At 48.2% G+C, this 72,089-nt stretch overlaps 2 non-coding genes across 2 annotated transcripts; both read left to right on the top strand.

Annotated features, from left to right (window-relative positions):
• The first annotated feature begins 51,997 nt into the window (after positions 1–51,997).
• On the top strand, positions 51,998–52,070 carry TRNAR-CCU (transfer RNA arginine (anticodon CCU)). The gene has a single exon. It is a non-coding gene; the product is annotated as a tRNA-Arg (tRNA).
• Positions 52,071–54,263: 2,193 nt separating this feature from the next.
• TRNAR-CCU (transfer RNA arginine (anticodon CCU)) lies at positions 54,264–54,336 on the top strand. The gene has a single exon. It is a non-coding gene; the product is annotated as a tRNA-Arg (tRNA).
• Positions 54,337–72,089: the final 17,753 nt, after the last annotated feature.

Raw genomic sequence — 72,089 nt, 5'->3', positions numbered from 1 at the left:
CCTCCTACATTGGTTGTGCAGCGGTGGGATAAGTACTTGCAACTACTTACCACTTTGTCATTGTGTACTTTTCATAAGAAAATAATATACAAAACAAGTTCAGTGTATGAACACCTAACCAAAAAGGTTTGCTTTTCTTCTCTTACACTATCTGCTAAGTGCTGAAAAGTACCTCTAAACTTTCAAAAAGTTTCTAAAAAGTAGAAAAAGTTTTTTTCTTGTTCCTTAAAAAGTCCTGAAACTTTTTCTCTCTTTTATCTGTCTCTAAACCTTTTTCTATCATGTCTGGTGTAGGAACTCCTCTTAATTTGGTCAATACAGCTTATGACCACCTTAACTTTAAGAGCCTAGGGAGTCTCTGCATTGATAGAGGTTTAGTAGTAGGAAAAAATCTTTCTAGAGAATTATTGTCTAACATGCTCATTGAGAATGATAAGGCCTTAGCTGGCATTTCAATTGAGAAGTTAGGAGATAGCTCACACTCTGACTCAGGGGAGCCCCCAGTAGGAGTGTTGCAGGGTTCCTTTCCAAACCTGCCCCTTAGCAGACCTCATAGCAATGCTGGTAGTATAAGAAGCTCCCACCACAGTAGGGAGGGTTTTATTCCTGAAGGCCAGGTTGTTAGAGTGCCAACTGTTAGGGACAGGTCTCCCTCTGTTCATTCAAATCTTTCTTCTGTGTCAAAACATTCCCAACCCACCCACCCTGATGACAAGATGTTAGAAAGGGAACTCAATAAGTTGAGAGTGGAAGAGTCCAGGCTGAAGCTTAAACAGCAACAGCTGGCTCTAGACAGGGAATCCCTACACTTAGAAAAAGAGAGACAGAGGTTGGGGTTAGGACCCCAAGGTGGCAGCAGCAGTATTCCAGATAGCAATCCTGTGAGACAGCATGATTCTAGGAATCTGCATAAGATAGTTCCCCCTTACAAGGAGGGGGATGAAATTAACAAGTGGTTTGCTGCACTTGAGAGGGCCTGTATGGTACAGGGGGTTCCTCAAAGGCAGTGGTCTGCTATCCTATGGCTATCTTTCAGTGGAAAGGGTAGGGATAGGCTCCTTACTGTGAAGGAAAGTGATGCCAATAATTTTACAGTTTTGAAGAATGCACTCTTGGATGGATTTGGCTTAACCACTGAACAATACAGGATTAAGTTCAGAGAAACCAGAAAAGAGTCCTCACAAGACTGGGTAGACTTTGTTGACTATTCAGTGAAGGCCTTGGAGGGGTGGTTACATGGCAGTAAAGTTTCTGACTATGAAAGCCTGTACAATCTAATCTTGAGAGAGCATATTCTGAATAACTGTGTGTCTGATTTGTTACACCAATGTCTAGTGGACTCAGATCTGACCTCTCCCCAAGAATTGGGAAAGAAGGCAGACAAATGGGTCAGAACAAGAGTGATCAGAAAAGGTCATACAGGGGGTGACAAGGATGGCAAGAAGAAGGATGGTAAGTCTTCAGACAAGGGTGGGGACAAATCTAAAAATGAGTCTTCATCAGGCCCACAAAAACACTCTGGTGGGGGTGGTGGGTCCAAATCCTCTTCTAATCAAGTAAAGAAACCATGGTGCTATTTATGTAAAGTAAAAGGCCATTGGACAACTGATGCCAGTTGTCCAAAGAAAAGCACCAAGCCTCCCACTACCACAACCCCTACTGCAACCTCTAGTGCCCCTAGTAATAGCAGTGGTGGTGGGAGCAAACCTACTAATAGCCAATCCAAGGGAGTAGCTGGGCTCACTTTTGGTAATTTACTTGGGGTTGGTCTTGTTAGGGAGACCACAGAGGCTGTGCTAGTCTCTGAAGGTGCCATTGATTTGGCCACCTTGGTTGCTTGTCCCCTTAATATGGATAAGTACAAGCAACTTCCCCTAATAAATGGTGTTGAGGTTCAGGCCTACAGGGACACATGTGCCAGTGTTACCATGGTAATAGAGAAACTGGTACACCCTGAACAACACCTACTTGGTCACCAGTACCAAGTGACAGACGCTCAGAACAACACTCTTAGCCACCCCATGGCTGTTGTGAATCTCAACTGGGGGGGGGGGGTTACTGGTCCAAAGAAAGTTGTGGTTGCCTCAGACTTACCTGTAGACTGTCTACTAGGGAATGATTTAGAGACATCAGCTTGGGCAGAAGTGGAGTTGGAGGCTCATGCAGCAATGCTGGGCATTCCTGGGCATATTTTTGCTTTGACCAGGGCTCAGGCCAAAAAGCAAAAAGGACAGGGTGACTTGGATCCTGGAACAATGGACCAAGTGCTTCCTAAAACTAGGGTTAGTAAGGGTAAATCCCTACCCACTATTCCTCCCTCTAAAGATGATTCAACTTCTGAGGAAGAAGAATTTCCCCCCTGTGCAGAACCTTCACCAGAGGAGCTGGAAGCAGACACTGCTGAGCTTTTGGGTGGAGGGGGGCCTGCCAGGGGGGAGCTGAGTGTGGCACAGCAATCCTGTCCCACATTAGAGGGTCTCAGACAGCAAGCTGTCAAACAGCAAAATGGGGATGTCAGTGACTCACATAGAGTTTACTGGGAGGACAACCTCTTGTACACAGAGGCAAGGGACCCAAAACCTGGAGCAGCCAGGAGATTGGTCATTCCCCTGCAGTACAGAGAGTTCCTCCTAACTCTGGCACACGAAATTCCCTTGGCTGGACATTTGGGTCAGATTAAAACATGGGAAAGGCTTGTCCCCCTGTTTCACTGGCCTAGGATGTCAGAGGACACAAAGGATTTTTGTAAGTCCTGCGTGACCTGCCAAGCCAGTGGCAAGACTGGTGGCACCCCAAAGGCTCCCCTTATTCCACTGCCTGTGGTTGGGGTTCCCTTTGAAAGGGTAGGGGTTGACATAGTTGGCCCCCTTGACCCTCCTACTGCTTCAGGCAATCGGTTTATCTTGGTGGTAGTGGACCATGCCACAAGATATCCTGAAGCTATTCCTTTAAGGACCACTACAGCTCCTGCAGTGGCAAAAGCCCTCCTGGGAATCTTTTCCAGGGTGGGTTTTCCAAAAGAGGTTGTATCAGACAGGGGTAGCAACTTTATGTCTGCATACTTGAAGGCCATGTGGAAGGAATGTGGTGTAACATACAAATTCACCACACCTTATCATCCACAAACAAATGGACTGGTAGAGAGGTTTAATAAAACTCTCAAAGGAATGATAATGGGACTCCCTGAAAAACTCAGGAGGAGATGGGATGTCCTGTTACCTTGCCTCCTTTTTGCTTACAGGGAGGTACCCCAGAAAGGAGTGGGCTTCAGGCCCTTTGAACTCCTATTTGGACACCCTGAAAGAGGTCCCCTAACACTTGTGAAGGAGGGTTGGGAACAACCTCTAAAAGCTCCTAAGCAAGACATAGTGGACTATGTACTCGGCCTAAGATCCAGAATGGCTGAGTACATGAAAAAGGCCAGTAAAAACCTTCAGGCCAGCCAAGAGCTCCAAAAGCAATGGCATGACCAGAAGGCTGTTCTGATTCAGTACCAACCAGGACAGAAGGCGTGGGTATTGGAGCCTGTGGCTTCAAGACAAATGGAGTGGACCCCATCTCATTGTTGAAAAGAAGGGAGAGGTCACCTTCTTGGTTGACCTGGGCACTGCCAGGAGTCCCCTTAGGGTGCTCCATGTCAATCGCCTGAAACCCTACTATGACAGGGCTGATCTCACCCTGCTCATGGCAACAGATGAAGGACAGGAAGAAGAGAGTGACCCTCTCCCTGATCTTTTCTCTTCCACAGAACAAGATGCTCTAGTGGAAGGTGTAGTGTTGGCAGACTGTCTTACTGCTGAGCAGAAAGGCAACTGCATAAATCTCCTGGGTCAGTTTTCTGAACTCTTTTCTACTGTGCCAGGCACCACTTCTTGGTGTGAGCACACTATAGATACTGGAGACAGCATGCCTGTCAAAAGTAAGATCTATAGGCAGCCTGACCATGTCAGGGACTGCATAAAACAAGAAGTTCAGAAAATGCTTGAACTGGGAGTGGTTGAACATTCTGACAGCCCAGGGGCCTCCCCTGTGGTGCTTGTACCAAAGCCTCACTCTAAAGATGGGAAAAGAGAGATGAGGTTTTGTGTAGATTACAGAGGTCTCAACCAGGTAACTAAAACTGATGCTCACCCTATACCCAGAGCAGATGAGCTCATAGATACACTGGCATCTGCCAAGTATCTAAGCACCTATGATTTGACTGCAGGGTATTGGCAGATCAAGTTATCAGAGGATGCTAAAGCAAAAACTGCATTTTCGACTATTGGAGGGCACTACCAATTCATAGTAATGCCCTTTGGTTTGAAAAATGCACCTGCCACTTTCCAGAGGTTGGTGAATACAGTCCTGCAAGGGTTGGAGGCTTTTAGTGCAGCATATCTAGATGATACAGCTGTCTTTAGCTCCACCTGGGATGATCACCTGGTCCACCTATTGGAAGTTTTGGAGGCCCTGCAGAAGGCAGGCCTCACTATCAAGGCTTCAAAGTGCCAGATAGGGCAGGGGAAAGTGTTTTTTTCTGGGACACCTGGTAGGTGGAGAACAGATTGCACCACTACAGGGGAAAATCCAGACAATCATGGATTGGGTTCCCCCTACGACTCAGACCCAGGTGAGAGCCTTCTTAGGCCTCACTGGGTATTACAGGAGGTTCATTAAGAACTATGGCACCACTGCAGCCCCACTTAATGACCTCACTTCCAAGAAGATGCCTAAAAAGGTATTATGGACAGCTAGCTGCCAGAAAGCGTTTGAGGAGCTCAAACAGGCCATGTGCACTGCACCTGTCCTAAAAAGCCCATGTTACTCCAAGAAATTCATTGTTCAAACTGATGCATCTGAATTAGGGGTAGGGGCAGTCTTATCACAACTCAATTCTGAGGGCCAGGATCAACCTGTTGCTTTTATCAGCAGGAGGTTGACCCCTAGAGAAAAGTGTTGGTCTGCCATAGAGAGGGAGGCCTTTGCTGTGGTCTGGGTACTGAAGATGTTGAGGCCATACCTGTTTGGCACTCACTTCATTGTTCAGACAGACCACAAACCTCTACTTTGGCTAAAACAAATGAAAGGTGAAAACCCTAAATTGTTGAGGTGGTCCATATCTCTACAGGGAATGGACTATACAGTGGAACATAGACCTGGGAGTACCCACTCCAATGCAGATGGACTCTCCAGATATTTCCACTTAGACAATGAAGACTCATCAGGTCATGGCTAGTCGGTTGTGTAGGAAAGTACCATCTTGCCTGGCATGTTACCCCCATATTTCACTGTATATATGTTGTTTTAGTGTATGTGTCACTGGGACCCTGCCAGCCAGGGCCCCAGTGCTCATAAGTGTGCCCTGTATGTGTTCCCTGTGTGATGACTAACTGTCTCACTGAGGCTCTGCTAACCAGAACCTCAGTGTTATGCTCTCTCTGCTTTCTAAATTGTCACTAACAGGCTAGTGACCAATTTCACCAATTCACATTGGCATACTGGAACACCCTTATAATTCCCTAGTATATGGTACTGAGGTACCAAGGGTATTGGGGTTCCAGGAGATCCCTATGGGCTGCAGCATTTCTTTTGCCACCCATAGGGAGCTCTGACAATTCTTACACAGGCCTGCCACTGCAGCCTGAGTGAAATAACATCCATGTTATTTCTCAGCCATTAACCACTGCACTTAAGTAACTTATAAGTCACCTATATGTCTAACCTTCACCTGGTGAAGGTTTGGGTGCAAAGTTACTTAGTGTGTGGGCACCCTGACACTAGCCAAGGTGCCCCCACATAGTTCAGAGCAAATTCCCCGGACTTTGTGAGTGCGGGGATACCATTACACGCGTGCACTGTACATAGGTCACTACCTATGTACAGCGTCACAATGGTAACTCCGAACATGGCCATGTAGCATGTCTAAGATCATGGAATTGTCACCCCAATGCCATTCTGGCATTGGGGAGACAATTCCATGATCCCCCGAGTATCTAGCACAGACCCGGGTACTGCCAAACTGCCTTTCCCGGGGTTTCACTGCAGCTGCTGCTGCTGCCAACCCCTCAGACAGGTTTCTGCCCTCCCGGGGTCCAGACAGGCCTGGCCCAGGAAGGCAGAACAAAGGACTTCCTCAGAGAGAGGGTGTTACACCCTCTCCCTTTGGAAAAAGGTGTCAGGGCTTGGGAGGAGTAGCCTCCCCCAGCCTCTGGAAATGCTTTGATGGGCACAGATGGTGCCCATCTCTGCATAAGCCAGTCTACACCGGTTCAGGGATCCCCCAGCCCTGCTCTGGCACGAAACTAGACAAAGGAAAGGGGAGTGACCACTCCCCTGACCTGCACCTCCCAGGGGAGGTGCCCAGAGCTCCTCCATCGTGCCCCAGACCTCTGCCATCTTGGATTCAGAAGTGTGCTGACACACTGGACTGCTCTGAGTGGCCATGGCCAGCAGGTGACGTCAGAGACTCCTTCTGATAGGCTCTTACCTGTGTTACCAGCCTATCCTCCTTCCTAGGTAGCCAAACGTCATTTTCTGGCTATTTAGGGTCTCTGCTTTGGGGAATTCTTCTGATACCGAATGCAAGAGCTCACCAGAGTTCCTCTGCATCTCTCTCTTCACCTTCTGCCAAAGGATTGACCGCTGACTGCTCAGGACGCCTGCAAAACCGCAACAAAGTAGCATAGACGACTACTGCAACCTTGTATCGCTTATCCTGCCGCCTTCTCGACTGTTTCCAGGTGGTGCATGCTCTGGGGGTAGCCTGGCTCCTTTCTGCACCAGGATTTCTGAAGAAATCTCCAGTGGGACGACGGAATCTTCCCCGTGCAACCGCAGGCAACAAAAGACTGCATCACCGGTCCTCTGGGTCCACTCTCAGCACAACGAGCGTGGTCCCTGGAACTCAGCAACTCTGTCCAAGTGACTCCCACAGTCCAGTGACTCTTCAGTCCAAGTTTGGTGGAGGTAAGTCCTTGCCTCCCCACGCTAGACTGCATTGTTGGGTACCGCGTGATTTGCAGCTGCTCCGGCTCCTGTGCACTCTTCCAGGATTTCCTTTGTGCACAGCCAAGCCTGGGTCCCTGACACTCTAACCTGCAGTGCACAACCTTCTGAGTTGTCCTCCTGCGTAGTAGGACTCTCTTTTCTGACTTCGGGTGGACTCCGGTTCACTCCTCTTCCAAGTGCCTGTTCCGGTACTTCTGCGGGTGCTGCCTGCTTCTGTGAGGGCTCCGTGACTTGCTGGGCGACCCCTCTGTCTCCTCATCCAAGTGGCGACATCCTGGTCCCTCCTGAGCCACAGCAGCATCCAAAAACCCTAACCGCAACCCTTGCAGCTAGAAAGGCTTGTTTGTGGTCTTTCTGCGTGGGAACACCTCTGCAGGCTTCTTCACGACGTGGGACATCCATTCTCCAAAGGGGAAGTTCCTAGTCCTCTTTGTTCTTGCAGAAACCAAAGCTTCTTCCATCCAGTGGCAGCTTCTTTGCACCCTCAGCTGGCATTTCCTGGGCATCTGCCCACTCTCGACATTGTCGCGACTCTTGGACTTGGTCCCCCTTGTTTCACAGGTACTCAGGTCCAGAAATCCACTGTTGTTGCTTTGCTGGTGTTGGTCTTCCTTGCAGAAACCCCCTATCACGACTTCTGTGCTCTCTGGGGGTTATAGGTGCACTTTACACCTACTTTTCAGGGTCTTGGGGTGGGCTATTTTTCTAACCCTCAATGTTTTCTTACAGTCCCAGCGACCCTCTACAAGCTCACATAGGTTTGGGGTCCATTCGTGCTTTGCATTCCACTTTTGGAGTATATGGTTTGTGTTGCCCCTATACCTATGTGCTCCTATTACAATCTACTGTAACTTTACATTGCTTGCTTTACTTCCTTTTGCTATTACTGCATATTTTTGGTATTGTGTACATGTATCTTGTGTATATTTGACATCCTCATACTGAGGGTACTTACTGAGATACTTTTGGCATATTGTCATAAAAATAAAGTACCTTTATTTTTAGTATATCTGTGTATTGGGTTTTCTTATGATATTGTGCATATGACACCAGTGGTATAGTAGGAGCTTTGCATGTCTCCTAGTTCAGCCTAAGCTGCTCTGCTATAGCTACCTTCTATCAGCCTAACCTGCTAGAAACACCTCTTCTACACTAAGAAGGGATAACTGGACATGGTACAGAGTGTAAGTACCCCTTGGTACCCACTACAAGCCAGGCCAGCCTCCTACAGGAGGAATATGCAGGGGCGGCTCCTCTGTTAGGAGGAGCATCACCCCCGCCCCCCAACCATCAGCACCTGCAAACCTTTACAGGAAACAATAATAAACAGTGTTTGTTATTGTTTCCTTATAAAGGGTGGGGCCATGGGGTGACAAGCAGTGAGGGGGAGTGCAAAGCACTCCCCCTCACTGCGCATGTATGTTTGGCCGGCTGTCTCGGGTCGGGCAAACACACATGTGCAGTGTGATCTCTCCAGCCGGGCACTGTATTGCCGGGCTGAAGAGAGCAGGCACAGGCTCCCAATCTGCCTGGGAGCGCCCTGGCTGGATGCTCCCAGCCAATCCTGACGCTGCTCTGAGCCTCGTCAGGATTGGCTGCAGGGCAGGCTGGGAGCCTGTGCCTGTGCCTGCAGCAGAGAAGAAGCAGATGGAGCGGTGCAGCGAGCAAGGTAAGTGTTTGTTTATTTATATTTATAATTTTTTTTTTTTTGCCACTGAGTCCCCCCCGCGCACCGCCCCACCCCTTCCGCGTGGGGCGAGCCACAAGCCGCGACTGGGAATATGCTATAGCAAGTGAGAGTAAACCTACAGGTAATCATGGTATGTCTCTGCTGGAGGCAGCCTTCATATAAGATTTGGCTGAGTCTAAGTGCGGTAATGTAGCTGAGAGGGGGAATAAAGAGATATGTCTTCCACTTCACAAATATTTTCTGTGAAAAGAATTGGAATTTGAAGGCACACTGCATACGGCCACACGGTGGCGCTGTTTGTAGCTGAGAGATATCTCTTCCACTTCATAAATATTTTCTATGAAAAGAAATTCAATTTGAGGGTAAACGGCATACGGCCACACGGTGGCGCTGTTACTTATTTTTATTTGCTTTTTATGCTATCTGTAGAGGGAAGGTGATTATAACATTTGACTGTAAATTGAGTATTGGCTGCTCCATAAAGATAACATCAGCCGATCTCGGGTGTTGTTAAAGCTGTGTTTTCACAGCCCATAAGCTAATCTTGATTTTGCGGTCTGAGTACGATGTCCTGTTTCTTAATAATGATAAAAAACCAAGGCTACTTCAGCTGTACTCACGCATCTCTAAAAGCCGAATTCACAAAGCCTTTTCTTACCCAACTAGAACTTAGGTTCGGAAATGTGTATGACGGGAGATTTACTGTTGTCAAAGACCGAGGGAACGCTGTCAAAACTGAAGAGAACCTTATTTGTTCTAAGAAGAATAAAATACGGTTTTAAAGTGTGCAGTACCCATGCGTGAGTACACTCGATGTATGTACATTTACTTAATACAAAAAACACGTAAAATGGAACCTGGAAATCACAAAAGAATCCCAAAGCTACTCCTGGTAAACGGCAAATATACAACCATATTTATACTTTTTTAGCGCCGTATTTGCAGCATTTTTTGACGCAAAAGCGGGGCAAACTTGCAAAATACAATTGTATTTTGTAAGTTTGCGCCGTTTTTGCGTCAAAAAGCAGCGCAAATGCGGCGCAAAAAAGGTATAAATATGGGCCATAGTGCCTCTCAGGCGTAGTCTGGGGCAGATTTCTGGAAAGTGGTGCTGCACAGAGTGCAACGCACCTTACCGCCCCCCTACCGCCACCATGTGTGCACCGTATTTAAAATACAGCGCACCATGGTGGACGGTAGGAGGCAATATCGTCATTTCTCATGACGCTGTTGATGTACTCTGCAGGAGTTTTGCCAACATATATTGGGGGAACGAACCCTTGCATACATTATGCCTGGCGCAGGCATAATGTGGCACAAAGGGTTACAGAGTGGCGCAATGCCTGCATTGTGTGACCCTGTAAATATGGCGCAGAGATTTCGGCCTCTTTGGGCCACATTAATGTAAACAATAATGGCGTTAATGTGGCACAAGGTGGTGCTAGGGCAAAAAAAATATGCCCCTCAGTGTGTTCCTAATATTTCAGATATTCACTCCAAACATAAAGTAATATTTTTATTGTAAAATTCAATTTTTTAAATTAAACCTTTGCTGTGTTGCGCTAGTGACATAACTAGCGCGCAGCATGTGGCCAAGTGTGTTCACTAGCAGGGGTGGGACACACTGTCCCCTGCTCCCTGGGTACCAGTGGTGTGGGCCTGCAGCCACGTGGTAGAAGTTAATAAAGGTTCCATCCAGACGGGCAGGAGGACAATGAAACCCGCCATCGGACAGAGTAACAATAGCACCATGGGGCGGCTCCTCCGTTAGGGCAGAGAAGCGTTGCTTCCCCCCTGCCAGCAGCGGCAGCTGCAAAACCTTTCGAGAAAACAATAACAAAGTTTATTATTGTTTTCTTGTAAAGGGCTGCAGCCATGGGGGTGATGAGCAGTGAGGGGGAGTGTACAGCACTCCCCCTCCTTGCACATGTATGTTTGGCAGGCCATCTCGGGCTGGCCAAACACACATGCGCAGTAGGCTCTCTCAAGCCCAGCAACACAGTTGCCGGGCTGGAGAGAGCATGTACAGGCTCCCAGTCTGCTTGGGAGCTCCCCTGGCTGGGTGCTCCTGGCCAGTCCTGACGCTGCTCTGAGCAGCGTAGGATTGGGCGCAGGGCAGGCTGGGAACCTGTGCATGCAGCTGAGGAGCGGATGGAGCGGTGCGGCGGCGATAAAAGTAAGTGTTTTTTTTTTACATTTCTTTTTAATTTTTATCCCCCCGCGTTCTGCCACTTTGGTGCGCCGTGATCCACGACTGTATAGCACCAGTGTGCGTGTGAGTTTTATTGGGGGGAGGGCATCCTCATGTACAAGCATCACCTACGAGGCAGCAGCTGCCACACTGCATGGACCCCATCAATATGTTGGGGCGCCGCCACCACTACAGTCCTTAACAACAAACCATTCTACAGTGTGATGCCTAATATGCAGCAATGTAAGCACGGCCAGTGCATGTACTGATATATCCACCACTGGAATCAGTGTGGGCTTAGCAATACGAGATGTTTAATACCAAACATCCCTATCTTCAGTGAAGCCATCATGTAGCTGGGGAAATCGTATTGACCAGTGTCCAGCACATGAGTTTGAAATGGCTTCTCTGTCCACTTACTATGTCTAAGAATTGCCATAGACATAGCAGGGGCATATCTGCTCTTGCAGGTATGCCCTCACATGAAATATAATGCACCCTGCCTTTGGGGCTGGAAGGCCTGCTAGAGGGGTGACTTACACATATTGCATGCAGTATTAGGAGAAATAGCACACAGGGATGTGTGACATGTTGTATTTTCACTTTTGTCGGTCTGAAATGGCAACCTCGCAAGTGCTTGGTGAGGGGTCCCTTAGGGTGGCACAATTTGTGTTGCAGCCCTAAAGGACCCTCTTTAGTACCTCAGGCTCTAGGTACCAGGGGTACCATTTACGAGGGACTTACAGAGGGTGCTAAAAGGTTTGCCAATTGGACAGTTTTGGGGGAAAGAATACTGGCACTCGGGATGTGGTGGCAAGAATTCAAAAATGTCACTGTGTCCACGTTTTAAAGTGAAAAGAAGTGGGTGAGGCTTGACGCAAGGCCAAGATGCCGGCGGCTCCATGAGGCTCTGCAGGGCGGTGCTGGAAGCAACGGTGTCACAGTGACTTCCTGGCTCCTGAAGCCATGCTGAGGATCAAAAAGAAGGGGTAATGTGTAGCGATGGCTGCACATATACTTTGTAATGCTCAGGAGGTGGTGGTTGCTAAAATATTGGCAGTGTGCCACATTGCTTCAGAAGCAGCAACAATTTTGAATGTGGGATGAACTGTGAGAGAAAAGCTGTCATGCACAAAACAATTATATACTTCATTACAAAACATGTTTTCACAGAAATGGTGACTGTGTGTTAATCAGCCCAACCTGATTTATGCCTTCTGTTTATGGGTGCTATGTTTAACTATTGTGGCCTAGTGCTTGTTCTCATAACTACATTTCTGGATCAATTTATTTTTTCACTCAAAATAGTAGTTCAATCCAGTTTATGGGCAGATGAAATGTTCTAAAAAAAACCCTCAGGTCTTCCTCAAATAAATCTTTCAAATGATCTCCAGCGCTATCAATGCCCATTGCAATAGATGAAAATTCTTCTCAGAAAGTCTCTTCCTCTGCTTCGGCTGGCACGCTCATGCAACCTAGACCAGGTAAAACATTGACTAAGAGACTTAAAAAAGGCCCTCTATCACCCACAAAGTCTCTTCCTATGGCTCCATTGGATCTTCTATTGGGAGAGATAAGAGCTCTGTGCCTGTTTATGGAAAAGACTAAGACCAAGCTGCAGACTCTTAGTGACAAATGGTCACTTATGGAAGAATATTTATCTAATGCTGAGCAGCAAAACACCAATTTAAATGCAATCTCCACCACAGTAAATACCCTTCAAACGCAGGTCGGGTCCCTTCAGAAACAGGTTGAGGGCCTTGAAAACAGCAATAGACAAAACAATCTACGAATTTATAGTCTTCCTGAGGGTTCAGAAGGAGCACATCTTATGTCTTTCTTTAAAACCTTTTTACTTCAGCTTTTGAATTTACCTGAGGGGCCACCACTCAATATTCAGAGAGCATATAGGCTAGGCCACCTTCCCCCAGTCTCTGCAACCCTTAAAAAGCCTGAAGGTAACATCTTATATTTGTTGGAATTTACACAATTAATCCAGATCTGCTGCTAAACACCTTAAACACATCTATTGGTCAGGTCATAATATATACTTTTCCCAAGCTTACGCCAAAAGTACAGCAGATCGACGAAGAGACTTTTTGAATATGAGACCTTCACTTCGCTCTATTGAAGCTCGCTTTTGACTTTTTCATCCATGTCTTTTTAAAGTCACGTATAACAAAAAGACAATGTCATACAAAGATCAAAGGATTTCCTTGCAGCCTGTAAAACACAGACTATACATGTTACTGCATCAACCAGTTTATTGCGATAAAATGTTATTGGCTCCCATACTCACCTCATAGATCAAACAAATATTTCACCAATATTGATTTCCGACCACTCATGCACCAACACGCTAATAGTTGGATCCAATCCCAGAAACCGGACTAAAAGATGGCGATTCAATGACAAGCTTTTAAAAGACCAAGAGAATATAAAACGAATTGAGTGAACCATTGCTGACTTTTGTACAAATAGTTCTGCCTCGGATGTACATATTCAAACCTTCTGGGATGCTCTTAAACTTAAAGCTACCCTAAGGGGCACTTTGATAGAATTGAAAACTAGAATCAATAAAGCAAAGAACAAAGCCCTTTTGGAGATAGAACGTGAAATTGGCCTCTTAGAAACCTCTCATATCAAAACACTAGATAAACAGATCCTCAATAACCTCACCGCTAAGAAATATGAATACAACAGAATACTCAGCGAACGTGCAGGCGTGTGGATTAATAAATATAAAGACCTTAAACTATGTGAATCCAACAAAACAGGGAAAATGTTAGCTTCATATTTAAAACATAAACAAAACCCAAATAATATATCTGCAATCATAGATAAGCAAAACTCAGTCCACTCCAACCCACAAAAATCATAGACATTTTTAGACAATTCTATACAGAGTTATACTCTCACGATAACCAGACTACCCCCGAGCAATGTATGGAATACTTACATAAACTAAACCTACCTAAACTATCTGATGATGATGAGAAGAAGATACTAGCCAAACCATTCTCTACAAAGGAAATCACTGAAGCAATTAGCACACTAAAGTACAATAAGGCTCTGGGACCAGATGGCTTCAATGCCAAAATCTTTAAAACATTCACAAAATCCCTTCACCCTTCTCTCTTAAAACTATTCAACACATACGCCTCCTCTGGGAATATTTCCGGCACATCCGCTGATTCAAATATTATCGTCATTCCCAAAGACTCCTTACTACCAAAGAATTATAGACGAATCCACTAATAAATCTTGACTGTAAAATGTATGCAAAAATTCTAGCCAAAAGACCTAGGCCCTCAATAAAAGTCTGGCGGTCGCATGACTTGCGCTGGCGGTCGCACCTCCAACAGGCTGGCGGTGCGACCGCCATATTATGACCGTGGCGGAGCCGCTACGGTCATACCGCCGACACCACCAGGCTGCCACCAGCCTGCAGCCTGGCGGTCCCGGCGGTTGTAATCCGCCAGGGCAGCACTGCAAGCAGCGCTGCCCTGGGGATTACGAGTCCCCATCCGTTTGCCTGCCCATGGCGGTAAACACTGCCATGGAAAGGCTGGCGGTAAGGGTGACTCGGGGGCCCCCATTCACAGCCCCATCACGCAATCCACTGCCTGAATTATGGGCAGTGGAATGCGCGACGGGTGCTGCTGCACCCGCCGCACCGCCACATTGCCACCGGCTCCATTAGGAGCCGGCTGCAATGTTAGTGTCTTGCTCCCCGCTGGGCCCGATTCTTGAAAAACAGGATGGCCAATGATAATACACGCCTTCTATGCCATGCTATAGAGAGAGCCAAGACCTTATCCACGCCATCAGTGGCCATAGCCTTGGACGCAGAGAAGACTTTTGACAAGGTCTCTTGGGCATTCCTAGAACAATCTTTCAAATACTTTAACCTTGGAGATGTTTTTATAAAAATAATCATGGCACTATACAGTAACCCTAGGGCTGCTGACTCTATAAACGGCATGGTTTCTACGCCCTTTCACCTCGAAAAAGGCACGAGACAAGGGTGCCAACTCTCACCCTCCCTCTTCCTGCTAGCCCTCGAACCGCTTAGCTCACATATTAATATTAACCCACAGATATCAGGTATAGGCTTCCATAATAAAAAAAAATCAAACTGATAGCATATGCCGACGACATTTTAATCTTATCAGGTGACTAATAGCATATGCTGATGACATTTTAATCTTATCAGATGACCCTCAACCCTCCATTCAGGCTGTAATGGACACAATTGAACAATACTCCCATGTATCTGGTTATAAATGAAACAGAGATAAATCAGAAGTGAAATCACTAAACCCATTAGGCCCCAAACTCTGTTAGGGGATTCAGGACTAATCTGGCAACTGAATTATATAAAGTTCTTAGGTTTAGAGTTTGGCTTGGATCTAATTGACACCCTACTCCATAAGCAACACCTAACTCTTCAAAAAGTCAAACAGCTGTTGGAGGGTTGGTCTCCCAAATTCACATCGAAACAATAAAAATTATGATATCCCCCATAGTGAACTACTTAGTAAGTATGCTCCCCTTGTATCTCACTGATGACTTCCATCGTAAAATAGATAACATAATCAACAACTTTTTATGGAAAGGTAAGAAACCTAGAATAGCCTTACACAAACTAAAACTCCCCAAAATGTTGGGAGGCCTTAATCTACCTAACTTTAGATACTACCAGTCAGCATTTCTTGCCAAATAGGGATCTTATTGGCTCTCACCACTCTCAAACTATACTCCTCTATTGCTTGAAGTAGAAAAAGCAATGCTGGGAAGCCTAGACCCGGCAACTCTTCTCTCTTCAAGTGACAAACATATACTATACTCCAAATTTATATTCAGAAACACTAAATTAATAATAAACTACAAGTTAAATTGAAATCCTCTAATAGCTCTTCCCTTTGGCACAATCCAAATATCAAGTACAAAGGCCAGACTCTCCATTGGCAATCATGGATAAACAAGGGCATTTACTACCCCAAACAACTAGGTACACCCTACAACCCTCTCACCTTTGCGAAACTACAAAATATATATCATATTGAAGACAAGGAATTCTATAACTTCCTTAAACTTAAAGTAGCACTATCAAAAACTCACCCTCTCCACGAGGACCCTTCAATCCTCTCCTTACTCCTGAAATTATCCAAATATGGCCACCAGGTTTCTAAATTATACCATTTCCTTCAACAATCAACTACAAATTCTCTGAAGAAGACCCTAGACTTCTGGAATAACCAATCTAGTTTGATGATTACAGATTACATTTTGTGGACACCATCTTGTCTGCACACAGTACACATAGCAGATACTCCTACTTGTTGGAATTGCCAGAAAGACCCTTCCTCATCTGCTCTTTTTATGTACACAGGTCCCAACATTTTGGTCTGAAGTCTTCCTTTTTATTTCCAAACTGTTCCATATTAATCCCAAAAACTATTTTTCATACTTAATTACTGGCTTCCTAGATACCAATATCAAGTCGGAATCAGATCGCCTACTTCTTGACCTTATGTTCACTGCAGCAATCAGGTCTGTTACCGCAAACTGGAAAGCCACACACAAATCCAATTTTGAATCTTGGCTGAACTGGTTAACTCAAATACGCGGCGCTGACAATACTGCTCTCCAACACTCCCCATGGAAATCTCACTCACATAATATATTGGACACCTTGCATCATTTTTGTTGCTTCCAGTAAACCTCCATGAACAACTTCTTCTTGATGCTTTATTCCTAATACCAAGAGCTCAAACCTCAACCCTTCCAACACACCAAATTATCTACTCCCCACAGCGACAAGGTCTATATCTTACTCTATTTCTCACTTTCTCCCTTATTTCTTCTACTCCTTTCTAAACTACATTTTCCTTGCACATAATTATTCAACCTATAAGTATTGTCCATGTAAGTTTACAGTGCCTTGTTCTCAACTATTCATTATTCTATTGTGGTTTAAGACAAGCAAATTATGGCCCTCATTCTGACCTTGGCGGTCTTTTCGCGAGACCGCCGAGTTACCGCCGCGGTGAAGACCGCCGACCGAGGCGGTATGCCGCTGTGCGCATTCTGACCGCTGGGAGCGTTCCGCCGGGAAACCGCCAGCAGCCACACTGGCGGTCGGCGGAAAAGTGGAGACTGGTCAACCTCCACCGCCACGCCAGCAGAACACCGCCCACAGAATTACGACCCACATATCTGTGTGGCGGTCTTCTGTTGGCGGTGTTCTGTTGGCGGTCACCTCCCCATGGCTCCCGTCACCTCCCGGAGGACCAACGCACAAGGTAAGTTGACCGTCCGTGAGGGGAGGGGGAGGGGGGGTGTTGTGTGATGTGGGCGTGCATGGGGGTGTGCGTGTGAGTGTGTAGAGGGGGTGTGTGAGTGCGTGTATGCGGGCGGGGGGTGCTGCTGTGTCTATGGGTAATGTGTGCTGTTCGGCCGGTGCGCATGTCTGCATGTATGTGTGCGGGTATGTGTCCCCGTTGTGAATGTGTGTGTAGGGGGTGTGTATATGTGCATGTTGGGGGTGTGTGCATGTCGGGGTGCATGTATGTGCATGTCGTGGGGGGGGGTGGGGAGGGGGTTCGTACCACCTCTGGGGGGTGGCAGGGGGGTGGAGGGTGTGGGGGGAGGACTCGGGTGGGTAGTGGGGGGTGGGGGAGACCCCTATCAGTGCCAGGGAAGGAATTCCCTGGCCCCGATAGTGCTTACCGCCATGGTTCGCATGGCGGTTCCCGCCCGCAAGAAACCGCGGCGGTAGGCAGGGTCATGATACCGTTGGCGGTCTTGGGACGACCGCCGGGCCGGAGTGCGCAAACTCCAGCCCGGCGGTCATGACCGCCGTGGCGGTCGGAGTGGGGAAGTGGCGGGCGATCGCGGCGGTGACCGCCGCGGTCAGAATGCCATTTTTCTGACCGCCGGTCTGTTCGCGGTCCGACCGCCGCCTCTCCGCCGACCGCCAGGGTCAGAATGAGGGCCTATGTCTGTAAATCTGTAATTTTACCTACCAATTCCCTTCTCTGTCTGTTTTCTTTTTCTCTTAATATAAAAGAATAACATATCTTTTCTGAGATTAAAAAAATGTTGTGGGCAAATGTTCTTGTTCTCCTATCGACAACTGTTCAGATGTTACTATACTTCTTTGTTCTTATAATTCCTCTTTTATCCTTGTCTAGTTTGTTATGCTGTTGTACTCACCATGAGATATTCTTATTCCAAGTAATTTTTTTCTATTGTTCTTATTCTATTTCAGGAGTTGTTCTTTGTTGTGATTGTATTCATGTTCCGCTTCATAACCCACCATCACTCCTAAGCCAGATCTCTCCCTCCAGATTGGATGCGCTGTCTTCTCCATGAGGTCTCCCCCTTCACCTTCATCAATATATTGTTGGGTATGTTCCCCTTGTTTTTGTTGTCTGTTTGTTTTTCTTTCCTATGGTCAAGCACTAGTTTTTCTCCTTTTTCCTTCTTTTTCTCCCTTTCCCCTCTCTCTCTTAATTTTCTCTTTTCTCTCTCAGTCTCACAATTAGAGAATATTTTTTTCTTTCATGTGGTCATAGCTTCTTCATCACCCATATGGTTTTTCTTTTATATTTCTTGAATTTATGATTACAATTCCTTCTTTGCTTTACCTCAATGGTTTTGACAATGATTTCATGGAATGTCAGAGGTTTGAACTCTCCAAGCAAAAGGCAACAAGTTTTAACGCATTTATCAATACTTAGGGGGTGATTCTAAGCTTCTAACCGCCAGAAGACCGTACCGCAGTCAAAAGACCGCGGCGGTCATTCTGGATTTCCCACTGGGCCGGCGGGCGACCGCCAAAAGGCCGCCCGCCAGCCCAGTGGGAAACACCCTTCCCACGAGGAAGCCGGCTCAGAATAGAGCCGGCGGAGTGGGAAGGTGCGACGGGTGCAGTTGCACCCGTCGCGAATTTCAGTGTTTGCAAAGCAGACACTGAAATTCTTTGTGGGGCCCTCTTATGGGGGCCCCTGCAGTGCCCATGCCATTGGCATGGGCACTGCAGGGGCCCCCAGGGGCCCCACGACACCCCATACCGCCATCCTGTTCCTGGCGGGCGAACCGCCAGGAACAGGATGGCGGTACGGGGTGTCAGAATCTCCATGGCGGCGCAGCAAGCTGCGCCGCCATGGCGGATTCCCATGGGCAGCGGAAAGTCGGCGGTACACCGCCGGTTTCCGCTCCTGGCCGCGGCTGTACCGCCGCGGTCAGAATGCCCGGCGGAGCACCGCCAGCCTGTTGGCGGTGCTACCGCCGACCCCGGCGGTAATTACCGCCAGGGTCAGAATGACCCCCTTAATGCTCAAACAGCTTTTTTGCCAGAATCCCATCTTTCTAAAATGAGTCTATGAAATTACAAAAAGGGTGGGTAGGTGAGGTTTTCTTTCTGCCTGCAACTGGAAAAAACATGGATCTAGCATTTTATGTCACCAGTAAATGTTCATGACCGACCACAGGTCTGTCTAGGTTCTTCCGCCTTAGAGTTCCCCCTACACTGAGCTGGAGGGGACATGTGTTAGACCTAGCATCTTTTGCCGTGTTTCTGCTGTCTTTTTGCCTTCTAACTCCCTGTTTTTATGATATGCTGGACTCTGTTTTTGCTGGTTTATTGTCTCTGCGCACTTTACCACTGCTGATCAGTGCTAAAGTGCAAGTGCTCCCTATGTAAATTGTATTGGTGATTGGTTTATCAGGGATTGGCATATTTGATTTACTGGTAAGTCCTTAGTAAAGTGCACAAGAGGTTTAAATCAAATGCTACTAGTGGGCCTGCAGCACTGGTTGTGCGACCCACATGAGTAGCCATGTGAACATGTATCAGACCTGCCACTACAATGTCTGTGTGTGCAGTTTAAACTGACAATTCGGCCTGACAAGTGTACCCATTTGCCAGGCCCAAACCTTCCCTTTTGTGCAGTGTACTTGGAAGGTGGGACATGTACTGATGTGTTTTACATGTCTTAACAGTGAAATACTGCCAAATTCGTTTTTCACTGTTGCAAGGCTTATCTCTCTCATAGGTTAACATGTGGGCTGCCTTTAAGTAACTTTTAAGTGCAGTTTACCTTTTGGAGAAGATAGAGATTTGGAGTTAGGGGTCTCGGAACTCACAATTTCAAAACACATCTTTTTGGAAAGTTGTTTTTTAAATTGTCTGTTTGAAATTGTCACTTTTAGAAACTGTGCATTTTCTTGCTTAAACCATTCTGTGCCTCTGCCTGCTTGTGTATTCCACGTCTGGATCAGACTGATAGTTGGGCTTTTGTGAATTCCTCTAGATCGTGACACATAGAGAGCTAGGGTGTAGCCTGCATATCCTGATGGGCCAACTGGGCTAGAGTGGAGGGAGGAGTGGTCACTTACACGTGAAAGGGCTGTGCCTGCCCTCACACAAAGCAGTCTCCGACCCCCTGGTGTGTGTCTGGGGCCAGGCCTGGGCAAGGCCGGATCTTGTCAACAACAGAGATGTACCTTAGAGATTTGCCTACATCAAAGGCAGAACTAGGTATAAGTAGTGAACCCAAAACCCCAGACTTTTAGAACACTTCTGGACCAAGAGGGACTTCTACCAAGGAGAAGAGCTGAAGAGTTGGAGGAGGAATACTGCCCCTATGCTGTGTGTGCTTTGCTAGGTTGGCCTGCAGTTGCTGCTTCTGCCTTAAAGAGGGCAAAGACTGGACTTTGCTGTGTATCCTGCTTGTGAGGTTTGTCCAAGGGCTTGAAGTAGAGATTGCCTCCTGTTGGAAGACTCAGGGATATCAAAACTTCATCTGCCTAAGCACTGGGAATTGTGTGTTTTGTGCTGCAACAGAAGAAAAACCATTGCTACGCCATCAACAACGCAGCTGACTGCACCGTGATCTGATCACACCACACAAAGCTGTGCCCCACGTTGCACTGCAACACTGGTCTCACCAACACCACCACCTGACACCGTCACCAAGCTGCTGTTTGCACCATGATGTGTGGGCCCCGCACTCCGCATTGCTTTGCTCACATTGCAGCCTTGGCATCCCTAAGAACACTGCTCCACGCTGATACTGATGCCGCTGCCTGTACCATGCGCCCCTTGTAAAGGTACACAAAGCACCGCCCGTCCCGCCCTGCACCGCAGCCCCAGTCCACCGATGTTAGCGCCATCGACTTCAGTGTTTTCAACAGACATCCCTGTCTTCACCACGACCAGTGGGTGCCGCAAGGAGCCCACCCTGCGCTGCACGGCCGTCTTGCGCCTACCGATGAAAGCACTACAGCAACGATGAGGCTGCTGCCTGCACCGTGACCTGGAGACATCGCACTTCACACCATCCCACTTCACACCGCAGCCCTGGTCTCACTGATGCCGCAGGTTGCCATCACCGAGCCGCTGCCTGCATCGTGACCTGTGGGTACTGCATGTCGCATCGTCCCGCTTTGCAGTGCAGCCCTGATGCCATCCACACCAGCGCTCCTGACTTCCTTTTCAGCCCGGAGTTTTGATCGGCAATGCGTGTGACTTCAAGGTCCGCCGACCCCTGCACTGACCTCTGGAACCGACTCCAGCGACGCCGCATTCCGGATCTCATCGAAAGGATCATGACACCCTACATTTCCAAGGTACTGTTTGCGGGTCTTCCTGACACCGTAACTGGCCCGTGACGCTGTGGCCGGCCTGAACTGTTGGATTTGTTGTTCACGACACCGTGATAGCCCCAGACAGAGGAATGGTATTTTTATGTTAATTCTTGCAAAATTCATATCTTTATTCCTGTATGTTGGATTTTTCTCGTTTTGGTCTTGTTATACACAGATAAATACTGGCTATTTGTTCTAAAACTGGTGTGGTGTCCTTTTGTAGTGTTTTCACTGTATTACTGTGTGTTATGTGCAAATGCTTTACGCATTGCTTCTGAGATAAGCCTGACTGCTTGTGCCAAGCTACCATGGGGGTGAGCAGGGGTTATCTGAGCATCTCCCTTATTCTGATGTGAGTGAGGGTCCCTACTTAGACAGGGTGCAAACCATGTGCCAACTAGAGACCCCATTTCTAACATTGGATGCCAGTAGTCAGGATAGTACTTGCATTTGTATTTGAGTTACAGTGATTGGCGTACACTGCTACCATATGGCGACCCACTACGTACCACATACAGGTTGTTGTTTTTGGATTTTTTTCTTTGATCTATTTCTGGTCTTGAGTTCAAGTTGAACTTCCTACTACATCATGTCTCAGTCAAGAGCATCATCAGTTACATTACTGGATTTGGTTTCACTGAAACTACACCGTGACAGAACTGAAGTCAGTTTGCAAAAGCCTCAAAGTCCAATTTGGAGGCCTCACCAAGAAGGAGGAGCTACAAAAGGCACCGAGGGTCTGGGTAGCAGTCAGAACTGCCAATGGACATTCTGAGGGTCCAATTGGGGAGACCGTGGAGCCAAATCCAAGGGAAGATGTGCTGAGGGTGCAGGAGCTGCCAGTGGGGGAGGTACCCTGTTGGCCAGGCAGCAGTAGTGTTTCAAAGAGCCTGACTCCAGAAGACCTGGAGGACAGGAGAGAAGCCAAGAGACATCAGACAGAGTTGGAGAGACTGAAAATGGAGAAGAAGAAGATGCTTTTAGATCATGAGCTCAGAGTAAAGGAGCTGGATCAAAGGAGTAGATCCAGCAGCTGTAGGAGGCTGGCTTGGCTTGTAGTGGGTACCAAGGGGTACTTACACTCTGTACCAGGTCCAGTTATCCCTTATTAGTGTAGCAGAGGTGTTTCTAGCAGCTTAGGCTGATAGAAGGTAGCTATAGCAGAGCAGCTCAGGCTGAACTAGGAGACATGCAAAGCTCCTACTATACCACTGGTGTCATATGCACAATATCATAAGAAAACACAATACACAGATATACTAAAAATAAAGGTACGTTATTTTTATGACAATATGCCAAAAGTATCTCAGTGAGTACCCTCAGTATGAGGATGCCAAATATACACAAGATATATGTACACAATACCAAAAATATGCAGTAATAGCAAAAGGAAGTAATGCAAGCAGTGTAAAGTTACAATAGATTGCAATAGGAGCACATAGGTATAGGGGGCAACACAAACCACATACTCCAAAAGTGGAATGCAAACCACAAATGGACCCCAAACCTATGTGAGCTTGTAGAGGGTCGCTGGGACTGTAAGAAAACAGTGAGGGTTAGAAAAATAGCCCACCCCAAGACCCTGAAAAGTAGGTGTAAAGTGCACCTAGAACCCCAGAGAGCACAGAAGTCGTGATAGGGGGTTTCTGCAAGGAAGACCAACACCAGCAATGCAACAACAGTGGATTTCCAGACCTGAGTACCTGTGAAACAAGGGGACCAAGTCCAAGAGTCGCGACAATGTCAAGAGTGGGCAGATGCCCAGGAAATGCCAGCTGAAGGTGCAAAGAAGCTGCCACCGGATGGAAGAAGCTTTGGCTTCTGCAAGAACGAAGAGGACTAGGAACTTCCCCTTTGGAGGATGGATGTCCCACATCGTGAAGAAGCTTGCAGAGGTGTTCCCACGCAGAAAGACCGCAAACAAGCCTTGCTTGCTGCAAGGGTCGCGGTTAGGGTTTTTGGATGCTGCTGTGACCCAGGAGGGACCAGGATGTCGCCACTTGGATGAGGAGACAGAGGGGGCGCCCAGCAAGTCAGGGAGCCCTCACAGAAGCAGGCAGCACCTGCAGAAGTACCGGAACAGGCACTTAGAAGAGGAGTGAACCGGAATCCACCCGAAGTCAGAAAAGGGAGTCCCACGACGCCAGAGGACAACTCAGAAGGATGTGCACTGCAGGTTAGAGTGTCGGGGACCCAGGCTTGGCTGTGCACGAAGGAAATCCTGGAAGAGTGCAAATCACGCGGTACCCAGCAAGGCAGTCTAGCGTGGGGAGGCAAGGACTTACCTCCACCAAACTTGGACTGAAGAGTCACTGGACTGTGGGAGTCACTTGGACAGAGTTGCTGAGTTCCAGGGACCACGCTTGTCGTGCTGAGAGGGGACCCAGAGGACCGGTGATGCAGTCTTTTGTTGCCTGCGGTTGCAGGGGGAAGATTCCGTCGACCCACGGGAGATTTCTTCAGAGCTCCTGGTGCAGAAAGGAGGCAGGCTACCCCCAGAGCATGCACCACCAGGAAACAGTCGAGAAGGCGGCAGGATGAGCGATACAAGGTTGCAGTAGTCGTCTTTGCTACTTTGTTGCGGTTTTGCAGGCGTCCTGAGCAGTCAGCGGTTGATCCTTTGGCAGAAGGTGAAGAGAGAGATGCAGAGGAACTCTGGTGAGCTTTTGCATTCGGTATCTGAAGAATTCCCCAAAGCAGAGACCCTAAATAGCCAGAAAAGGAGGTTTGGCTACCTAGGAAGGAGGATAGGCTAGTAACACAGGTAAGAGCCTATCAGAAGGAGTCTCTGATGTCACCTGCTGGCCCTGGCCACTCAGAGCAGTCCAGTGCGCCAGCACACCTCTGAATCCAAGATGGCAGAGGTCTGGGGCACGCTGGAGGAGCTCTGGGCACCTCCCCTGGGAGGTGCAGGTCAGGGGAGTGGTCACTCCCCTTTCCTTTGTCCAGTTTCGCGCCAGAGCAGGGCTGGGGGATCCCTGAACCGGTGTAGACTGGCTTATGCAGAGATGGGCACCATCTGTGCCCTTCAAAGCATTTCCAGAGGCTGGGGGAGGCTACTCCTCCCCAGCCCTGACACCTTTTTCCAAAGGGAGAGGGTGTAACACCCTCTCTCTGAGGAAGTCCTTTGTTATGCCTTCCTGGGCCAGGCCTGGCTGGACCCCAGGAGGGCAGAAACCTGTCTGAGGGGTTGGCAGCAGCAGCAGCTGCAGTGAAACCCCGGGAAAGGCAGTTTGTCAGTACCCGGGTCTATGCTAGAGACTTGGGGGATCATGGAATTGTCTCCCTAATGCCAGAATGGCATTGGGGTGACAATTTCATGATCTTAGACATGTTACTTGGCCATGTTCGGAGTTACCATTGTGACGCTATACATAGGTAGTGACCTATGTATAGTGCACGCGTGTAATGGTGTCCCCGCACTCACAAAGTCCGGGGAATTTGCCCTGAACAATGTGGGGGCACCTTGGCTAGTGCCAGGGTGCCCACACACTAAGTAACTTAGCACCCAACCTTCACCAGGTGAAGGTTAGACATATAGGTGACTTATAAGTTACTTAAGTGCAGGGGTAAATGGCTGTGAAATAACGTGGACGTTATTTCACTCAGGCTGCAGTGGCAGGCCTGTGTAAGAATTGTCAGAGCTCCCTATGGGTGGCAAAAGAAATGCTGCAGCCCATAGGGATCTCCTGGAACCCCAATACCCTGGGTACCTCAGTACCATATACTAGGGAATTATAAGGGTGTTCCAGTATGCCAATGTGAATTGGTGAAATTGGTCACTAGCCTGTTAGTGACAATTTAGAAAGCAGAGAGAGCATAACCACTGAGGTTCTGGTTAGCAGAGCCTCAGTGCGACAGTTAGGCATCACACAGGGAACACATACAGAGCCACCCACCGGTGGGCAGACCAAGGGGTTTGACAGTGTAGCGCATGGGGAGGAGTTGGTCCCAACTGCGTGTGGGGAACCAACCAAGATGACCCTTTTCTCACTAGGGTCCAGAGAAACCTATTGTTTGATAACACAAAAAAATACAGACAGTGAGTGACCATCAATGGGCAGAGGGTAGAGGCTTTCAGAGATACTGGAGCCACTGTGACCACGGTCTAGTGTCACCTGGTGCCTGAAGAGTAGATAGTATCTGGTGTATTCCACTAAGTAGTTGCAGTGGACAACTCAGAGCGCCAATACAAGGTGGCGCAGGTTCCCTTTGAGGTGGGGGGGGTCTTAGGTTCCTTGAGGGTAGCTGTGAGTCCCACCATGCCTGTTGACTATCTGCTGGGCAACGACCTGGAGACTTCCGTCTGGAAGGAGGTGGAGCTCAGGTCGCACTTGGGGATGTTGGGGTTTCCAGAGTGGGCATGTGTGACCACTCAGTCAATGGCAACCAGTCAGGGTGATCAGAAGGACCTGGATCCTGAAACAGTGGCCCAGGTGCTTGCCAAGAGAAAGGGCAAGGGGTGCAGGAAACCCGCCCCTGAAGTTCCCACGGTCCGGGGGGAGGCTGACCTTGAGAGGGATACCCCTGCACCTACATGGGAACAAGTGGCTGAACTGGGAGACCTATCTGAGCTGACCCATTGGCAGCAAGAATGGGGTCCCACCAGGGAGGAATTCTGTGCAGAGCAGAAGGTGCGCCCTACTCTCATAGTTCTTAGTCAGCAGGCCGAAGACCAGGCAGCTGGCGCTAAGCCCAAGAATCACCTGATCTATTGGGAGAATGATCTCCTGTATAGCGAGTCTAAGGCTGCTGAGCCTGGGGCAGCCAGTGTGCTGGTGGTACCCAAATGCTTCAGAGCCTTCCTTCCGGGTTTGGCTCATGAGGTGCCTCTGGCAGAACAATTGGGGCAGGGCAAGACCTTTGACAGGCTTGTCACCCACTTCTATTGGCCCCAAATGAGGAAAAATACAGATGTTTTCGGTAGGACCTGTCAGACTTGCCAAGTGTAGGAAGCTGGTGTGGTGTGTGCTGGGTACCTGATGTGCTTACACCTTATACCAGGTCCAGGTATCCCCTATTAGTGTAGTATAGATAATGTCTAGAAGCCAGGCTTCCTAGAGGTAGCTGTGGATGAGCAGCCAAGGCTTATCTAGGAGACATGCAAAGCTCATGCAATACCACTGTAGTCATATGGCACTTACACACATGAAAGAAAACACTCAGTGTTACGAAAATAAAGGGTCTTTATTACAGTAACACAGTACCAAAACACTAGATAGGTTACCCTCCAATTGGAGGTAAGTTAGCACAATAAATATGTACACTATTTATCAGTAATAGGCATAAAAAAAGATAGAAAAGGGAAACATCCTTTTTTACGACTTTTTTTTTACGAAAGTCGTGGTTAACGAAAGCGCGACGCTTTTTTTAACCATGACTCCGGTTTTTTGTGCCTTAACTACGTATGTTCTGAACAACAACATGTGTGGTTAAGGTACAAAGAAGGGAGTTGGCGAAGGTAAGTGGTGGGTTTAAGTTTTGGGGAGTGGGTGGAGGGTCAGGGGGTTTTAGGTTTTGGGGTTGGGTTGGGGGGGTGGGGCGTTTTTGGTTTTGGGGAGTGGGTGGGGGGTCAGGGGTTTTAGGTTTTAGGGTGGGCTTGGGGGGTGGGGCGTTTTTGGTTTTGGGGAGTGGGTGGGGGGTCAGGGGGTTTTAGGTTTTGGGGTGGGGTTGGGGGGTGGGGCGTTTTTGGTTTTGGGGAGTGGGTGGGGGGTCAGGGGGTTTTAGGTTTTGGGGTGGGGTTGGGGGGTGGGGCGTTTTTGGTTTTGGGGAGTGGGTGGGGGTCAGGGGGTTTTAGGTTTTGGGGTGGGGTTGGGGGGGTGGGGTGAGGGATGTAGGGTGAATGGTGCCTATTGCTAATGATTTTATCAGGAATGCCTTTACAACGAAATATCGTTGTTAAGGCATTCGTGGTAAAATCATTAGTAGTAGCAACGAGGTCGGTGTTCCGACCTCGTTGTTAAGGCAGTAGTTGTTTTTGAAGTCGTTGTTTCATCGTACAATCGATAGAAAACAGTGCAAATAGACAATAGTGACCCTAGGGAGAGCCCAAACCATGTACTGAAAAAAATGGGATGCGAATGCAGGACCCCCACCTAGGTAAGTGGAATGTGTCGAGGGGAGCTGGGGGTACTAGCAAAACCCCAAAGGTAAGTACCACAGTGCCCCTCAGCGACCAGGACGAAAGGAGTAAGTTACTGGATTTTTCCCAAACCACCCAAAACGAAGGAAAAGAAGAAAATGCAAAACCCAGACAAGACTGCAATAGACCAGCAGCGGGTTCCTGAAAAGAAAGACCTGTGGAAGAAGGGGATCAAGTCCAGAAGTCACAGAAGAGTCCAGGATGAGCAGGAGCTACTACCCACCCATTCGTGAATGCAGGAGTTGGTCGATGGTAGGTCCAAGACTGTCAGGAATGCAGTCCTGGAGCAGGTGAAGAATTCCTGGACGATGCAGTTGACGTCCCATGCCGGATGGATGATTGCAGTCGGTCAGTGGCATCAAAGAGCCACCAACAAGCCTTAGCAAAGGTAGAAGTTGAGGTGAAGCAAAAGTGGAGCTGCAAGGGACCAGCAAGGTCCCGGAGGACTCAACCCATGGGGGGAGTCCAAGGGGGACCCTCGCCCGTGCAGAGAGTCCACAGAAGAAGAGACAGGCCCCACAGGAGACCCACTGTAAAAGGAACCAGGAGTCACAGAAGAGCCCACACAGCACAACTGGAGAAGGGTCCCACGCCGCAGGAGAAGCACGCAGAAGGCTGTGCTTCACAGGAAGGAGTGCTGGGGGCTGAGGTTACACAGAGCTTGAAGATCCCTTTGAGAAGATACAAACAACCCTTGGTAGCTGCAAGAGACACATTGCACAGGGGTACTGTCCTGTGTGGGAAGTCAATGGCTTACCTCCACCAAAGTTGGACAGCTGGCAGAGAGGACCAAGAGGACTACTCCTGACCACCACCCGTGATGCAGGATCCAAGCAGCTCAGGATGAGAGGAGATCCACGCAGCCGGTCGTTGTTGCAGTTGGTGCCTGCGGATGCAGGGGAGTGACCTTCTTTCTTCTTGTGCAGACTGAATACTTGCTGCCCTCAGAGGATGCACAGCCCAGGAAATGTTGCAGAAGCTGGAAGGAGCTGTGAAAACAATGTTGCAAGCAGAGTCTTCGTCGTGGATGCTGATTGTTGGTTCCTAGAAGGTCCAATTGTGGTTCCAGTGGCTAGAAGTCGAAGTAAAGGTTTCAGAGGAGTCCTGTTGGAATCTTTCATGCCGAATCTGAGGACCCACCCAAGAGAGACACCCTAAATAGCCCTGAAAGGGGAATTGGTCACCTAGCCTGGTGACCACCTATCAGGAGGGGGCTCTGATGTCACCTGCCTGACCTGACCACTCAGATGCTCCCAGAGGTCCCTGCTAACCGTGGATTCAGGATGGTAGAACCCAAGGACCCTCTGGAGGAGCTCTGGGCACCAACCCTGGGATCGTTATGGACAGGGAGTGGTCACTCCCCTTTCCATTGTCCAGTTTCGCACCAGAGCAGGGACTGGAGGACCAAAATTTGCCCTTCAAAGCATACCAGTGGCTTGGGGAGCCTACTGCTCCCAAGCCATGTAACACCTATTTCCAAAGGGAAAGGGTGTTAACCCCTCTCCCAAAGGAAATCCTTTGTTCTGCTTTCCTGGGATTGAGCTCTTCGAGCAGCAGGAGGGCAGAAACCTGTGTGAGGGATGGCAGCAGCTTGGGCTGGCTGGAAAACTCCAGAAGGCTGGTAGGAGCAATGCTGGGGGTCCTCTAAGGAGGCCCCCAGAGTGCATGGAATCATACTTCCAATACTGGCAACAGTATTGGGGTATGATTCTGAGACGTTTGATACCAAACATGCCTAGGTTCGGAGTTACCCATGTAGCTGGACATAAGTAGTGACTTATGTCCAGTACACACATAAAATGGCGTCCCCGCAATCACGAATGCCAGGAAAATGGGACAGGAGTTCATGGGGGTACCTCTGCTAGTACAGGGGTGCCCTCACACACAGATACGTGCACCTGCCCTCTGGGCTGGGAGGGCCTGCCATAGGGGTGACTTATAGTGGCCTGGTGCAGTGACCTGTAGTGAAAAGGGTGCATGCACACTTTCACGCAGGCTGCAATGGCAGGCCTGCAGATACACTTTGCATGGGCTCACCATGGGTGGCATAATACATACTGCAGCCCATGGAGATCCCCTGGTACCCCAATGCCCTTGGTACCTGGATACCATATACCAGGGACTTACATGGAAGAGCCAGTATGCCAAATGTGGGATGTAAGTAACTAAATTACCAAGTTTGAAGGGAGAGAGCATAATCTCTGGGGTCCTGGTTAGCAGGATCCCAGTGAACACAGTCAAACACACTGACAACAGGCAGAAAATGGGGGTAACCATGCCAAGAAAGAGGGTACTTTCCTTCAGAGGGTGTTTACTTTTTTGTGCTAGTAGAATTTGTCCATTTGCACTGTTTTCAATGTGATTCCCATTAAGATTCTAGGAGCAGCCAAGAGTGCTGTGTAACTTAATCCAAGGCAAGAACTGGAATAGATTTGATACTAAATGGCTTACAGTACTACATAAGCCGATTGTGAATTGAAAGTAACTTATCATTTTGTGTGGTTTTGTATGTGCATGGTCCTTCCTATGCCTCTCCTTGATTTTCTACTTGCCCCTCCTATTTAGTCGTAGATATTCCCCAGTTTCGACTCATTCCCCCTTGTCGCTCTCATATATACATCCCTGTAACAGATTTACATGTACAGAGTGCTCTTCCCTCTGCGTCTGGAAGTTTAAAAATCTACTCTATGTAGCTCTCTACAAAGGATAGGCAGAGTTGTGAGAAAGTAGCCTCTTTCTAGCATGGTTACCCCACATTTGGCCTGTTTGTGAGTGTGTGTCAGTGTGTTTTTACTGTCTCAGTGGGATCCTGCTAGCCAGGCCCCCCAGTGCTCATAGTTTGTGGCCTATGTGTATGTTGTCAGTACGCTTAGCTGTCACTGAAGTTCTGCTAACCAGAACTCCAGTGTGTATGCTCTCTCTACTTACCAAATTAGTCACTATAGTTTAGTGACTTCATATTCCAATTCCAATTGGCACACTGGACCCCCCCTTATAAGTCGCTAGTATATGGTACCTAGGTACCCAGGGAATTGGGGTTCCAGGAGATCCTTATGGGCTGCAGCATTTCTTTTGCCACCTAGAAGGAGCTCAGACAAACCTTTCTCCAGGACTGCCACTGCAGCCTGAGTGAAATAGTGCACACACTATTTCACAGCCATTTCCACTGCACTTAAGGAACTTGTAAGTCGCCTATATGTCTAACCTTCATTTACTGAAGGCTAGGTGCAAAATTACTAAGTGTGAGGGCACCCTTGCACTAGCAAAGCTGCCCCCATGCTGTCCAGGGCCAATTCCCCGAACTTCATGAGTGCGGGATACCATCACACACGTGCACTACATATATGTCAATACATATATGTAGCTTCACAATGGTAACACCGAATATGGCAATGTGAGGTGTCTAAGATCATGGAATTGTCCCCACATTCCAAATCTGGTATTGGGGGCCGATCTCAGCATCCTGGGGGCTCCACCATAGACCCCCAGTACTGCCAAACCAGCTCTCTGAGGTTTGCACTGCAGCCCCAGCTGTTGCGACCTGACAGACAGGTTTCTGCCCTCCTGGGAACTGAGCAGCTCAATCCAAGGAAGGCAGAACAATGCATTTCCTTTGGGAGGAGGGTGTTAAACCCTCTCCCTTTGGAAATAGGTGTTACAGGCGTGGGAGGGGTAACCTCCCAGAGCCTCTGGAAATGCTTTGAAGGGCACAGATGGTGCCCTCCTTGTATAAGCCAGTCTACACCAGTTCAGGGACCCCCAGTCCCTGTTCTTGGATGAAACTGGACCAAGGAAAGGGGAGTGACCACTCCCTTGTCCATCACCACCCCAGGGGTGGTGCCCAGAGCTCTTCCAGTGTGTCCCTGGCGTTAGCCATCTTGGATTCCAAAGTGTGGGGACACTCTGGAGGCCTCTGAGTGGCCAGTGCCAGCAGGTGATGTCAGAGACCCCTCCTGATAGGTGCATATCTGGGTAGGTAGCCAATCCCCCTTTCAGGGCTACTTAGGGTCTCTCCTCTGGGTGTTTCCTCAGATTCAGCTTGCAAGACTCCTCCAGGAATCCTCTGCATCCTCTGCTTCAGCTTCTGAACGTCGGATCAACCGCAGACTGCTCCAGGAACCGCTGTAACTGCAACAAAGTATCCAGGATGACTCCTGTGACGTGCAACTTCAGCTCCAGCCAGCATTTGCAACAGTTTCCAAGGTGTGCATGCTCTGAGGACTCCCTATCTTCATCCTGCACCAGAAGAACCAAAGGAATCTCCCGTGGAGTGACGGAGTCACTTCCCTGCTTCTGCAGGCACCCTTCTGCGATGACTCCTCTCCTGACGATGAGCGTGCTCCCTGGAACACAGGTGGTGGACCGACGTGACCCAGACTGTCCTAAGGTCCAGCTGTCCAAATTTGGTGGAGGTAAGAGCTTGCCTCCCCATGCTGCGACAGTACCCCTGTGCACTGCGTCATCTCCAGCTCCTTGGGCTTCTGTGCACTTCTTCCAAGAATCCTTTGTGCACAGTGTAGCCCAGGTCCCCAGCACTCCTTCCTGCAACGCACAACTCGCTGAGTTGTTCTCCGACGGCGTGGGACCTTCCTTTGTTGTGCTGCGATGACTACACTTTGCATCTTCTTTGTCCCCGTGTCCTGGGACTCCTGTGGGTGTTGCCTGGTCTTCTGTGGGCTCTCTACAGTGCTGAGAGCCCCCTCTGTCTCCTCAGTCCAAGTTGAGACACCCAGGTCCCTCCTTGATCCAGGCGCGCCAATTTGATGCAAACCGCAAACTTATGTGAACCAAGGCTTGTTGTCAGAATCCAGCAACACAAACAGCCTGCATCCAACAACTCGAAGTGGGACATCTCCTGCACCATGCAGAAACCCACAGCCATCTTCTTTGGTGCTCTTCTGCACTGTTCTTCTAACCAGATAATCCACTTTTGCACCATCTTCTAGGTTGGCAGGGGCTCCTGTCCCTCCTGGAATCTTCTGCGACTTCTGGACTTGCTCTCCTCTCTTCACAGGTCTTCAGGTCTGAGAATCCAGTGGTTGTTGATTGCAGTCCTGCTTGGTTCTTGCAAAATCTCTTATCACGACTTGTAGTGTGTCCTGAGGAAACTTGCAGTACTTTACTCCTACTTTCCTGGGTTCTGGGGTGGGGTACATTACATACCTTTGGTGTTTTCTTACACTCCCAGTGCCCCTCTATACACTACATTCGCCTAGGGGGGAATTTGTGATTCACATTCCACTTTCTAAGTATATGGGTTGTATTGCCCCTAGGCCTATTGCATTCTATTGTATTTTCTACTGTTTACACTATTCTATGACTATTTACTTACCTGATTTTGTGTATATATTGTGTATAATACTTTCCTCCAGAAGGAGTGTTGTCTCTAAGATATTTTTGGCCTTGTGTCACCAAAAGAAAGTACCTTTATTTTTGGAAACACTGGGTATTGTCTTTTATTGTGTATAAGTACTGTGTAACTATAATGGTATTGTAGGAGCTTTGCATGTCTCCTAGTTCAGCCTAAGCTGCTCTGCTACAGCTACCTCTAGACAGCCTACGCTGCTAGAACACTGTCTACATTTCACTGATAAGGGATAACTGGACCTGGTATAAGGTGTAAGTACCTTAGTGTTAGAAATGGGATCTTTGGTTGGCAGTTAGGTTACCCCCTGTCCAAGCAAGGACCCTCACTCTAGTCAGGGTAAAAGAGAATCACCCTCAGCTAACCCCTGCTTACCCCCTTGGTAGCTTGGCACGAGCAGTAGGCTTAACTTCAGAGTGCTAGGTGTAAAGTATTTGTACCAACACACATAGGGGGTCATTCTGACTCCCGCCGGCCGCGGTAACCGCGGTGCCGGCGGGAGCCGCCAGAATACCGCTGCGCGGTCAGAAGACCGCCGCGGTTATTCTGTGTTTCCCGCTGGGCTGGCGGGCGACCGCCAGAAGGCCGCCTGCCAGCCCAGCGGGAAACCCCTTCCCACGAGGAAGCCGGCTCCGAATGGAGCCGGCGGAGTGGGAAGGGTGCGACGGGTGCAGTAGCACCCGTCGCGATTTTCAGTTTCTGCATGGCAGACACTGAAAATCTTTTAGGGGCCCTCTTACGGGGGCCCCTACAGTGCCCATGCCATTGGCATGGGCACTGCAGGGGCCCCCAGGGGCCCCACGACACCCCTCACCGCCATCCTGTTCCTGGCGGTCACAACCGCCAGGAACAGGATGGCGGTGAGGGGGTCAGAATCCCCATGGCGGCGCAGCAAGCTGCACCGCCATGGAGGATTCCTCAGGGCAGCGGAAAACCGGCGGGAGACCGCCGGTTTTCCGTTTCTGACCGCGGCCATTCCGCCGCGGTCAGAATGCCCTTGGGAGCACCGCCAGCCTGTTGGCGGTGCTCCCGCGGTCGTTGACCCTGGCGGTCAATGACCGCCAGGGTCAGAATGACCCCCACAGTAACTTAATGAAAACACTACAAAATGACACAACACAGGTTTAGAAAAATAGGAAATATTTATCTAAACAAAACAAGACCAAAACGACAAAAATCCACAATACACAAGTCAAGTTATCAATTAAAAAGCAAAAAGAGTCTTCGTGTGGTTTTAAAAACACACTAACACTGTTAGCATGAAAATGTACCTTGTGTGTGCCAAAAATAACACGGGTGAGTGTGCATCAAAAAAGGCTTGCGATGCATCGATTTCACTCACAAGCGAGACCTTGCGTTGTTCCTCCTTTAGGCGGGTCGGCCTGCATCATTTCTTCTCTCCACAGGAGAGCGATTCGTCGATCTGGTCAGCACTCTCAGGTCCGGGCAGGCCATGCGTTGTTTTTACACGCCCAGCGGTACTTGCATTGGAAATCCAGCCGCACGATGATCCGAAAACCATGCAGCGTGGGTTGCGATCTCACCATCCTCCCTCAGCGATGCTGCGTGTCGTTTCTCCAGCTCCGTGCTTCGATTCTTCTGTCGTGTTACAGGCGAGCATTGATTTTCAGCCGCAAAGCCGGCGGCGTGTCTATTTCCCAGCCGCAGATCGGAGTTGCGTCGATCTTTTCCCCGCACAGCATTCTGTGTGTGGATTTCTTCCTCTTAAGCTGCCAGCTTCTCCTTTCAGGGTCCCAAGAACTGGATGAGTACCACTTGGCAGAGCAGGAGTCTCTCCAGAGACTCCAGGTGCTGGCAGAGAGAAGTCTTTGCTGCCCCTGAGACTTCAAACAGCAAAAGGCAAGCTCTAAATCAAGCCCTTGGAGATCTTCACAAGATGGAAGACACACAAAGGGCCTGATTCTAACTTTGGAGGACGGTGTTAAACCGTCCCAAAAGTGGCGGATATACCACCTACCGTATTACGAGTCCATTATATCCTATGGAACTCGTAATACGGTAGGTGGTATATCCGCCACTTTTGGGACGGTTTAACACCGTCCTCCAAAGTTAGAATCAGGCCCAAAGTCCAGTCTTTGCCCTCTTACTCTGGCAGAAGCAGCAACTGCAGGATAGCTCCACAAAGCACAGTCACAGGCAGTGCAGCTCTTCTTCCTCAGCTCTTCAGCTCTTCTCCAGGCAGAGGTTCCTTTTGGTTTTCAGAAGTGTTCTAAAGTCTGTGGTTTTGGGTGCCCTTCTTATACCCAATTTCTCCTTTGAAGTAGGTCTACTTCAAAGCAAAGTCTCTTTTGAATGTGAAATCCTGCCTTGCTCAGGCCAGGCCTCAGACACTCACCAGGGGGTTGGTGACTGCATTGTGTGAGGGCAGGCACAGCCCTTTCAGGTGTGAGTGACCACTCCTCCCCTCCCTCCTAGCACAGATGGCTCATCAGGATATGCAGGCTACACCCCAGCTCCCCTTGTGTCAATCTCTAGTGAGAGGTGCAACCAGCCCAACTGTCAGACTGACCCAGACAGGGAATCGAAAAACAGGCAGAGTCACAGAAATGGTTTTGATAAGAAAATGCTCACTTTCTGGCATTTTCAAACACACAGTCTCAAAATCAACTTTACTAAAAGATGTATTTTTAAATTGTGAGCTCAGAGACCCCAAACTCCACATGTCTATCTGCTCCCAAAGGGAATCTACACTTTAATCAGATTTAAAGGTAGCCCCCATGTTAACCTATGAGAGGGACAGTGCAACAGTGAAACACGAATTTAGCAATATTTCACTGTCAGGACATATAACACACATTACTATATGTCCTACCTTAACCATACACTGCACCCTGCCCTTGGGGCTACCTAGGGCCTACCTTCAGGGTGCCTTACATGTAAGAAACTGGAAGGTTTAGGCCTGGCAAGTGGGTACACTTGCCAAGATGAATTTACAGTTAAAACTGCACACACAGACACTGCAGTGGCAGGTCTGAGACATGATTAGAGAGCTACTTATGTGGGTGGCACAACCATTGCTGCAGGCCCACTAGTAGGATTTGATTTATATGCCCTGGCACCTCTAGCGCACTTTACTAGGGACTTACTAATAAATCAAATATGCTAATCATGGATAAACCAATTACATACATATTTTGTAAAGGAGCACTTGCCTTTTAGCACTGTTAGCAGTGCCCAGAGTAACAAAAACAGCAAAAACAGAGTCCAGCACACACCAACAACCTGGGAAACAGAGGCAAAAAGTTAAGGGTGACCACGTCAAGGATGAAAAGTCACTTAGGTACCCACTACAAACCAGGCCAGCCTCCTACAAGTTCTGTGCCAACTGTAGGTAACCCACATTTAAGTTGCAGGAATGTAAAGATGGCCATTACTGAGCCATCGCTCAGGGAGCGAAGAATCCACTTCCATTCTGCTTGAGAAGCTGGGTATAATGTGAGGTGGCATGGTGGCTAGAAAAACGATGGACTGAGCTGAGGCTTGAGTAATTACCAGTGGCTGAGATTAATTCATGCATTCCTACCCATATCTTTTTTGTCTACTACAGTGTGAAAACTAAGAACAACGGGTATACTCAGACATGGGTCCCAAGCTCACTAAATAGCGAGAAACCAGTCTAGGGTAGCTTGCGTTCCAGTTCAGAGAGGACCTAGCTTGGCAGTTTGGGATGGACTGTTCCTATTCAAGCAACAGCAAGACTGATTAGATTATGGCTGGGTCTAATCTGAGGTGGCATTGTGGACACACAAAAAAACGATAGACTGGCTGAGATTAATTTAATCAACTCGTCCATCACATTTTTTGCATACTTGAGAAGTTGTCTAGTGCTATAGGGGCCACATCCTTATGGCATGGAAAGTAAACCTGATTGGGGAGGACGTTCCTCCAACATTTTTCTCACCTGCATGGATGGGCCAGCTCATGAAAAGCACGCCTGTTCAAATGGGGGGAGACTGACAGGCATTGTACTGCGATTAATGGTACCACTTGCACAGGCTGGGAGTGCTGTAAGCACTAGGAAGACCTCTGACACTAGATCGGTCTGAATGCCTGGGACATCCTAAGGAGGCTCCACACCAAGCATCACCAAAGACCTTACTGTAGAAGTGGGTTCAGCATCCATGGACTTAGTTCTTATGCCTGGGTACTTCCAATCTGGAACATTTCCCTATGAGGCAAACTGCTGACCAGTATGAAATATTATGTGACCCGGGATCCTGTGTAGGACTGACAACGTCCTCATCCTCTGCAGTGTCTAAGACCACCCAGATGAAGGCCTGCAAGACCGGAAGAGAGGTTTCTCTTGGAAATGCTTGCTGGTTTTTGCTCATAAATGGAAGGACATCATACTTTAACTGATTGCTCCTCAGTGCTTTGATGGCTGAAAACTATGCGCTATGCATGCATATCGCAGCGAGACGCTTTAGGGTTTAGAAAAGGGCTCGGAGCCCTGTCGACGTCACATCAGTGTTTTTCATTGGTTCGTGGGCTTGCATAATAAAATCTGCTTGCTTTCATTAGTCGAAGGCATGCATACGTCATACCTTTTCCGGTGGCTAGCCCTTCTCGAGCGCATCGACCAAGTACAGAAAACATGCAAGGCTCGATGTTTTCTGTCCAGCTCGTGGACTACTTTTTCTCTAATTTACTAGCGCGATTTCAGTTGGCAGAAGTCGAGCGCTTTACATAGTTAATTGCACTTTTTCAGGTTACGTACATAAATGCACTTTTGCCGATAGGTGAAAAGTCGGGTTAGGAGTTTACAACGCTATCAGCTCTAACAGGAGCAAACGCGAGACCCGTTTGAACTGTAAATGCTTGTTTTTGTTTTGTTGCTAATGTGGCGTTAGGTTGGCAAAAACGCTGCACCATATTTACAAAGTGGTGCAATGCCTGCATTGCACCACTTTGTAACCCCTTGAGCCACATTATATACATGCACTATCTATGTATGCAGGGGGGGGGGCGTTCTGGCCATAGGCGGCCCAGAAAAATGGCTGAGTGGAATCTCTGAGATTCTACTGCACCATTTTTAGTGTCATTTTTAATGCCTGCCTGAGGCAGCCATTAAAAAGGGCACCCCCTGTGTTTTCAATGGGCCTTCTTTCACTTTGCAGGATTAGTGTCAACATTTTTTACGCTAATTCCCTAAGGTGGGCTATGGTGTGCCGTATCATAAATACGGCACACACATGGTGGCATTAGGGGGGCACAACAGGGCGCAAGAAAAGTGGTGCATCATGACACTTTTCATAAATCTGGCCCTATGTGTATGTGTTATAGCCCAACACCTGGTACTACAAAAGTTACATGCCATGTGTGGTTTCATTGTACGGGCATCCACAAGTTGTTTCATGTAACTTTGCTTCCTTCTACCAATCACAGATTTGTGAGATGTACAGCAGGAAAGCATTAGACTCCACAAAATGAATGATTCCCTGAAATGTTTCATGATGTGAGCTATGAAGGTGATATGCACTGAGTAGGCTAAATAGTGTACTGGTGAGTTGGCAGGTATGGGTGAGGTGAGAGTGAGTGGGTGCCCACTACTTGTTCAGTTGGTGGCAGCCCAACTTACTTTTGGGTGGAGCACTGGTACTTGGGGTGGAGGAGAAGTGACAAGCCGCACACCACTGTCCCAGCTTACGGCTGAGTGGTAGGGTCAGTGGTGCTTTGGGGGCTCCCAACTTGGAACAGGATGGGCACTGGCACTGGTGCTTTGGGTGGGTGAGAGCGAGGGGGAGCTTACCTTTGGGTGCTGGGGTGGGAAGTAGTAGTTTGGGTTTGGAGGGGTGACTGACGGGGCCTCAGCTTCTGTCTAATGGTCACAGCTTACTTTGGATGGTGGAGTTGGAGAGGGCTCTGGTGCTTTTGGCAGGGAAGGGGTGAGTAGGGGCACATGGTGGTCCCTTTTTCCTTTTGGGTGGTGGGGTGACTAGGGCCTACCATTTGTCCCAACTTACTATGGGTGGCGGGAGTAGAGGGGAAATGGTGCTTCGGCTGAGTGTCGGGTGACTACGTGCCCACTGCAGCCCTAGTTTCTTTTGATCGGTGGGTTGGACATTGCTGCTTTGAATGAGATAGGGTTGTCTGAGAGCCCACCATATGTCTCAGGGCCCTAACTTACATTGGGTAGTGGGTGGAAGAGGCTCTTGTGGTTTGAGTGGGGGAGGAGTAGCTAACTGGCCACCAAGGTCACTGTTTCTTTTTGGGTGGTGGTCTGGATAGATGTGTCCCAACTTAATTTAGGTGGTGATGGTGGAGGGGACATTGGTGCTTTGGGAGAGGGGAAGGTAACTGGGGGCTTACTCTGGGCCTAACATACATTTGACTGGTGGTGGGGTGGTCCATCGATCCCTCCACCCCACAAACACTCAAAAGGAAGTTCCATCTTGCTTTGGTGATTTTGTTTGCAAATTGAAAAATCGCGAAATCCTTTCTTTTAGGAAAACTCTGAACATTTGGATGTCCAAAGTGAATTAGCTCTTGCTGTTCTGTCCTTCCTGCACCAGGACATTCTATCAAAAGCTAGCAGTAGCACTTTAGAAGTGCCATCCATTCTATTCATTCACGTGTGCAACAATACATAGTCCATGACACGCATACCTCTTCCCTCACATAAGACAGTGTCTGTTGCGCCTTACTTGACAAAACTTTGACCAACAGTGTACACACCTCCATCCTTCCTCAACGTCAACAATACACTGAATTGTATAAAAGATATTTCCCTCCTTAAACACTAGTATTCAGTTCATGACAAAATCCTCCTGCCTCCATACATGGCAATGCAAACACCAAGACTTACAACACCCCTCCTTGTGCAGCAGTACCAGACACAACACCGTTCTTTCTTTACACGAAATACATAGACCAATGCACTCCTCACTTCTTACACAACATAGGGCAGATGAAGACACAACACAGTTCCTTTCTTACATAATTCACAAAGACAAAATGCCACCCTTGCACAATGATATTACCTCACAATATTGACTTTTTCATATCATATTGTATAGTATATCATATCACGTACTATGCTATTGCACAATTAAAGTTATATCAGAGCTTCGACAGGAAGACCATTTATTGTTTTGCTAATACCTTTTGCACAGTTTGACAAATCTGCACAAAACTTTCCAAAAAAATGTGTTTCCACCCTAGGTTGTTCCTTGAAGATTTCAAGCAGATCTGCAAGCGGTAGCAAGAAAAATGGAGGTTCCCAAAACATTGATTTCTAATGGTAATTACCATAGGAATGTGTTTTTTTTTTCTGATACAGTAAAAACAACTGAAGATAAAAAAGACAGCTGAGTGGAGTTATATCACATTTGACAGAAAGTTAAAACTTTATCCAGAAAGCATGCTTTTCGTTATATGGTGTAAATCTGAGAAATTAGCATTTAAAGAGGCGCTTGTGATGGTCTTAAAGGGGTTAAAAAGTTAGGTATACTTAGATGGTTGATCCTGGTTTGACAGTCGGGGTTTAGTCACCCACCAAAGAGGTTGGGTGAAACCCAACCCTCTACTGCACGTGGGGCAAAGGCCATGTGCAGCGGATGTTTGGCCGCCTGCAGCAGGGTTGGCCACAGGGCCTGGCTAATACCGAAGGCCATGTGCAGCTGGAGGTTGACACCCCCAGGGTGATAAGTGCAGGGCCTGGCCGGGACCAATGCCCTGCGGGCAAGTCCACGCTATGCATGTACAAAGGTCGTGTGCAGCAGGGGTTAGCTGCCCACAGCGGCATTGAGCAGAAAGCCTTGCTGGAGGGTTGTGTCATTACTCATGACATAATAAATGACATAATTGATGACATGACTGGTGATATGCCAGATTACATCATTCATGATGCCACTGATGACAGCATAGACTCATTGTTACAGCATGCTATAGGATTTGAGAACTTGAAGTAATTCAACATGTTATACCTGTGGTCAATTTATTCATGGATCATAATGGGATTACCCTCTTAAAGACTTCACAAAACCCACAATTTTAAGTCAGGAGATTGATAGGTATGCATTTGTCAATGGAAAGACACCTTTTTCCAGGCCTTATGAACAACATTCCTTAGTTTGGTGAAATACACTACACACATTCCTAAAATGCACATGCTTACAACAGCAGCATGAGGTAAACCCCCTCTAAGTGGGACACCACCATCTTATACATTATTGAAAAATCTGCAACGTCAAAAAATCTTCAGCAATATTTTGGAAATAAATATTCACACTTTCTAAGAATCTTCACTACATACAATTTGTCTATATCACTGTATTACAAGTATTTAAAATAGGCATGCACCTAGATATCCACTAGTGGATAATCTGTTGTCAACAAAGTTTTGATCTTTCTCACACCTTATTTGGGACAGGCTTTAGCTGTAAGCCACAACCTCCCATGGTACATGCTTCTGCAACCCTACATTATGCATGCTGACCTTGTTAAGCATGGAATAATACTTGCACTCTAAACTTTAGTGATTTGTAAACAGTGCACTACATGACTTTCACCATGCACAACTACACTTGCCTCCAGAATGAACTCTATTTCAATGTTATGCACCCACACAACTTCATATAGTAACTTTATGCTGTATATGACTATGGTGTTATCAGTGATGCCATTAGTGACATCATCAATATTGTAATTTGAGATGTCATTAGTGATGTCATCAAAGAAGTCATTTAATTGTCATGAGTGATGAAATGTGTAAGGTTATAAGTAGTGCATGGCAGAGAAGTTACAGTTAACTCAGTAAACTTTTTTACGCTATTGATGTACCCTGCAGCAAGAGCACCAAAACTCTGTCACTACTTCTGTAGAATACATAGGGGCCCATTATTATAGATAATGGTATGCCCCCTTTTAACGCCAATGAGACAATGAGTACTCTGGGCTTATAATGGCCTGTATAAGCCCAGAGCTACAATTTATAATGTTTGTCTTGAAGTTTCTCCCTTTTGGATGTAGAGCATTCTACCCTTAGTGGGTGGAATGTTCTAATAGCCGTATAGCCCTTCTGCCTCAGGCTATACTGGTTGTTAAAGGCCCTCGCCCATAACTTGGGTTCAACAGTGGGCTATAAGGCTATAATGTACCCTGATGGGGTTTTTATATGTGATAATGTTGGAAACGATTGTCTAGTTGATTTGTTAGCCATGTGCTGCAACTGAGTAGACTTTTTTCCATGATATTCATGGTCTTTATATTAATTATTTGCATAAAATGAAAACATCTATTTTAAAGCATTCCTGAAATATGCTACCTGAAAAAAACATGGGTATGCTTGACATCACTGGGTGAATTGGGTGATCCACACCTGTCTGATTTTCAGCTTGGATGTAGATTTTCTAGATGCGTGGTAATGCACTGAAGCTCTCATATGGATTTGGGAGCACCAATACGTTAGGGCATTAATACTCCAGTATATTTTGTCAGCCTTGTAAAGGTGAGCTTGTAAAAATGTTTGAAAATTGTGGGTGTGGGTCACCATCTCGGTAGCATGGACAATGACTTAGAGATATAGCGGAGCTTCTAATGTTTATCAATTTACTGGCTGCATCGCATAGAAAGTTCCACTAGATGGCGGTATAGGAAAGCCTTAAAAATCATGACTTTCAGCAGAGCTCCGCACCCGGCATAAAGGGCCGTATTTATACTCCGTTTGCGCCGAATTTGCGTCGTTTTTTTCGACGCAAATTCGACGCTAAACTAACGCCAACTAACGCCATATTTATACTATGGCGTTAGAGGCGAATAGCGCCAAAGTTCCCGGAATGTGCGTCATTTTTTAGCGTGAACCCCTTCCTTGCGTTAATGATATGCAAGGGAGGCGTTCCCGTCTAAAAAATGACTCCCAGGCCTTTACGTGGTATTTATACTCCCGGGCAAAAGAGACGCCCGGGAGTGGGCGTGGCTAAAAAACGGCGCATTTGCGCCGCTTTTTAACGCCTGGGTCAGGCATGGCGTTAAGGGACAAGTGGGCTCAAAATGAGCCCAGAGTGCCCTCCCCTGCCCCCAGGGACCCCCCCTGCCACCCTTGCCCACCCCAGGAGGACACCCAAGGCTGGAGGGACCCACCCCAGGGACATTCAGGTAAGTTCAGGTAAGTATTTTTTTATTTTTTTTTAATAATTTTTTTTGGCATAGGGGGGCCTGATTTGTGCCCCCCTACATGCCACTATGCCCAATGACCATGCCCAGGGGACAGAAGTCCCCTGGGCATGGCCATTGGGCAAGGGGGCATGACTCCTATCTTTACAATGATAGGAGTCATGTTGATGGGGGATGGGCGTCGTTAAAAAATGGCGCAAGTCGGGTTAAGACGATTTTTTCGACGTAACCTGACTTGCCCCATTTTAAGACGCCCATACGCCATTTTCCCCCTACGCCGGCGCTGTCTGGTCTACGTGTTTTTTTCCCACGCAAACCAGGCAGCGCCGGTCTGATTGCGCCGTCTAACGTCATTCCATAAATACGGCGCCCGCATGGCGCTTCAGAATGGCGTTAGCCGGCGCAAAACTTTTTGACGCTAAACTGCGTTAGCGCAGTTTAGCGTCAAAAAGTATAAATATGGGCCAAAATAACTGCTTTTTGCAAGACAATGTTTTTATTAGCGACACATACCGGAGGTGGACAGATGGACTCAATTTACAAAGAAGGTGGAATCATTCTAAAAAAAATATCCATTGACACTAAGGCCCAAATTTATACTTGATTTGTTCTGAATTAGTTTCATTTTTTTAATTCTAATTCAGCGCAAACTTAACTGTACTCAGTTTGCGCTGAATTAGCGTCATTTATTTTGTTGCTAATTAAGTGCAAATTGGACTCCAAATTTATACTTTGGAGCTAAACCCGTCTAGTGCCAAAGTTTTGGAGTTAACCTCATTTTTTGCTTGTGGAAAACTACCTTGCATCAATGAGCTGCAAGGTTGGTGTTCCCATGCAAAAAATGACAACATGACCTTAAAGCCATATTTATTCCTCGTGCTAAAATCACGCACATGGGGGAAGGGAACCTTAAATATTGGTGCTAAGCTTGCTTAGCGCCATTATTTAATGTCTGGGTCGGGGCAGGCGTTAGGTGACCTGTGGGCCTATTTCTGTGGTCAGAGTCTGGGTGCAATGGCCATGCCCAGGGTACTCTTGTCCCTGTGCTGGCCATTGGGATGGTGGGCATAACTCCAGTCTTTACTAAGACAGGAGTCATGTGGTATGGATGGTTTTACGTCAAGAAATGACGCTAGGCTGGTTAGAGTCATTTTTTTTACTCTAACCAGCCTAACGTCATTTATTGGTGCAAAACCCCCTTCTCCCATACCACCATCCCCACCCGGCTAATGTCATTTTCTTTGACGCTAGCCCACCCTTTGCACCAGATTGCACCATCCCATTAATATGGCGCCTGGCTGGCATCCTGGAATGGCGCAAGCTGGCGCTATACTTTTTGACGCAAAACTGCACTAAGGCAGTTTTGCGTAAAAAATTATAAATCTGGGCTAAGGCCCAGATTTATACTTGCTTTGTGCTGAATTAGCATCATTTTTTTACTCTAATTCAGTGCAAGCTTAACTCCATATTTATATTTTTACACTAGACTAGTCTAACGTCAAAATATTGGAGTTATAGTAATTTTTTGGATGCATGAACCCACCTTACGTCAATGAGATGCAGGGTGGGCGTTCCCATCCAAAAAATGACTCTAAGGCCCTAGCACCTTATTTATCCTCCTGTGCAAAAATGGAGCACAGGAGGAGGCTATTCCCCCCGTTTGCGCCAGATTGCCCCATTCCATTAATATGGCACCGTGGCTGGCGTAAGCCGGCACTATACTTTTTTAGCAAAACTGCGCAAAGGCAGTTTTGCGTCAAAAAGTATAAATCTGGGCCTAAGGGGCATATTTATACTTCATTTGCGTTGAATTTGCACAATTTTTTTAGGCAAATTCGGCACAAAACTAACTCCATATTTATATTTCGACGTTAGACCCGTCTAACGTCAAAACATTGGAGTTTGCACCATTTTTTAGATGTGTGAACCTACCTTGCGTCAATGAGATGCAAGGTTGGTTAGCCCCATATTTATCACCCGTGCTAAAATGACGCACGGGTGTGAGGAGGGGCTAAATAATGGTGCAAATTTTACTTTGCACCATTATTTAACGCCTGAGTCAGACCAGGAGTTAGGGGACCTGTTGACCCATTTCCATGGTTAAACACCATGGAATGGGTCCAGAGGTGCCCTCCCCAAGCCCTAGGAACACCCCTACCCACACCAGAGGGACACCGGAGGATGGGGGATCCCATCCCAGGTAAGTAGAGTAAGTAGAGGTAAGTATTTTATTTTTAAATTAAAGTTCCATCGGGGGCCCAACTTGGGCCCCCTTGTGTGGCACAGGGTGCAATGGTCATGCCCAGGGGACTCTGGTCCCCGGTGCTGGCCATTGGGGTGGTGGGCATGACTCCTATCTTTTCTAAGACAAGAGTTATGTGGTATGGATGGTTTTGCCTCAGAAAATGACGCTAGGCTGCTTAGAGGCATTATTTTTGCCTCTAACCAGTCTAAGGTCATTTTTTGGTGCAAAATCCCTTTCTTCCATACTGTCACCCTACCCGACTAACCTTATTTTTACGTTAGCTTTTACACTATGTTTGCGCAGTCCCCCTTACTGCACAAAAAAATTCATCCCAGCAACGCAGGCGTCCTTGCACCACAGTGCAAGGGTTGCCTGCATTGGCGTTAGGCAGCAATTTGAGCGCCAGCACAGGGGGAGAGGACAGAAATGTGCTATCTTGTAGATACGCCGCATTACCTCCCGTCCCTCCCTCGCCTTCCTTTAAACCAATGAAGCTTCCTGCCTCCCACTAGACCCTCCCCTTCCCTTTTAAACCCCCCCCCCCCACCCCTACCCCCTCCTGTTCTTTTTGTCTAGCCCACGCTAGACTTTCCCTTTTCACTTACCTTCACGGCGGGGCCTGGAGGTCATCGTTGGATGCACTCCTCGGGAAGCGGAGCTCCGCGAGGTGTGCTTCGGCCGGGCGCGTCTTTTCTGAGCAGGCGGGGCTGCTCGTAAGACGCGTCCTGGGAGGCGGCTGACGGGGTCAGCCGGCTCTTGGTGGCTGGGGCGTTCAGTTCCGGTTTTTCTTCGCCGCGGAGCCGCGGAGGGATGCCGAAGAGTGTTTTTGGGTTTCTGTGCGGGTAAGACGGGCGTTCTGCCCGCATTTTGACTGATATTCTTGTTTTATCCTTTATTTGGATTGGTTCTGGGATATGGTTCCTGGGCCCTGTATATTTTATCTGTGGATGAGATCGTGCCTACAGATTCAGTTGATGGCCGGAATCCAGGTGCTAGAGCTCAGTGGCGAGGTCAAGTACCTTTGGTGCGGCAGGTTACCTGTGTACAGTGGTACGACTCCCGCCTACACCCTTAAAATGTCTTATGAGGATTATTTCTTCTTCCTCCTCAAAGGAGGGAGGTGCTGATGGCATTTCCACTCCTGGGAGCCCCCAGATTCAGGGTGGTGGTGCTGCGCCCATCATGTCCAGGGAGGAGGTGCAGGAGGCTGTTTCCAGAGCTCTTCATGCGGGGATGGCCTGGCCTAGTGGGGCTAAGGCTACCCATTCTCCTGCAATTGCAGGGAAGTCCTCCTCTGAGAGTGTGGGAGGGGATGCTCCATCTACGTCCTCTGGGGGGTGATTTTGGCTCCTGGAAGGTGATGTGGGTTGTGATGGCACATGTAGGGGACAATTTGGGGTTTCCTGTGTTTAGTCCCGCCAACGCTGGCTCTCACTTATTTCCACGATATCAGACGCTGTCTGAATTGTCCATGCCTTTTTGGGGACCTGTGAAGGATATGGTGTTTTGGGAGTGGGGATGTGGATATGGCTCAGGTTTCACGGTTCATTCAGATACGTTCTTTACTTTAGGGTAAGGAAGTATGGCCTCCCTCGGTCCTCCTGGTTTCACGTTTGGCTCCCCTGATTGGCAAAACAGCTGTCAATCCGGAGGATTGTGTGCCTGCTGATGCCACGGCCCGTAGGGTGGACTCAGGGCTTAAGAGGGCTTTTGCGGCTGAGACTCTGGCTCTGAGGGCAGGTATTTCTTCTGCTTATGCGGCCCAGTCGTTGGTGCAGGACTTGGATGACCTGGCAGTGGCTGTTCAGGATGGGGCAGAGTGTTCGGAGCTCCTGGCTGGTATGGGGCAGCGGCCTGGTTGTTGGCAGATGTGTCTTCAGATGTGGTCCGTACTTCGGCTCTGGCTTCTGGGGCTTTGTTTGGGGCTCGTAGGTCCCTCTGGTTGCGTTCCTGGAAGGCTGATCCAGGGGAGAAGGCGGCCTTGTTGAGACTGCCGTTTGAAGGCCGTAACCTATTTGGTGGGCATTTGCCGTCCATGCTTTCCAAGGCATTTAAGGAGAGGAAGCATGCCTTACCTTATAAAGGGGGTTCTTCTTCGGGTAAAGGGTGGAAGAATCATTCCAGATCTTCTCCTACTAGGGATGCTAAATCCTTTTCATTCGGGAAACGACGTTTTCTGCCGCGTTTTTCGCCTAAGGAGTCTGCTCCTGCGACCCGGGGTGGTTTCAAGTAGGGGTCCTGACAATCACTGTGGGCCTGGTAGAGGGCCGGTTGGGGGAAGATTGTGTCACTTTCTGTCAGCTTGGGAGGACAGTGTAGACGATCGTTGGGTAATAGACATTGTGACCGATGGTTATGTCATAGATTTTGTTGTGGTTCCTCCAGATTCAGGGGTACGTCCCACACCTCTGCCTTCAGGGGGGTCACGGAGAGGAGCATTGTTGAACGGAGTGCGAGACTTACTGGTCAAAGGGGCCATTTCCCGCGTTCCGCTAGACGAACGGGGTCAGGGCACTTATTCGGTCTTGTTTCTTGTACTGAAAGTTTCAGGGGGATTTCGGCCTGTGCTCAATCTAATGGAGGTGAATACCTGGATCGGGACAGTGCATTTCCGCATGCTGTCCATTCAGACTATTTTTCCATTGGTCAGACGTGGGGACTTTCTGGTGTCACTGGATCTGCAGGATGCTTACCTACACGTGCCTGTGGCAAGATCCTCTCAAAAGTTCCTGAGGTTTGCTGTGGATCGGGTGCACTGTCCGTTTTGTGTTCTGCCGTTCGGCCGCAAGACTTCTCCTCAGATTTTTTCGACGGTACTGGCCCCCCTGGTGGCTTTGCTACATTCAGAAGGGGTGTTTACTCATCCATATCTGGACGACATTTGCTCCATTCTACCTCGCAGGCCCTATTTCGGGAGCAGGTTGCCCAAGTTCTGGTGTCCGGCAGAACCACGTTTTTTTTAATCAACGGGGGCTATCGGTTTAGTCCCATCCCTGGATCTGAGTTTTCTGGGGTCTCAGTTTCGGTCTCTTCTTGGCTTGGTGGCAGTGTCAGTGAAGAAGTTTGTGGTGCTCCGGTCCATGGTGTGGATGGTTGTGGTACAGACGGCCCTCCGTGCTTTTCTATGATTGCGGCTGCGAGGTCATTTGGTGGTTCTGCGCTGCTTGTTCGGGCAACGTAGTGGCCAGGGCTTATGTCATACTTCAAGGGGGGACCTGGTCTAGGGCTTTGTTCGGTCTGGCCTGGAAGATTTTTGTGTGGGCTCAGGAGTGGGTTTCTGCTCTCAGGGCTGCATACGTTCGGGCATTGTGTTACTTCCTCTCAACTTTTCTCCATCCAGAGCTCGCTGTTTCTTCATCTGGTTCGGCTCTGGGGTCTTCCAGTGCTGGATGTGTTCACGTCCGAGAAAAACGCGTAGCTCGGTCACTTCGGCTCCCGGTTTTCGGTGTCCCCAAGCCTGGGAGGTGGACGGGATGTCGTGTCCTTGGTCGAGGGGCCTTTTGTATGCGTTCCCGCCATTTCAGCTACTCAGGCCTTTGCTGTTAGGGGTGCGGCTTCTGGGGGCCAGGGTTGTCCGGATTGCTCCCCATTGGCCTAGGGCGAATTGGTTCCCATTGCTGCGGCTGTGGGCATCCGGTCGGATGTGGCCTCTTCCTCTGTGTCCGTCTCCCCTGGAGTTTCCCGGCCTCTCGTTGAGGTCTTAGGGGAGGTTACACTTGACGGCCTGGGAATGGCCCGCCGAGGTTTGACGGGTCTGGGGGTGCCTGTGGCTTTAAGTTCTACTTTACTGGGTTCCAGGCGGCGTTCCACTTTACTTCCTTAGGGTAGGCTGTGGAAGGTTTTTTTCTTCTTGATGCTTGAGGCATGTATTGGATCCTACCGGCACGTCTCTCTTTGATGTGATGCAGGTCTTGCAGGACGGTGCACAGTTGTGGTTGTCTGGGGTGTCTCTGCTGGTACAGTGGGCGGCTATTCAGGCATTTTGAGGTCCGTGGCGCAGCTTTCCGGTTAAGGGTCGTTTGTTGCCGGGATTTTTTCAGGGGCTTCTTCATTTGTTTCCTCGCCCTGTACGTTCTTTTCCTTCAGGGGATCTTTCTTTGGTATTGGAGGTTTTAACGGATTAACCTTTTGAACCTCTGGGGGACTGTGTTTACGTCTTCTTTCCTTAAGGACGTTCTTTTTGGTGGCCATTGCTTTGGCTCGCCGTTTAGTTGTATTGGGGGCCTTGGCCTGTTCCTTTCCTTTTTGGGAAGTTTTTCCGGATCGGGTGGTTCTGGTTCCGGTACCTTCTTTTATCCCGAAAGTCAATTCTTCTTTTCATGCTCGCCAGGAGGTCATCCTTCCTTCCTTTTGTCCGAATCCCGCTTTGGTGGAGGTAGTTCGTTTGCATTTGTTGGATGTACGCAGGGCTTTGTTGGAGTGCCTGAGGGTGGTGGCTCCTTTCCGTAAGGGTGATTCGCTTTTTGTAAATTTTGGGCCGACCCGTAGCGGAGATGCCTTCCACGGCTTCCTTGAGTCGGGGGGTGAGATCATTGATTCTGTTTGTTTTTTTCCTTGATAGGGGTTGTTCCTCATCAAGGGGTTTGGGGTCGTTTTACCAGGGGTATGGCGGCTTGGGTGGCAGAGTCTCAGGGGATTTCAGTGGTGGTAATTTGCAGGGCCGCCACTTGGGCCTCGCCTTTGGCGTTCGTTCGGCATTCTGGCCGGTCGGACTTGGGTAGTTTGGAGTCGGTATTGGTTCACCGGGTCTTATCCTCTATGAAGTCTTAGGGGTGGGGTTTTGGTGGCCTTTGTGCATGATATTGAACTTCTTGCAACTCAGTGTCCATCTCCTGTGTGCTTCTTGCTATGTCTCATTGGTTTAAAGGAAGGCGAGGGAGGGACGGGAGGTAATGCGTCCATTTTCTTGCGATAATGGCATTACTCCTAGTCCTACTCCCTCGCCTTCCTTTCCGTTCCCTCCCGCCCTCCCGGTACGGACTGTCTGAGTTGCTGCTTGGGCTTGGTTTTTGTACAGGAGGGGGTAGGGGTGGGGGGGGGTTTTAAAAGGGAAGGGGAGGGTCTAGTGGGAGGCAGGAAGCCTCATTGGTTTAAAGGAAGGCGAGGGAGTAGGACTAGGAGTAATGCCATTATCGCAAGAAAATGGACGCATTTCTGCGCTTACCCGGTGGCACAGGGTGGAGCAGCAAGGCACTTGGTACATCGCCCTGCACCACAGGCCTCGTAAATATAGGCCCTAAAAGTGCAGCTTTTGAACACAGGGGGACTGAAGAAAGTATAACACAGATGCTGAGCTTCTTGCTGTAGAGTAGTAGCAGTGTTCTGCATCAGGCAGGTAAATAAAAACAGCTCTGGGAAATTTAATGTATATTAAAATAGCAAATACAAAAATATCGACCTGCAACAATATGCCGAGCTGCAGGTAAACATGCATAGGGGAGTGAATATTTACAATTCAGACTCCATATCTATCTAAATATTGTGCATGTTGCTATTCTGCAGTCACTTTTGTTGCAAGGCGACATTTAAAAGGCGCTACAGTGATACCACATCTGGAAGGTTTAAGAACCACTTGCTGCAGGCTGGTATGGCAGTGAGGTTTATTCCACAAGCGAAATAGGAGTCCAGCCGCTGGATTTATACTCCAGAGCCTGCCACAGAAGCCAGAAGAATTTTCCCTTTGCAGCAGCAAAACAGGTACACACTGCAGTGCCGGCTGACGAGGAGCAACACCTGATGATGAAGCACGCCACCTAATGATGGGTGAGGGCACTTGCTCCTAATAAGCAAATGCTTTGGGTGACCTATCTGTTCTCAATGAATATGTTTTGTGGCATATGTGTGGCATATGTGTCTTTTGCTCACAGTGAGTGCTTGAGGCAGAAGAATAAGCGCCGGCCATCAAAAATAAGTGCCGGTGCTCAGTACCGGAAACAACAAGCACAAATTAAGCACTGGGTCACTGCAGTGATGGATTGCCTTGATCTGCGTCTTCGTGTAAACTGAGACAGTGCACTCATTTATCATTAGGACACTGGGGTCTTGCCAGCTCCTCCCAATCCCCCTCCCTCCGAAAGAACAATAAACTTGCCATTTTGGTAATCCCAGACCTTCTGCACCTTCAGCTCCTCTTCCAACCCAAATCTGTGCTCTAGAAAACAGGCCCCACCGACAGCGCCTGCCCGAGCCCGTCCGCAGCAGACGGAGGACGAGAGCACAGAAGCTGAGCAGGTGGTAACCTCTGTGACAGCGTGAATCCCCTGTCGCCGGGATTCACCTCCCGCCATGACTCGGACACTTATGTCCGCCTGATGGACTCAGTGTAGCGTCCCAGCGCGTGCTCCGCAGAGATCCGACAACCTAGAATGCATCCTCGATGCGGATTTCTGCTAGGGTGCAGTTGAAGTTTTGAAAGTATCTCGAAGATCCGTCAAGTGACAGCAAAGTTGTTTGCAAAACACAAAACAGTGTCTATGGCAACAAGACGGAAGAGAAAAATAACACGGACGTTAGTGCGGAGTCGTGCGCCTGCGCAGTAGCACTCACTATAGGAAACACGAGGGCAGAGTCACTAATGTGAAGCCCCAGTGGCCTAATGGATAAGGCACTGGCCTCCTAAGCCAGGGATTGTGGGTTCGAGTCCCATCTGGGGTGAAACTTAATTTTCCTTTCCTTTGCCTGGACTGACCTAATATTACTCATTTGTCATTCGCATTTACCAGAACTGGAGCATAATTGAAGAACGAGAGAAATTATAAAGATTCGTCAGCGATGTATTTGGCCAAGATGGAATGTCTAGAGTGTCTAGACGACTACTAGAAGTTTTTTTGATAACAGATACATTATGAACAATTAATTGATATGCCTAAATTGTGTCTTTCATGGTATCACCAATGCTCAACCTGACACTGTATTTCTTTTTTATCTTTACTTCTCCTTGTTACTTCCTCTTTCTATGTCGACTGCATTTTGCAGCCCACATAGATAGCAGAATATGCCTCTAAGGACTGTTTTTGTGCGGGAAGGGGCACCTTCCTGCGCAAAAATAATACTGCATGCAACATAGGCACTCTTGCATCATGGTGCAAGGGTGCCTGTGTTGGCGCTAGGCAGCCCATTGTGCGCCAGCACAGGGGGGAAAGGACAAGAATGTACTGTGTGCCTTAAATCCGGCCCATTCCTACCCTTTAACGCAGTGCAGCAAGGTGACTTACTACACTGCGCCACTGTCCCATGAATGTGGGCCTAGGTGTCTATAGAGGTGTCTGACATTTATTCAGTGCCAGGTCTGCTGCTCCACTAAATTGAAGGGGATCAGAGGGGGGAGAATAAAAGGCATGCTGCCTTCTTCTAACTACATTATCCTCATTACACTCCTCTCAAACATTCCAAAATGAAATTACTGGTGCCTGCCAATCATCCCCATATTTTGCATTTCTCTCCTCATTCTCCAACCCAACTATTTAAATGCATAGGATGCATGGGGCCATAATACACAAAGCGCTCCGGGGGCACAGTGTAGTGTGCGCCGATTGTTTGAACTCCTGATGTACTTTGGTGTTAAAGAAAGGACTGCAGAAGCCAGAGTGGCCCCTTCAGTGGTATGGATAGCACCAGTGCAAGGCATCTTCCATAAAGATCAGAAGGGGATGTTTCCTCATTTCAATGGAAGCATGGACCCTGTGCAAACGAGGGAGCTCCTTGCCTATGTGCTTGCACCATATTAAAGGCAGGGGTGTAATGCCACAAAACCTGTCAGAAAGTGCACTGTTGTGCACCAAATAGAAGGTGCACTACCAACAGCACTGCTTGGGAAGAGGTTGCAGGGTTCTAAGAGCAGCCCTGGCATGCTCCCGCGGGCACGTGCAATAACATGGCACTCACCTAGAGGGAAAACCCAGCTCCCTCTTTAAGCAGAGTCAGGGCCACGGTGTTTAACAGTAGCTTTAACCAACGCATTCTCCACTGCACAAGCAAAACTGTCAGAGTTCATGTACGCACCAAGTGCAGACCATTGTTAGTGTGACCACAGCAGTGCTTAATTTGTAAATAAAAACGTGCCGGTGCCCAGAGCCCTCCTCTGCTGCAATTCAATGTGTGAACACGGAATACTGGGACAGCGTAATCCTGAAGCCATCTTGGGCCTCTTCAATCCACATAAGGCCTCTCCCTGCCCCTTCAGTTCACTCTTGCAGCTTTCTGCTTTCTCCCTTTGAGACGCTTTTTTCGTTTTTCTCTTCCTCCGTCTTTCACATATGTGCCTTTTGCTCGCACTGATTATCATTAGGACACTGGAGTCTTGCCAGCTCCTCCCAATCCCCCTCCCTCCGAAAGAACAATAAACCTGCCATTTTGGTAATCCCAGACCTTCTGCACCTTCAGCTCCTCTTCCAACCCAATCTGTGCTCTAGAAAACAGGCCCCACCGACAGCGCCTGCCCGAGCCCGTCCGCAGCAGACGGAGGACGAGAGTACAGAAGCTGAGCAGGTGGTAACCTCTGTGACAGCGTGAATCCCCTGTCGCCGGGATTCACCTCCCGCCATGACTCGGACACTTATGTCCGCCTGATGGACTCAGTGTAGCGTCCCAGCGCGTGCTCCGCAGAAATCCGACAACCTAGAATGCATCCTCGATGCGGATTTCTGCTAGGGGGCAGTTGAAGTTTTGAAAGTATCTCGAAGATTCGTCAAGTGACAGCAAAGTTGTTTGCAAAACACAAAACAGTGTCTATGGAGACAAGGCTGAAGTGTGCCTGAGAGAAAAATAACACGGACGTTAGTGCGGAGTCATGCGCCTGCGCAGTAGCACTCACTATAGGAAACACGAGGGCACAGTGACTAATGTGAAGCCCCAGTGGCCTAATGGATAAGGCACTGGCCTCCTAAGCCAGGGATTGTGGGTTCGAGTCCCATCTGGGGTGAAGACTATTTTCCTTATCTTTGCCTGGACTAAAGCAATATTAATCAATTGTCATTCGCATTTACACAACTGTAGCATAATTGAAGAACGAGAGAAATTATTAAAATACGACAGCGATGTATTTGGACAAGATGGAATGCTAAGAGCGTCTAGACGACTACTAGAAGTATTTTGATAACAGATGAACAATTAATTGATATGTAACTTGTGTTTTACGTGGTATCATCTATGCTCAACCGGACACTGCATTTCTTTTTTATTTCGGATTATTTTTATGAACTGCTTTTTCATTTTATGACGCCATATGAACCGATACTATCACAACAGTTATCCATATAGATAAACATTTACAGATTACGAATAGATTTAATTATAGATCATCACAGTGATCGATCACGGAGCACAACACGCCTCTTTCCTTAGGGTTGGTAATCGCGTGCAAAATGATGGGAAGATCATAAATCAAAACATTGCAGAAATAAAAAATGTTTAGCTCTCTGGAAATAACATGCTGACAATAAAACATTAAGGGCCGTATTTATACTCCGTTTGCGCCGAATTTGCGTCGTTTTTTTCGACGCAAATTCGACGCTAAACTAACGCCAACTAACGCCATATTTATACTATGGCGTTAGAGGCGTATAGCGCCAAAGTTCCCGGAATGTGCGTCATTTTTTAGCGTGAACCCCTTCCTTGCGTTAATGATATGCAAGGGAGGCGTTCCCGTCTAAAAAATGACTCCCAGGCCTTTACGTGGTATTTATACTCCCGGGCAAAAGAGACGCCCGGGAGTGGGCGTGGCTAAAAACGGCGCATTTGCGCCGCTTTTTAACGCCTGGGTCAGGCATGGCGTTAAGGGACAAGTGGGCTCAAAAAGAGCCCAGAGTGCCCTCCCCTGCCCCCAGGGACCCCCCCTGCCACCCTTGCCCACCCCAGGAGGACACCCAAGGCTGGAGGGACCCACCCCAGGGACATTCAGGTAAGTTCAGGTAAGTATTTTTTTATTTTTTTTAAATAATTTTTTTTGGCATAGGGGGGCCTGATTTGTGCCCCCCTACATGCCACTATGCCCAATGACCATGCCCAGGGGACAGAAGTCCCCTGGGCATGGCCATTGGGCAAGGGGGCATGACTCCTATCTTTACAATGATAGGAGTCATGTTGATGGGGGATGGGCGTCGTTAAAAAATGGCGCAAGTCGGGTTAAGACGATTTTTTCGACGTAACCTGACTTGCCCCATTTTAAGACGCCCATGCGCCATTTTCCCCCTACGCCGGCGCTGCCTGGTGTACGTGGTTTTTCTCGCGCACACCAGGCAGCGCCGGTCTGCTTGCGCCGGCTAACGCCATTCAATAAATACGGCGCCCGCATGGCGCTTCAGAATGGCGTTAGCCGGCGCAAAACTTTTTGACGCTAAACTGCGTTAGCGCAGTTTAGCGTCAAAAAGTATAAATATGGGCCTAAGGGCCGTATTTATACTCCGTTTGCGCCGAATTTGCGTCGTTTTTTTCGACGCAAATTCGACGCTAAACTAACGCCAACTAACGCCATATTTATACTATGGCGTTAGAGGCGAATAGCGCCAAAGTTCCCGGAATGTGCGTCATTTTTTAGCGTGAACACCTTCCTTGCGTTAATGATATGCAAGGGAGGCGTTCCCGTCTAAAAAATGACTCCCAGGCCTTTACGTGGTATTTATACTCCCGGGCAAAAGAGACGCCCGGGAGTGGGCGTGGCTAAAAACGGCGCATTTGCGCCGCTTTTTAACGCCTGGGTCAGGCATGGCGTTAAGGGACAAGTGGGCTCAAAAAGAGCCCAGAGTGCCCTCCCCTGCCCCCAGGGACCCCCCCTGCCACCCTTGCCCACCCCAGGAGGACACCCAAGGCTGGAGGGACCCACCCCAGGGACATTCAGGTAAGTTCAGGTAAGTATTTTTTTATTTTTTTTAAATAATTTTTTTTGGCATAGGGGGGCCTGATTTGTGCCCCCCTACATGCCACTATGCCCAATGACCATGCCCAGGGGACAGAAGTCCCCTGGGCATGGCCATTGGGCAAGGGGGCATGACTCCTATCTTTACAATGATAGGAGTCATGTTGATGGGGGATGGGCGTCGTTAAAAAATGGCGCAAGTCGGGTTAAGACGATTTTTTCGACGTAACCTGACTTGCCCCATTTTAAGACGCCCATGCGCCATTTTCCCCCTACGCCGGCGCTGCCTGGTGTACGTGGTTTTTCTCGCGCACACCAGGCAGCGCCGGTCTGCTTGCGCCGGCTAACGCCATTCAATAAATACGGCGCCCGCATGGCGCTTCAGAATGGCGTTAGCCGGCGCAAAACTTTTTGACGCTAAACTGCGTTAGCGCAGTTTAGCGTCAAAAAGTATAAATATGGGCCTAAGGGCCGTATTTATACTCCGTTTGCGCCGAATTTGCGTCGTTTTTTTCGACGCAAATTCGACGCTAAACTAACGCCAACTAACGCCATATTTATACTATGGCGTTAGAGGCGAATAGCGCCAAAGTTCCCGGAATGTGCGTCATTTTTTAGCGTGAACCCCTTCCTTGCGTTAATGATATGCAAGGGAGGCGTTCCCGTCTAAAAAATGACTCCCAGGCCTTTACGTGGTATTTATACTCCCGGGCAAAAGAGACGCCCGGGAGTGGGCGTGGCTAAAAACGGCGCATTTGCGCCGCTTTTTAACGCCTGGGTCAGGCATGGCGTTAAGGGACAAGTGGGCTCAAAAAGAGCCCAGAGTGCCCTCCCCTGCCCCCAGGGACCCCCCCTGCCACCCTTGCCCACCCCAGGAGGACACCCAAGGCTGGAGGGACCCACCCCAGGGACATTCAGGTAAGTTCAGGTAAGTATTTTTTTATTTTTTTTAAATAATTTTTTTTGGCATAGGGGGGCCTGATTTGTGCCCCCCTACATGCCACTATGCCCAATGACCATGCCCAGGGGACAGAAGTCCCCTGGGCATGGCCATTGGGCAAGGGGGCATGACTCCTATCTTTACAATGATAGGAGTCATGTTGATGGGGGATGGGCGTCGTTAAAAAATGGCGCAAGTCGGGTTAAGACGATTTTTTCGACGTAACCTGACTTGCCCCATTTTAAGACGCCCATGCGCCATTTTCCCCCTACGCCGGCGCTGCCTGGTGTACGTGGTTTTTCTCGCGCACACCAGGCAGCGCCGGTCTGCTTGCGCCGGCTAACGCCATTCAATAAATACGGCGCCCGCATGGCGCTTCAGAATGGCGTTAGCCGGCGCAAAACTTTTTGACGCTAAACTGCGTTAGCGCAGTTTAGCGTCAAAAAGTATAAATATGGGCCTAAGGGCCGTATTTATACTCCGTTTGCGCCGAATTTGCGTCGTTTTTTTCGACGCAAATTCGACGCTAAACTAACGCCAACTAACGCCATATTTATACTATGGCGTTAGAGGCGAATAGCGCCAAAGTTCCCGGAATGTGCGTCATTTTTTAGCGTGAACCCCTTCCTTGCGTTAATGATATGCAAGGGAGGCGTTCCCGTCTAAAAAATGACTCCCAGGCCTTTACGTGGTATTTATACTCCCGGGCAAAAGAGACGCCCGGGAGTGGGCGTGGCTAAAAACGGCGCATTTGCGCCGCTTTTTAACGCCTGGGTCAGGCATGGCGTTAAGGGACAAGTGGGCTCAAAATGAGCCCAGAGTGCCCTCCCCTGCCCCCATGGACCCCCCCTGCCACCCTTGCCCACCCCAGGAGGACACCCAAGGCTGGAGGGACCCACCCCAGGGACATTCAGGTAAGTTCAGGTAAGTATTTTTTTATTTTTTTTTAATAATTTTTTTTGGCATAGGGGGGCCTGATTTGTGCCCCCCTACATGCCACTATGCCCAATGACCATGCCCAGGGGACAGAAGTCCCCTGGGCATGGCCATTGGGCAAGGGGGCATGACTCCTATCTTTACAATGATAGGAGTCATGTTGATGGGGGATGGGCGTCGTTAAAAAATGGCGCAAGTCGGGTTAAGACGATTTTTTCGACGTAACCTGACTTGCCCCATTTTAAGACGCCCATACGCCATTTTCCCCCTACGCCGGCGCTGTCTGGTCTACGTGTTTTTTTCCCACGCAAACCAGGCAGCGCCGGTCTGATTGCGCCGTCTAACGCCATTCCATAAATACGGCGCCCGCATGGCGCTTCAGAATGGCGTTAGACGGCGCAAAACTTTTTGACGCTAAACTGCGTTAGCGCAGTTTAGCGTCAAAAAGTATAAATATGGGCCTAAGGGCCGTATTTATACTCTGGTTGCGCCGAATTTGCGTCGTTTTTTTCGACGCAAATTCGACGCTAAACTAACGCCAACTAACGCCATATTTATACTATGGCGTTAGACGCTTCGGGCGCCAAAGTGCCCGGAGTGAGCGTCATTTTTTAGCGTGAACCCATTCCTTGCGTTAATGAGATGCAAGGGAGGCGTTCCCGTCTAAAAAAATGACTCCCAGGCCTTTACGTGGTATTTATACTCCCGGGCAAAAATGACGCCCGGGAGTGGGCGTGGCCAAAAACGGCGCATTTGCGCCGCTTTTTAACGCCTGGGTCAGGGATGGCGTTAAGGGACAAGTGGGCTCAAAATGAGCCCACAGTGCCCTCCCCTGCCCCCAGGGACCCCCCCTGCCACCCCTGCCCACCCCAGGAGGACACCCAAGGATGGAGGGACCCATCCCAGTGAAGTACAGGTAAGTTCAGGTAAGTATAATTTTTGTTATTTTTCAATTTTTTTTTGTGGCATAGGGGGGCCTTATTTGTGCCCCCCTACATGCCACTATGCCCAATGACCATGCCCAGGGGACATAAGTCCCCTGGGCATGGCCATTGGGCAAGGGGGCATGACTCCTATCTTTACAATGAAAGGAGTCATGTTGATGGGGGATGGGCGTCGAAAAAAAATGGCGCAAGTCGAGTTACGACAATTTTTTCGACGTAACCTGACTTGCCCCATTTTAAGACGCCCATACGCCATTTTCCCCCTACGCCGGCGCTGTCTGGTGTACGTGGTTTTTTTCCACGCAAACCAGGCAGCGCCGGTCTGCTTGCGCCGGCTAACGCCATTCCATAAATACGGCGCCCGCATGGCGCTTCAGAATGGCGTTAGACGGCGCAAAAATTTTTGACGCTAAACTGCGTTAGCGCAGTTTAGCGTCAAAAAGTATAAATATGGGCCTAAGGTCCTTGCTATCAGTGTCCACGGTGCTTAATTTGTGCTTGTTGTTTCCGGTGTGAAGCACCGACACTTATTTTTGAGGGCCGGCGCTTATTCTTCGGCCTCAAGCATTTGCTGCGAGCAAAAGACACACATGGGAAAGACGGAGGAAGGGAAAAACGGAAACGCGTCACAAAGGGAGAAAGCAGAACGCTGCAAAAGTGAACTGAAAGGGCAGGGAGTGGATTTAAATAGACTGAAGAGGCCCGAGATGGCTTCAGGATTACGCTGCCTCAGTAGTCTGTGTTCCCACATTCTCCGTATTTAAGAGGAGGGCTATGGGCACCAGCACGTTTTAATTTACAAATTAAGCACTGAGTGTCCATTACTCCTTAACATTAGCCATCCAGAGTTATCGGTACCTGGGATACTGGTAAATCTTTATGGACGGAGTTACCTGTGGGATTACAGGTGGGATTCTGAAAACCCCCTTAGAAATGAGGAATTACCCAGGGAATGAGTAATTCTGGGTCTGATGCCACCAGTAAATCTTAATTTCTCCCTAGATTGTCAGCAGCAAAACCCTCCAAGTAAAAGTAAACAGAACCGCTGAGTTTCCGCAGATCACACTGTTCCGGTGCGATCAAAGTGCTGTCGCCAGCTTCATCGGAATCAAGAGGCCACTCGTTATGGAGGCCAAAAACGTCATATGCTGCCATACCCACTTCATGTTGTTTGCATCATCTGTCTCACACTGAGAAAAACAATATTATATGCCGCCTCCAGCCTTTCGAAGGGAGAGAATTGACACTGGCCAATTCAATGGAGACACTAAGACCCATATTTATACTTTTTTAGCGCTTCATTTGCGTCGTTTTTTTACGCAATATCAGCGCAAACTTACAAACTACAATTGTATTTTGGAAGTTTGCGCCGCTTTTGTGTAAAAAAATGACACAAATGCGGCACTAAAAAAGTATAAATATGGGCCTAAGGGGCTCATTTACAAGCCCCTTGCGCCGCTGTAGCGTCATTTTTTTTACACCTCGGCGGCGCAGAACAGTCCTTCGCCCGCGCCATATTTACAAACTGGCTCAGTGGTACCAGTGCACCAGTTTTTAAACCCTTGCGCCACATTATACTTGTGCCAGGTATAATGTATGCAAGGGAGGCGTTCCTCTGCTAGGTGGCCCGCAAAAATGGGGCAGTGAAATCTACAAGATTTCACTGCGTCATTCTAGCGTCAGTTTTTAACACCTGCTCAGGGCAGGCGTTAAAGCGACGCTGTGTTGTTTTCAAAGGGCCCCCCTTAGCATTGCTGGACTAGAGGCAAAATTGTTGATGCTAGTATAGCAAAGCGCCACAAGTGGGTCAGAAATTCTGATGCAAAGGTGCTAATGAGCATCTTTGTACGTTGTATTGTAAATACAGTGTTACCATGGTGTCCTTAGGGGGGGCGCAGGGCGGTGCAAGCAAACTGGTGTATCATGATCGATGCGCAAGCTTGTTGTAAATGAGGCCCTAGGGGGCTTATTTGCAAGCCCTTTGCACCGCCGGTGCGTCACTTTTCACATGGGAAAAAGAGACGCATCGGCGGCGGAAGGGGCTTGTAAATAAGCCCCTAAGATCAGGTTTGTTGGTAATGGAGTAGCTGACTTGATCCTACTAAGCCTCTTCACCTCTTTCAGCATGATCCACCACCCAATAACACTAATGAGATTGAAGAATGGTGCATCCATCTAAAAGCCTCGGACTGCATCACTTCCTTCCTGTCCGGACATAGCCACATAATATCACTACCTTTCACCTTCAAATCCTCCCTCTTGGACACCACCATGCCACATGACTCAAAACTTTCTCCCCAATTTTTTCCAATTTCTACATTCATTCATTTATTTATTCATTATCATATGCGGGGCTCTATGAATGAGGAGCCTTCCTTCAGATGTTTTATTTTTTTTATTTGAAATAAATGCCCACGTTATTGGTCAGTTTGTAACCAATTGAAGTTTAAACTGATAAATTGAACGCCACATCTAATTCCCATTCCAAAGACTGCATTTTACGTGTCCTGTATCTAACACCAAGAATTAAACTTACCCAGGTGCAATTTTCATGCCACGGATCCTGGTTCCAGCAGCTATCTACAGGCCAGACTTGGCATCTGGCTGACCCAGAGAAACATGCTAAATTTGTCCTGGTGTTTGCACAGTAAGAAGGCAATATTTATATCTCTGAGTAAATACACAAATATTGATTTAAATGGCACCAACTAATTTTGCTTAGTTTAATTCTTTTATAGTGCTACTCATTCTTGTGTAGGGTGTCAGAGTACTTTATATCACAGACAGAGGTACAAAGAATCATACGACTTTGTGCATCAATGTAGAGGAAATGTTGCACAAGACAATGAGGATTATAAGGTGTAGAAATCACATATTATCTATTCTTGTAAATTTATGTTTAAAAGTGAATGGCCGAGAGAAACATTCAGGGCCTGATTTAGAACTTGGCGAAGGGGAATACTCCATCACCAACGTAATGGTACCTCTTCTACTGCATTACAATCACATTATAGTTTATGGGGATCATAATATGGTGGACAGGATATCCGCCATGATTGTGACAGAGTATTCCATCCGCCAAGTTCTAAATCAGGCCCTGAGTCAGGATATAAAACATAATGCAAAGATTGTGGTTGTCTGTACTAACAAGACTTTATTACTTCCCAAAGGAAACCTTCTTTGCAATCTAAGAATAACAATAGATTGAGAAAAAAAATAATAAGGATCTAAGGCCATTAATTACAGCTTGCAAGCAACTCCTTGATGCCGGTAAATAAATCGTTGTGCTATATTAGAAGTTTTTGATTAACTACAAGTAACAAAATGATCTCAGTGTCAAAAGCAACAGCCTAATTACCTATCTAAATAAAACAGAAATCTGTGTCCTGCATTTTACAGTACATGATTTGCAGCAAGCACATTATCCCTGTATGCTACTTTAAGGGTCAAATCTGTGGCTGGACCAACCACAGAACTTACCAAGAACTGAGTTAATCACTAGAGTTATCTTACAACTATTATAAACCCCTCAAACTTGCTGGGCACACAATGACCTCTGCAGCAGGTGTCTTAACCCTGTAAAATATTTTAAAACACAGCTTCTTTGTGATCAATTAACCCTTTCACTGCAAGGCCTTCCCTTCCAGTGCTGAGCCCTTTTTTGGCGTTTTGGGGAAGTTCGTGCTTAGGCCTCCATAACCTTTTGTCCACATAAGCTATCCACACCATAATTGTGATCTTATTTTCCAACATCCTGGGAATAGTGGGTACCTGTACTAGCGTATTATTTAGGGGGAATTTTACAAAATGTCATTTTTCTTATACACTGGCTTGCATTTGAAAGACACAAATGCAGCAAAATCAAATTGGTAATAACAAATGTTCTACTATTCTATGCTTCTACAAATCTCCCAATAAAAATGGTACCTCACTTGTGTGGGTAGGCCTAGTACCCGCCACAAAAATTGGCCAAAAGTGCAACATGGACGAATCACATTTTTCAATCAAAAATTGACCCTGTTTGTCCAATGTGGTTAGCTCTAGATATTGGACCCTACCTTAGCTGGCACCTATGGAAACCTAGCCAACCTGTACATTTTTGAAAACTCGCCACCTAGGGGTATTCAGGATGGGTTGACTTGTGTGACTCTCACCACATTTTTCTATTCCTTGCAAACCTCAAACTTTGACTAAAAAACACATTTTCCTCACATTTCTGTGATGGAAAGTTCTGGAATCTGCAGGGATTCACAAACTTCCTTCCACCTGATATTCCCACAACTCTATTAATATAAATAGTACTTCACTCGTATGGGCAGACCCAGAGCCTGCAAAAGGAAATACCCCAAAATGCAACATGGAAGCAGCACATTTTTCCACTGAAAACTGACCCACTTTTTCCAATGTTGGTAGCTCTAGGTTTTGAACCTTAGCTCAGCCGGTACCCATGGAAACCTATCCAACCTGTAAATTTTTTAAACCTAGGCACTTAGGGGTATCCAGGGTGGGCTGACGTGCATGGCTCTAACCACAATTATTTACCCAGAATCCCCTACAGACCTCAAACATTGACTAAAAAACAAATGTTCCTCACATTTCTGTGATGGAAAGTTCTGGAATCTACAGGGAGCCACAAACCTCCTTCCACCTGGCATTCCCCCAAGTCTCCTGATAAAAATGATACCTCATTCATCTGAGTAGACATAGCACTCGTGACAGGAAATAGCCCGAAACGCAACAAGGATGCAGCACATTTTTTCCCTGAAAACCGACCCTCTTCTGGTGATGTGGATAGCTCTAGATTTTGGACCGTAGCTCAGCTGGCACCAGGGAAAACCAGCCAACCTGTACATTTTTAAAAACCACACACCTAGGGAAATCCAGGAAGGTGTGACTTGCATGGAAACCATTAGGTTTTTATACCCAATATGCCCTGAAAACCTCAAACATTGCCTGAAATGTCCTTACATTTCTGTGAGGGAAATATCCAGAATCCACAGGAATCCACAAAAATCCTACCACCCAGAATTGCCCAACCTATGCCAATGATTCCCTCACCATCACCCTCTAACAGTGCCTCTCATCTGTCCATAGCCCCTCTCTCACATGTATTTCATAAGTTTTATGGTACACGTTGTGTGCAGCAGGCATAATAACCCTCTGCACTACCTTAGATGAGTCAAAACTGCCACTAGACAAAACCCGATCTCTCTCCAGCAGGACATTAATCATTAGAGTGATCTTGGAACGTATATTGTTACCTGAAAACTATTGGATATGCAAGGACCTCTGCAGTGCTTTTAGAACAACTGCACTTGTGCAAAACCCAACCCTTTAACAAAATGGCCCCAACCCTTCCAGCCTCCCGGGGAAATGCCCAATGGCCGGTACAGCCAGTCCAGCCTTTGGGTTGAGGTGAGTGGTTTTTCTAACAGGATGGGGGACTTCTGACTATCATCTGAAACTATTTGAAGGAGATGTTGCATTCCTTTCAGTAAGAGCTGGTAATCATTCTTAGCAGGGGTGGGTGGTACTCGTCCTTGGCAGGGGTGCGCTGCAAATTATCACCGGTAGCACGTGCAGCCCTGAAAAATCAGTGGGATTGCATCAAGAGGTTTGCAAGATTCATCGGCCATTTGAGTTGATTTTGCTGCTGCTCGAGTAGAAAATCCACTCAAGCGGCAGCAACTCTACTCGACACCCAACCCTCTGACCGCAACCACCAGTTTTAGAAAATCGTGCTCAGGGGCGCCAAATATCGTCTGCACTCATCAACTCGCATATCTGGAGTCTTGCAGGAACTAATTCCACCACATTGCAGTCGTAAAATTCCACCAATTCTGCAGGTGGATTGAAAAACCCTGGCAACCCCTAGTCCATTGCATTTTGGGGTGCAGCTCAAATTGTGCCCAGCTTCCTCGTGTAGGTCTTGCACACTGTTCAATAACATGCTTAGGGGCAACTAAGTCAATTAGCCACAGGCAGTGAAAAGTAGAGTCAAGTGATCTGGGCGAGTGACAAGATCTGACTGCTCTCAGAAACTCTTTGGAAGATGTGCATTGTGCTCAAGCTAAATGCATCACTCACACTGAGGAGAGCCAATGGCTGAAGCGAGCAGACTGATTGTCCCATACTGTAACCTGTATTCATAATATTCCAAAAATCTCTGATGAATATTACCATGCAATTCGATGCCAAGTTTTGGCTCAGTATAAATAAAGATTCCCATCAGTGTGAATGTTGATGTGAGTTGCAACAGTCTGTAGGAAGTGCAGTCTGTGAATGTTGATTCAATCTGCCTCAGTCTGCAAAACGTGCTGCCTTTGAATGTTGATGCAGTCTGCCACAGTCCACTGGAAGTGCAGTCCATGAATGTTGATGCAGTCTCCCACAGTCTGCAGAAAGTACAGTCCATGAATGTTGACGCAGTCGGCCACAGTCTAGAGGAAATGCAGTCCACGAACGTTGATGCAGTCTGTCACAGTCTACAGAAAGTGCAGTCCATGAATGGTGATGCAATCTGCCACAGTCTGCAGAAAGTGCAGTCCTTGAATGTTGATGCAGACTGCCACGGGGTGGGGGATTGGGGTGGTTTTAGCGGTGGGGGTCTGGGTAATTTTAGGGGTGGGAGTGGGGGGTTGGGGTGCTTTTAGGTTTTAGGGACGGGGTGGGAGGTAGGGGTAGTTTAGGTTTGAGGGACTGGGTGGGGGTTTGGGGTGGTTTTAGGTTTTAGGGGCAGGGGCAGGGTGGGAGGTTGGGGTAGTTTAGGTTTTAGGGGCAGGGTGGGGGGGTTGGGGTGGTTTTAAGTTTTAGGGGCGGCGTTGGGGTAGTGGTAATTTTAGGGGCGGGGGTTGTGGTAGTTTTAGGGGCGGGGTGGGGGTTGGGTGGTTTTAGGGGCGGGGGTGGGAGGTCCCGGTAATTTTTAGGGGCGGGGTGGGATGTCAGGGGGGTCGCATGCTGGAACCATGCATGGCGTTCACTAATGCCTTTACCAGGAATGCTTTTACAATGAAAAATCGTTGTTAAGGCGTTCGTGGTAAAGGCAGCAGTGTTAACGATGTTCCGACCGCATTGTTCAGGCATGCTTGGTTCCAGCATGCGTTGTTCCGACATACATTCTTTTATAGTACAGTAGTCCCCAAAAATTAGCAAGTTATAAAAACATTCACGTCCGATGCCGCAGCAAGGATGCCAGGATCCTCTGGCAGAGTCCAATAATATAAGTTCATGAAGGCCAACAAGGTAGGCCATGGTTTCTGAATCCCTATTATTCCTGAAATTAAGTAATGGCAAAAAAATCCAAAGAGGTAACACCATCCTTCCTTTATAGAAAAAAAAAAATCTCTAGTGAGTCTGAATTGCTCTCTCGATGTACTGTCCTAGGCTACAAAAGAGGTGACAGATAATGAACTTTTAGTGGTTTTTGAGAGATCAGCCGAACTTCATCAGAGTTGCACCAATCATGGTCCTGTCCACTTCAAGCTAATTATCAAAGCTGGTGTATAATGAACTGGACTCAGAAGAGGATCTTCAATCCCCCGGCTTCATTCCAAGAAACTATTCATTAGAGTCCACTCCAGCCAATGCAATAATATAATTAAAAAACAGAACTAGGTCCTTTTTTCATTTGGAAATTGTAGTTACATTTGTTGGATGACATTCTCTACCAATTCTTCACTGTTGGGCATGTGACCACGTTTTCTAATGACGTTTACTGTGTGTTACATCCTTTTTCAGTTCTTTCATTGCGGCTCTCATTTCTTACTTGCGATCTTTATCTTTTTTATGTTTTCCTTTCACCCTATTTTGTCTTGTATTAATTTGAATATTCTCCCATTTCAATATCACCTCTTTTTATCCCACATTCCTTTTTTTCTTCCTCTTATTTTTCTTTTTGTATGCTTTTCTATTTGTCTGGTTATAGTCTTTTTATATGCTGCTGTTTTTAGTTACTTATTTGTTTCTTTCTTGTTGCTCTCTTTCTTTAGGTCTTGCACCCTTTTCTCTTTATTTCTTGTTTTGCGGTTTTCTTCTTCAATGCATGATGTTTTTCTCTACTTCTCTGGATCATTGTCCATTTATTTGAATCTTTGCCTTACTGTATTTCTTTCTCTCATTTTATTCTGTGCATAGGGTTCCTTTTCAATTCTTTTTCTGGTCCTATCCTTGATGTCTATGTAGATTTATCACAGAATGAGAGTCTAACTGCTCTATTGTGAAATTATTTGTGGATTGTGGGTACCGAGCATTATTCAATATTGTAAATATTGAATGTCTTCTATTTGCAACATTACCTTGTCTGATGTTTGTTTTCTGATCTCTGTTTTGAGATCCCTTTGACACATAATGACATTCTTTATTGCCTTATGGCTTCAGATCTGAGGGATCACATGATCTAGTAATCCCAAGATCTAGCAGATATTTAGGCCCTGATTTATACTTTTTTTGCACCGCATTACCGTCATTTATTGACGCAAAGGCGGCGCAAGCTTACAAAATACAATTGTATTTTGTTCGTTTGCGCCGCTTTTGCATCAAAAAATGACGGTAATGTGGTGCAAAAAAAGTATAAACCAGGGCCTTAGTATCCTATGTTACTTTCCTCGACGGGGGAATGGTGTGAGGGCGTGTATAGCAGAGCAATACTGGTAGAGTTCACTGTCCTGCTCTGCACAGTTGTGCACCCTTAAGTATTTGTGCTAGACATAGCTTTGGAAAGTGTGCCTTATTACCGCCAATGCATTGTTCAGAGTGCAGGCATGAACTCAATGCTGCAGTCCGAACAGTGCATTATTGAAAGACAGACCGTCTCTTTGAAGCCACTGGTCCACCTTTCACTGAAGGTGGCGACCTGGCCTCACATTGTAAGAGGAACAGGGACCCCCGGATGCCCAGTGCAGTGAGTGAATTCATCCACCTGCAAGTGTAAGGCTACTGGAGGTGCTAAGACCCAGTGACCCCCCCACAATGGCCGCACTCAAGACCACCCCCATGTGATGCACAGTACAGGTGCCTTTGATGCCCTCTTTGCCTCTTCACTCACATCTGCAACTTTGCACAAGTGCAAAGACAAAGGATTCCCTCATTACACGGGGTCATGCCCACAAGCAAATGAGGACACAACCCCTCACAACCCCCTGCTTTTAAAATACCATAGTACCCAGGAAGTTTTAGATGCAGACCCAAACACTGCTGCGCTGCCAGGCACTATTAAAATAGTGTATGGTGTTGCTGTACCAAGCCTAAGCAAGATCCTCAGGCAGGACTTTAGTCTGCAAGATTCCAGTCATGTGAAACGACATGGAAGTGATCCGCTATCTCGCCAGGGTGGAAGAAGCCAGAGTGGACTCAGGATTGAGATTCATCACCAAGAATGAAATGTCAAGAACAGTTCAGATACATCCTTAGTTACAGAGTTTACTCTGGAAAATAAATGTAGTGTCCAACAGACATTAGCACTACTGGACTTCACTGTTTATTTACCTAATACCTACAACAGTTCCTATCCTGAAACTCAGGGAAAGGTTGGCCCAGAAGAAACAGAGACAATGTCAACTGAGTTCACATAGCATGCTATAATTTGTCCTTCATACAGCATAGGGGCCTATTCACACAAGCATTTATTAGGATGGGAACCAGCACTTCAGGTGTGGGTGCATACATTTTAGTAATTTTTTTAGTGACCCAGGTGTCAGCAGAAGGTGACAATTTATGTCTTACCTCAGACAGCCTAACGTAGAAAGCTGTACTGACACCTATTTTAAATGAGCTCATGTTTTCATTTTTGGTGGTTACAAATTGTGCCTTCCTTATTAAACAATGTGTTAGTGAAACAAACATAATGTTAAAGTGTATTTTAGACCCTAGATTGATTGCTACTATCAAAGCAAATTTGATCTTTTAATGATTAGTAAAAGATAAATGAGTTTGAAAATATGTGCAAATGAGAAAAATACACTTCTCTATTATATCTAATGTGATGCTTTAACAAGGTTTAACAATTTATGACATGTCTTACTTATTTTGATGGTACATTATCAATGCTGAATTTACATGTTTTGCATATTATAGTGGTCATTACAACCCTGGCGGACGGTGTTAAAGCGGCGGTAACACCGCCAACAGGCCAGCGGTGAAAGTTTTGGAATTATGACCGTGGCGGAAACCGCCAACAAAGACAGCTACTTTAACACTCCGACCGCCACGGCGGTACAGACAAACAGCGCAGCGGTCACTGCCAACAGACAGGCGGAAGACAATGTACCGCCCACAGTATCACAACCTACCAATCCACCACCTTTTCCGGGGGGGATTCACCGCGGATAAAAACACGGCGGAAACAGCCATTTCAAAGGGAAAACGCTCACCTCTACACATCCCACGAGGAATCAGGACACCATGGAGCCGGAACTCCATATTCTGCCAGCGATAGTCTTCATGCTCCTATTCGAGGTTCATCAATGCTGGCAGCGAAGAGCACGGTGAGTACTGCACCTACGACATAGGGGAGGGGGGAGGCAAAAACACAGGGACACACACAACCAACATCCCAACCCCCACCCCGACCCTCACCCACTACAACACACACACCAATGCTTATCTATACATTACAGTAACACCCCGCAACCCCCCGGAAGAATGAAAAGACAAAAGGAAATTAGTGGAACCATTGTAATATATCAAAATACAGTAAGCAAATATATACAGATATATATACACATTAAACAAAATATACACCACGATTAGTAGTGCAGGTAATGCACCACTCATTGTCCGTGGACCACTGGGCCCAAAATGCATGGGTGAGGCCCACACAAGATACCTGATCAAAACGGAGAGAACACTGCTGGGGCATCGGATAGAAATACAACAGGCACCTCAGGGGGAAGGGAAGGGGGGGCACCTCAGCCGGATGAGTGCACCACGCCAGATCCACGAGGGGGCTCCATGCCCATTGATGTATCCTGGGGAGTGCAAAGCCACAGTCTCTCAAGTCTATACAGTGGGTGGCTTGCCCACTGTTCCATCCTGGGGAGTGCAAAGCCACAGACTCTCAAGTCTATACAGTGAGTGGGTTGCCCACTGTTCCATCCTGGGGAGTGCAAAGCCACAGTCTCTCAAGTCTCTACAGTGGGTGGTTTGCCCACTGTTCCATCCTAGGGAGTGCAAAGCCACAGTCTCTCAAGTCTATACAGTGGGTAGTTTGCCCACTGTTACATCCTGGGGAGTGCAAAGCCACAGTCTCTCAAGTCTATACAGTGGGTGGGTTGCCCACTGTTCCATCCTGGGGAGTGCAAAACCACAGTCTCTCAAGTGGATAACAGTCTCCAATGGTGCTGGAGGGGGACTGGTGCCCAGAGTGCAGCACACACCCCGTGACGGTACCAATTGCGTCACTGCCCCTGCCGCAAATGGGCTAGCGGTGCATTCCATGGCGGTCTTTGCCCTGTTCAGCGGTGCTTGTGTTGCCAGTGTCAGACCTGTTCAGCGGTGCATTCCATGGCGGTCTTTGCCCTGTTCAGCAGTCCCTGGCCTGTTCAGCGGTGCTTGTGTTGCCAGTGTCAGACCTGTTCAGCGATGCATTCCATGGCGGTCTTTGCCCTGTTCAGTGGTCCCTGGCCTGTTCAGCGGTGCTTGCCAAGGCGGTCCTTCATTGCCCAGCAGGGCTGTGGCTGGCGGTCCTTCATGGGTCAGCTGGGCTGTGGCTTGCGGGGCCCTCCTGGCCAGCTGGGCTGTGGCTGGCGGTGGCCTCCTGGCCAGTGACGATGGGGCTGGCCTCTTGGGCAGTGACTCTGGCGGTGGGCTCCTGGCCAGTGACGATTGGGCTGGCCTCCTGGGCAGTGAGTCTGGCGGTGTCCTCCTGGCCAGTGACGATGGGGCTGGCCTCTTGGGCAGTGACTCTGGCGGTGGCCTCCTGGCCAGTGACGATTGGGCTGGCCTCCTGGGCAGTGACTCTGGCGGTGGCCTCCTGGCCAGTGACGATGGGGCTGGCCTCCTGGACAGTGACTCCGGCAGTGGCCTCCTGGCCAGTGACGATGGGGCTGGCCTCCTGGGCAGTGACTCTGGCGGTGGCCTCCTAGTCAGTGACTCTGGGGCTGGCGGTGGCCTCCTTGGCAGCGGGGATGATGGCGGTCCTCTCCGCCCTGCTGCTCCTCCCAGACTTTGGAGATTTCTTCTGCACCTTCCCCACCTTGGGAGGAGTCACAGCTGAGTCGGCACTCCACCCGGGACCGTTGTGAGTGGCTTTGCTCTCCCACCGGGCACTGTCCAACTTCTGGTGCTTCAGGGGGGGGACTGGCTGTGCTCTGGCTCCGTGCCACACTGGCTGGCCTGGTGGCCGGTGCACTCCACATACCTGTAACAACAGGCACCACTGGTCCTGGAGATTTCTTGGCTGAGGTGCTAGTACAGGACCTATGAGTTGGAGGGGACGGGGTGGTGGTGGTGGGAAATAGGTTAAGGGGGGCCAGGAAAAGTTTTTTGGAGACACTGGGATGGGTGGGTAGATGGAGGGGGTTTGGGAGTGGAGGAAGAGGTGGTGGTTGTAGGAGGTGTAAGTTTTGTGGATTTGGGTGCAGGTGCATGGGCTGGAGGCTGTCGTGAGGTGGATGGCTGTTGGTTCAGTGTGTGCCTGCGTTTGTGTATCTTCCGAGGGGGCGTCACAGACACACTGGGAGAGGACACAGGGGACGTGTAAATGGTAGTGGGGGTGGTGAGTGCACGTGAGCGGGGTGTGGTGTTGGGTGTGCTGGTGCGGGACGTAGTGGCTGTAGTGGTAATGCATGCAGGTGTGAGTGTAGACGAGACTGGGAGGGAGGAGGGAGACGACGAGGAGGGGGACACAGTGGAGGCAGTGGATGTTGGTGTGTCTGTATGTGTGTGATGCTTGCATGAGTGCCTGTGGGATGTGTTGTGCTTATGTATGCCTGAGCTTCCCTTGTGTGGTGAGGTGTATGCAGGATGGTCTGATGGTGTGCTTGGGATAGGCAGAGGTACAGGGG

This window comes from Pleurodeles waltl, chromosome 1_1 (genome assembly GCF_031143425.1).
Source record: "Pleurodeles waltl isolate 20211129_DDA chromosome 1_1, aPleWal1.hap1.20221129, whole genome shotgun sequence".
Taxonomy (NCBI): domain Eukaryota; kingdom Metazoa; phylum Chordata; class Amphibia; order Caudata; family Salamandridae; genus Pleurodeles; species Pleurodeles waltl.
The sequence above is the reverse complement of the archived record's forward strand: the minus strand, read 5'-3'. Positions and strand labels throughout refer to the sequence as shown.